General features: G+C 41.2%; 25 non-coding genes across 25 annotated transcripts; all 25 read right to left on the reverse strand.

The window, feature by feature from the left end:
• Positions 1-4,513: 4,513 nt before the first annotated feature.
• On the reverse strand, positions 4,514-4,586 carry trnaf-gaa. The gene has a single exon. It is a non-coding gene; the product is annotated as a tRNA-Phe (tRNA).
• Positions 4,587-5,004: 418 nt separating this feature from the next.
• On the reverse strand, positions 5,005-5,077 carry trnaf-gaa. The gene has a single exon. It is a non-coding gene; the product is annotated as a tRNA-Phe (tRNA).
• A 14,861-nt stretch (positions 5,078-19,938) lies between these two features.
• Positions 19,939-20,011, reverse strand: trnaf-gaa. The gene has a single exon. It is a non-coding gene; the product is annotated as a tRNA-Phe (tRNA).
• Positions 20,012-20,651: 640 nt separating this feature from the next.
• Positions 20,652-20,724, reverse strand: trnaf-gaa. The gene has a single exon. It is a non-coding gene; the product is annotated as a tRNA-Phe (tRNA).
• A 637-nt stretch (positions 20,725-21,361) lies between these two features.
• Positions 21,362-21,434, reverse strand: trnaf-gaa. The gene has a single exon. It is a non-coding gene; the product is annotated as a tRNA-Phe (tRNA).
• Positions 21,435-21,606: 172 nt separating this feature from the next.
• trnaf-gaa lies at positions 21,607-21,676 on the reverse strand. The gene has a single exon. It is a non-coding gene; the product is annotated as a tRNA-Phe (tRNA).
• Positions 21,677-21,851: 175 nt separating this feature from the next.
• On the reverse strand, positions 21,852-21,924 carry trnaf-gaa. Its single transcript has one exon. It is a non-coding gene; the product is annotated as a tRNA-Phe (tRNA).
• Positions 21,925-22,097: 173 nt separating this feature from the next.
• trnaf-gaa lies at positions 22,098-22,171 on the reverse strand. The gene has a single exon. It is a non-coding gene; the product is annotated as a tRNA-Phe (tRNA).
• A 397-nt stretch (positions 22,172-22,568) lies between these two features.
• trnaf-gaa lies at positions 22,569-22,641 on the reverse strand. The gene has a single exon. It is a non-coding gene; the product is annotated as a tRNA-Phe (tRNA).
• Positions 22,642-22,813: 172 nt separating this feature from the next.
• On the reverse strand, positions 22,814-22,883 carry trnaf-gaa. The gene has a single exon. It is a non-coding gene; the product is annotated as a tRNA-Phe (tRNA).
• Positions 22,884-23,058: 175 nt separating this feature from the next.
• On the reverse strand, positions 23,059-23,131 carry trnaf-gaa. Its single transcript has one exon. It is a non-coding gene; the product is annotated as a tRNA-Phe (tRNA).
• Positions 23,132-23,305: 174 nt separating this feature from the next.
• Positions 23,306-23,378, reverse strand: trnaf-gaa. Its single transcript has one exon. It is a non-coding gene; the product is annotated as a tRNA-Phe (tRNA).
• Positions 23,379-23,774: 396 nt separating this feature from the next.
• Positions 23,775-23,847, reverse strand: trnaf-gaa. The gene has a single exon. It is a non-coding gene; the product is annotated as a tRNA-Phe (tRNA).
• A 417-nt stretch (positions 23,848-24,264) lies between these two features.
• Positions 24,265-24,337, reverse strand: trnaf-gaa. The gene has a single exon. It is a non-coding gene; the product is annotated as a tRNA-Phe (tRNA).
• Positions 24,338-24,510: 173 nt separating this feature from the next.
• Positions 24,511-24,584, reverse strand: trnaf-gaa. Its single transcript has one exon. It is a non-coding gene; the product is annotated as a tRNA-Phe (tRNA).
• A 397-nt stretch (positions 24,585-24,981) lies between these two features.
• trnaf-gaa lies at positions 24,982-25,054 on the reverse strand. Its single transcript has one exon. It is a non-coding gene; the product is annotated as a tRNA-Phe (tRNA).
• A 175-nt stretch (positions 25,055-25,229) lies between these two features.
• Positions 25,230-25,299, reverse strand: trnaf-gaa. Its single transcript has one exon. It is a non-coding gene; the product is annotated as a tRNA-Phe (tRNA).
• A 152-nt stretch (positions 25,300-25,451) lies between these two features.
• Positions 25,452-25,524, reverse strand: trnaf-gaa. Its single transcript has one exon. It is a non-coding gene; the product is annotated as a tRNA-Phe (tRNA).
• A 393-nt stretch (positions 25,525-25,917) lies between these two features.
• On the reverse strand, positions 25,918-25,990 carry trnaf-gaa. Its single transcript has one exon. It is a non-coding gene; the product is annotated as a tRNA-Phe (tRNA).
• Positions 25,991-26,163: 173 nt separating this feature from the next.
• trnaf-gaa lies at positions 26,164-26,237 on the reverse strand. Its single transcript has one exon. It is a non-coding gene; the product is annotated as a tRNA-Phe (tRNA).
• A 638-nt stretch (positions 26,238-26,875) lies between these two features.
• On the reverse strand, positions 26,876-26,948 carry trnaf-gaa. Its single transcript has one exon. It is a non-coding gene; the product is annotated as a tRNA-Phe (tRNA).
• A 4,945-nt stretch (positions 26,949-31,893) lies between these two features.
• On the reverse strand, positions 31,894-31,966 carry trnaf-gaa. The gene has a single exon. It is a non-coding gene; the product is annotated as a tRNA-Phe (tRNA).
• Positions 31,967-32,380: 414 nt separating this feature from the next.
• On the reverse strand, positions 32,381-32,453 carry trnaf-gaa. Its single transcript has one exon. It is a non-coding gene; the product is annotated as a tRNA-Phe (tRNA).
• An 884-nt stretch (positions 32,454-33,337) lies between these two features.
• Positions 33,338-33,410, reverse strand: trnaf-gaa. Its single transcript has one exon. It is a non-coding gene; the product is annotated as a tRNA-Phe (tRNA).
• A 698-nt stretch (positions 33,411-34,108) lies between these two features.
• On the reverse strand, positions 34,109-34,188 carry trnaf-gaa. The gene has a single exon. It is a non-coding gene; the product is annotated as a tRNA-Phe (tRNA).
• Positions 34,189-71,292: the final 37,104 nt, after the last annotated feature.

The raw sequence follows: 71,292 nt of genomic DNA on the forward strand, positions 1-71,292 counted from the left end.
TTGATTGGAGTCCACCTGTGGTAAATTAAATTGATTGGACATGATTTCGGAAGGCACCCACCTCTCCACAAAAGGCCTCACAGCTGACAATGATATCAGAGCAAAAACCAAGCCATGAGGTCAAAGGAACTGCCTGCAGAGCTCAGAGACAGGATTGTTGTCAGGCACAGATCTGGGGAAGGCCACACAAACATTTCTGCTGCACTGAAGGTTCCCAAGAGAATTCTCAAGTGGGAGAAATTTGGTACTACCAGGACTCTTCCAAGACCTGGTCACCTGACCAAACTCAGCAACCGGGGCAAGACGAGCCTTAGTTGGAGTGGTGACCAAGAGCCTGATGGTCACTCTGACTGAGATCCTGTGTGGAGATGGGACAAAGTTTAAGAATCACTGCAGCCCTCCTCCAATCTGGGCTTTATGGCAGAGTGGAAAGACGGAAGCCTCTCCTCAGTGAAAAACACATAAAAGCTCACTTGGCTTTCAAACGGGAGGTGGCACTTCAGCAATAATCTGAGCCTAGTAAAAAAAAAAAAAAAAAAAGACTATTTCTGTCAAAAGATGGGCAACAGCACTGTTGACGAGATCCACTTGTAGTTGTATTCACATCTTGCAAGGGATCCCCTCACCGGGTCTTTCCAGAACCTGGCTAATACAACTCCTTCTCCTATGTAGGCTGATTAGTCTATCCATTCCCAAACAGGGCAGAATTGTTTCAGATTGGAGCTTTGCAAGATGGATCTGACTGATGACAAACATGGAATCTGCACTATCTATTGACTTTAAATGTTATAATGTTTAAGTAACACACATAAAAGCTGCAGATGTTATTCAGGTGAGTGTAGGACATGCTGCCTCATGGTTCTCTAGGTGTATGTACATGCGTATTAACCTTTTCATGTCCCTCAGCACACACCAGAGTGCTTTCATATTGTATTTTCATGTATTCTGTGTGTTTGTTGGCAGCCCGGTGCATTACCCCATCAGAGTGTGACGGCTGGCTCATATCTTACCTCTAACAGGAAAACCACTCTGCTTTTGATTCAAGGCGAGAAAAGTGGTTTAGCACACCTCTCTCACATGTCTCACCTCCTGTCCCGGTCCTCTTCCTTCCCCTTTTTACTTTCATTTGTGAATTTTCTGTCATGCTGGCCAGGCTGTCAGCAGGCCTGGATTAGGAGTGCAGAGGCCCCTGGGCACAAAATCTTCGAGGGCCCCACCACCACCATGGCCACTACATGCATGCAGGCCACTATTAGTTAGAAACACCTGTAGCTTATAGGAGATCTACAATGACAGGGTATAGACTCTATGATCACAGAAAGGGTTAGATCAACACCTGTGGATCCTCTGTCATACAGGACAAATGCTGAATAACAACTATAGCAGGGGCAGAGCCAGAGGTGTCAAATGTACCAGGCTTAGTCCAAACTCAGGAGGAATGTGATGTTCTCAAGTCAATCTGAATACAAAATTTGGATTAAAATGCAACCAAATCTATCCCCCCTTACAACATGTTTAAGATCAAAACATTTTAAATGTTCCTTAAAAAAATCAGAAATGTCTGTTTATTTCTAAAACTACACAACATGGGGAGGAATTTTGTGTAAAACTTTGCCAGAGGAAGCAAAAATAACAGATGTTTATTTATTCATGAAAATGCAGAAAATATCAACATCCACCCTTCTTCTTCTGCTTAACCATGGCCAGGTCACAGTGGCAGCAGGCGAAGCAGGTCAACCCAGATGTTCTCTCCCGTCTAACATTTTCCAGTTCCTCCTGAGGGATTATAATCCCTCCAGCGAGTTCTGGGTCTACCTCGGGGTCTCCTACCAGTTAGACGCACCAGAAGACCTCCATAGGATGTCGCCCAGGAGGCATCCTTATCAGATGCCTGAACCACCTCAGCTGGCCCCTTTTGATGTGAAGGAGCAGCTCTACTTTGAGATCCCTACGGTTGTCCCGGCTCTTCACCTTATCCCTAAGACTGAGCCCAGCCACCCCCCTAAGGAATCTCTTTTGACTGCTTGTACCCAAGATGTCATTCTTTCCATCATTACCCAGAGTTCATGACCATAGGACATAGATTGACCGGTAAATCGAGAGCTTTGCCTTTTGGCTCAGCTCCCTCTTCACCACAATGCCTGCAAAACTGCTCATGCTGCACCAATCTGCCTGTCAGTCTCGCGGTCTATTCCATTCTCCCTCGTGAACAAGACCCGAGAAACTTTAACCCCTTCACGTGGGGCAAAGACTCACTCCCCACCCGGAGGGAGCAGTCCACCGTTTTCTGGCAAAGGGCCATGGCCTGGAGGTCCCCAGCCGAAATATCAATTTTAAGGCATTTATTTGTACTGCAAAAAAAATTATTATTATTTTTTTTTTTTTTCCCCCAGTTTGTCTCCAAGAATGAAATCTCCATGTTGTGAAAAGACATGGTCATTAAAAAAAAAAAAATTATCATCTGTTTCTTTTTGCATTTATCAATTATAACTCAGCAATAAAACAATTTACCACGATAATACATTTAGGACATACAGGGTTTAAAACCATGCCATGGCTCTAGTTGTGACCTACACTTATCCTCCATCATACAGGATTTACACATATGCCAAAGTAGTTTTAAAAAGCAGGGTTTTAAACACATTATGACTGCAGATATATTTCCTCTGTTTCTACCAAAACCCAGGATTTAGATCTTCAGTCCAACACTCTCCCAACTGAGGTTTAGCACAAAAAGAGAGGAATGGATTGGGAAAAAGCAAATGCATGAATTGTAAGAGACAGGAACTTGGGCGGACACTCTGATGAGGTGCTGCAAAACTCATGTTTTCCTGTCTTGCAGTTGGAGCTAAAGCTTGAACGTTCCCACACCAGGGGGTAGAACAACAGTTCATTTATTTCTGCCGAAACCCGGGATTGACCAGGGACCTTTACGTCATCAGTCTAACGCTCCCCCAACTGAGGTTCAGCACAAAAAGACAGAAATGAATTGGGAGAAGCAAATTCATGGATAGGAAGAGACACAGGAAAGTGGACGGACACTCTGATGTAGCCCCACAGAACTCCCGTTGGAGCTAAAGCTTGAACGTTCCCACACAAAGGGTTGGAATAACAGTTCCTGTTTCTGCTGAAACCCGGGATTGAACCAGGGACCTTTAGATCTTCAGTCTAAAGCCGTGTTTCCATCAGGGGGTCCGGTTTGATTCAGTTCAGTTTGGTATGGTTTGGTACGCTAAGCCCCAAACAGTTTGCGTTTCCACAGACACTCATGCCCTCGCTTGGGTGGGCGGGTTGTAAAAGCATGAATGTGAAGTCACAGACAGCGCAAGACTGCTGTTCCAGCCGCAGAGTTATAGAAAGGATGAGTGACAGAAATCAGTTGGGAATAAGCAGTAAACAGCTTTATTTCAGCTGAAAGTGCTTTTTAAAAAAATAACTACATCTTACTGATGTTAACCGCTGTCAGTAAAGATCCTCAGCTGATGGACAGAGACAGTTCGAGTCGTAACGCTACATTAATATGTGAATATATCTAGTCTAGAACAATTTATACCACAAAATATTAAAGTTCAGAGCTGTACTGTGAGAATTCACCACATTAAAAATAAAGTAAAAGTTCAGCTGGTGTAAAATCTAGCTAGATTAAGTCAGAAATCTGGGGTGCACTGATTTCGTTTAAAAATAGTCTGCAGCCTGAAGTTTTACAAACACGTCCAACAACTACAGAGCGATGTTTTCACAGATTACCTAACAAAAGAAGTAGATTAATAACTAGTTACAGATGAGAATGAACTGTTCTAAGGCTTCGTATTCCTTAAACTTAAGCATTAATTTAGTTTCTCATCCATCGCGGATGGATCAGGCTGATGTGAGCCTTTGGGCTCTACTTTGTGTACTTAAAATCAGGTCCGGATAAATGTCAGGAAACTTGATTTGTGGCCAGATACCAATATCCATAGACTAGGAAACAGTCTGGATCTCTGTGGAGTCCAAATATTTCCCATTTAAGCAGATATTGGTCCATTTTTCTCCTGTTTTCGCATGCCTCTCACAGCGCAGACTTCCGTGTTTGAAGCCCAGAGGCAAGCAGCTGAGTCGCGCACTGACGTGACGTCAGTACAGCCCCTATTGTTGTGTGTGTAGCTCCACCTTTTTGGTACGGATAGGTAAGACTGGCACCCCTACGGATGGGTGCTGAAAAGTGGGATGGTACGGGTTGTTTTTTTGGGACCCTTTCCAACTTTTGCTCTATGGAAATGCAAAAAAAGGCGTGCCGCACCGACCTGAGCCGGACCGCTTGGTGGAAACGACCTGTAACACTCCCCCAACTGAGGTTCAGCACAAAAGGACAGGAATGAAATGGAAAAAATCCTATTCATGGATAGGAAGAGACACAGGAAAGTGGAACGGACACACTGATGTAGCACCACAGAATTCATGTTTTCCTATCGTGGCATTGGAGCTAAAGCTTTAAAGTTCCCATGCAAGGGATTAGAATGACAGTTCCTGTTTCTGCCGAAACCCGGGATTGAACCAGGGACCTTTAGATCTTCAGTCTAACGCTCTCCCAACTGAGCTATTTCGGCACAAAAGGACAAGGATAAGGAATTGGGAAAAAGCATATTCATGGACAGGACGAGACACAGGAAAGTGGAACGGACACAGTGATGTAAAGCGCAGAACTCAGGTTTTCCTTACATTCCGTTAGAGCTAAAGCTTGAATGTTACCACACAAGAGGTTTGAGTGACAGTTCCTGTTTCTGCTGAAACCAGGGATTGAACCAGGGACCTTTAGATCTTCAGTCTAACACTCCCCCAACTGAGGTTCAGCACAAAAGGTCAGGAATGGATTGGGAAAAAGCATATTCATGGATAGGACGAGACACAGGAAAGTGGAACAGACACACTGATGTAGCGCCACATAACTCACGTTTTCCTATCATGCCATCGGAGCTTAAACTTGAATGTTCCCACACAACGGGTAGGAATGACAGCTCTGGTTTCTGCCGAAACCCGGGATTGAACCAGGGACCTTTAGATCTTCAGTCTAACGCTCTCCCAACTGAGCTATTTCGGCACAAAATGGCAGGAATGGATTGGGATAAAGCATGTTCATGGATAGGAAGAGCCACAGGAAAGTGGACAGACACTCTGATGTGGCAGATTGAAGAAACAATCAAAACTGTAGAGACTGTGCATAAAACATGACAGCTGCAGCTAAACTTTTGCCATTTGCGCATGCGCCAGTTCACTGCTACCAAGGTCATTACTCACGTGCGTGCAATACTGCGTTCGCATGGAAAATTGACTTCTGTTCCACTCTCTTGCAGTCACAAGGATGCGTTTAGGTACCGAAACATTGTACCATTTGATTTTACGTGTATTGGTACTTGGTAGTACCGACGAAATTCGGTCAGTGCCTAAAAGTACCGAATTCAGTACCCATCCCTAGTCTGAACATCAGTGAAATCTGTGCCAAAATACTAGTTTAAGACTTTTTGCAGCAGATATGTTGTGTAGCGCTTTCTTTGTATCAACTGTCCTAAGATAAAGCGCCGTGGTTTCTTTAACTTAAAACTTCTCAAGGAAGTTATAGCATGAAATGCGTTTTAATAGTCTACCAGTGTCACACACCTACCTTTAAATCCTCCTCTTTAGCACACAGATAAGTGCCTAGATGTACGGTTGTTATTTCTATAAACCCCTTAAACACTTCAGTTTAAACATTTCTTAAACACTTAAATCATGGGGAGAAAATCTAAATTTTAAGTATTTATTAACAAAAATCAAAACAAAATGGTGACATCTCTTTTGTCTAATTGGCAACTTTAAGCCTCCATATAAACACTGCAGGTTAGAGTCTTTTCTCAGCAGCTAATTAACTTCTACTTTCAGTCTGAGAACATTCTTGACTTAACTCTTGTCAGTTCAGTCCTTATTCACACAACCGTTATGTTTTATACACTGAAATGTGAGCCCACAAACTAAACACAAAAAGCCGACATAAAATAAATAAACCCTCGTTGCAGGCCTGATAGAACTCCTTACTGAAAAGATGGCAACAACTCGACTCCTTCCCGGCCACAGCGCAGCCAGCTCCATCCCTTGTCTTGTCCTGCGTGCAGGTAAGTCCAGTCCACCCTCTCGTCTCAGCAGCGGGAGGAAACCAACACCGGACGTCCTCACCCCGGGCTTGGCAGCAGGAGAGATACCCAGACCCGACGTCCTCACCTCAGACTCGGCAGCGGTAGAAAACCCAGACCCAACGTCCTCACCTTTGGCTCGGCAGCAGGAGAGAAACCCAGACCAGACGTCCTCACCTCAGACTCGGCAGCGGTAGAAAACCCAGACCCAACGTCCTCACCTTTGGCTCGGCAGCAGGAGAGAAACCCAGACCAGACGTCCTCACATCGGGGTTGGCAGCAGGAGAGCAAGCGAGCCGAGCGCACTGCTACGTGCATCCAACTGTTCTCCCCTCTCTGACGTTTGTCCCGCCCCTCAGCCAATCACAAATAAAGAACTTGATGTCTCTCTACATTGACAAATTAAAGGCAGGGATCCAACTTACACATCAAGTTAGTTTGTCACACCTCGTGTTGAAGGAATTACATTTCAAACAAACTACAAAACATTCCCAGTCTTAAAGTGACAGGCTACTGTTTTAGTAACTGTAAAGTTTCAGCTTTTAAGCGTATTTTAATGCAGTAAACTTTAACTATGAGTATTAACTTGGACTTTTAACAGTTTTTTTAATTCACATTTTAACTCAGTGTTTGTAATTTGGGGTTTTTAAAGTTTAGACTCTAACTCTGGGTTACAGTTGTGTAATAGATATCATGCAATCATTCAAGGGCCATTTTTTTAGAACATTTAACAAACAAAATCTACTTACCTCATTTTTGTACGTTCTGGAAAAATGCTTGGTCTTTTACCATGAAAAAAAAAAATACAGAATCTGTAAAAGTTTATTGTGTTTTTTTTTTTTTTTTTCATACAGGAAACAGCACAGAAAGACAGACTTCTGCCACATTGTCCTCACCGTCTTCCTCCTCATGCTCTTCCTCATTCCCGCCAAGCCAACTAATTTGTGCTCCAGACTGGGTTGACACCTTTCAAATTCCTTGGGGAATTGTCCTGAAGAATTGTCAGAGTCTTGAAAGAGAGAAAAGACCCAAAGCCAAGACTGGGTCGACAGATGAACTGCATCGTAGTAACAGATGATGAAGGTCTGTTGAGCACCCAGCAAAAGAGCCACCACTGAAATTGAAATAAATAAATAAATGGTGGCAACTTATCCAAAATCACTTCAGGATGTTGTTGAAGGTGATGTTGTGGGACTAGGGTACCCCTCCTTGGTTAAGCAGCTGCAGGACAGAGTTGAAAATGAGAAGCGATCCTCTGGGTCGATAATAAAGAAGCGCAAACAGGGATCAGACGAATACGATACTGAACAAAGGGCAGCAGTACAAGATACATATGGCTGCGTTGGGGAGGAATGAAGTTCATATAAGTTACATCGGTATAGAAAATGTCCCACTCACACGGAGAGGAGGAGATATCAACAACATTCCCCTTCAACGTGAGATGTTCTGGATATATTCCCTCAATATGTTATCACCCAAAGGTCTTAATGAAGAGATGGATATCTGCCCTTTTCTGTAAAGTATATGCTGTGATGTACCTCTGCCATCATTATTCAGTCATCCTAGAGATTTATGAGTTTATACATTAAATTGTTTGCTGTAAAAATCATGGAACATTGTTTAGAGACTGGATTATCTTGTTATTTATTACCATGCTCTATATTTTTCCTTTTAGTTGATTTTTTATGGAAACTCAGAGTAAGAACTTTATAAAATGACATGATCAGATGCACAATAACCCCCTTTTTTTTTACGCCTCTTGCTAGGATGACAGTTAATCTCTGATTCACTAACAGCACCCACAGTACTTACAGGCGCCTCTCCAGTTCAATAATGTATGTTATGACGGCTTCCACCCTGATGCTCGCTACATTATACTATGGAGGTCCTTGGCTGAACTATTTAGTTGTCTCTCTGTATTATAACGGAGTTGAAAAAATTGTTTGTGCAATTTTGGATTTACACAGTCACATGTTCTTGCTCTATATCTATCTGTGCAGACATTGTTACTCTTTATATGTATCTTTATGAGTTTTACAAGTAAGCACTACATCTTGAACATTTGAAATTGTAAATATCGCACTTAACACTGTGTTGTATGTAGATGTGTGTTTTCTGTCATTGAAACATGTTCACATGATAACTCTCAAATCGGATCATGTGATTGTGAGATTACCTTCACCTGTATATAATGAGGCGCTTTTGCAGTTATCACTTGAGTCTGAAGAAGAGCAGTTCTGCTTGAAACGTCACTACTGTGGTGCAATAAATAACTATACTGTTGGAGCCGTGCAGTGTGTAAGATGCTTTTTTGTTTTTTTTTAACAGAGCCCTTTTCAACTCAGCACCTGCCCACCTAGGTTTGGATGTGCGTGTACACCTTTTTTTTTTTTTTTTTTTCCTTGTTGCTCTTATTGGCCCGTAGAGATGTGACAGAAAGAACGTTCATCCAATCCCACTCCAAGTTTTTTTTCAAATTCTCTGCCTTTTCTCAAACGTTTCCTATTGAAGCTTTCCCAATAGGAAACCCTATTATAGGAAATAGAAAACTGGCGACCCCTTAATAAATGAAAATCAAGATTATAATAAAACAAAATAAAATCACTTCATTACATGACCATGGTTTACAGTAGGGCTGGCACGATATTAGATTTTCACTTCACGGTTATCATGGGCAAAACATGTCATGACAACGATATTCACACGATATCAATAAAAATTTAAATAATGGGACAAATAATCAAATTTATCTTTATTTATGTTGTGTTCTCTCTTTTGGTCGATGCATTACACTCAAAACAGCTGTCTAAGGAAGTACTGCAGCTGCTGTGTCATTGCAGAGGGTCATATTTCTTTAAAAAATGCAGAAATATTAATAGTAAGGTTTTTATTTATTCTGTAGCATGTGCTTTAAAGCTTTCAGAGTAAAAAAAAAAACATCTTATTTGGGGTTTTTTTCATTTTGGCAACAAGAATGAAATTTCCATGTTGTGATCAGCAGGGTCAATCTGTTATCAAAATCCAAGATATTTCTTTTTCATTCATCAGTAATCAGAGATAACGTACTTTCACCAGAGGTAAAGATTCAGGGCTTTTAAGAAAACATTAGGGACATAGACCCCACAAGCCCCCCCATGGCTCCCCCTCTGACTGATAAACTTATCCACCACACAGGATTTACACATCATAATGCCAAAACAGTGTCAGAAACGTAGGGTTATAAACACATTAGGAAGTCATTAATTACAGACCTATTTTAAGAGCACCTGCAGCAGTTTTTAAACAAGAATGATCCTGTTAGCTCTACTAAAAGAAAAAAGTTAGATAGCTGTGGTGGGATCAGGTCTGAATTTAATTTTTGCACTAAAACTGTTTAAGTTTGTAAACAAGGCATAGTGTAATTTCTTTAAATGCGCACAGAAGCTTTAACGCTCCTCATAGTGCTGCAGACAGTATGAGCGTCTCCACTGCTCTGATGCACCTCATGATGCACAGGAAGGGACTGGCACAGAGATACTGAGCCAACATGCTGTTATTTGAGGGGAAATTCCTTCTATCCATAAAAACTGGCCTCTTTGCATAAAGCATTTAATTTACAGACAAGGACAGGGACAGAAAGGAGCAAACAGAGTAAAAACAAACTCTCAGAGAGAGCTGATGGAGTGCTGAGCTCTTTGGCACTTGCGAACAATGATCAGGAAAATAATTCCACCTACGGCTTAAAAAACAAAGGATGTAGTCTGTAAATATCACCCTGATGTTACTCTTATCAATATTGCCCAGTTAAATTAGTCCCGGCTGCCAGCTGCTGATGTTTTTAGAGCGTTGTAGCTGACGAGGATGTGAGACTTTTCTTTCGTGATTCATTCAGTGAGAAAACTTGGTTTAGAACAGTGAAAAAACCTTACTTGTAAAGGGCAGTGCTTAAGTGAACGCAGTATTAGAATTTCTTAACCTGAACGCAGCTTCTGTCATTCAGTGCATTACATGGATGGTCAGACTTCCAGGGGAATTGGACGCACATGTTGTGGGTGCAGGTGGGAGAGAGGGATAACACAAACGCACCAGCAGGTGTTAATGGTCAGGAAATCAGGGGGAATGGGCAGGTAGAGTGTTAGCTGTCCGACGCAGGGCTCTACCTCTACATCCTGTCCGTTAAGAGCTGTGTGAACGAGGAAAAGGAAAACTTGTTTCCTCTAAACGTCTTGCTGGGCTCCCAGTGTGCGTATGCCGGGGGCTCACATGGAGACAGAGACAGAGAGTGGCGAAGTGAGGCTGGACGGTTTCACGAACGAGGGGTGCAGAGGTTAGATGAGTTGATGATCTGTTACATTGATACACTTATTAAAAAAAAATAAGCGCTCATGACAGCGCTGGAGTGGCACTGGATCATTTACACGATATTATCATATGCACATTTTTAACATGTTATTGATATTTTAGTTTTTAATACCACTATTATCATCAGTACTGGTATACTGTGACAGCCCTGGTTTACATAAATTAATTCCAATTTGGTTTATGTTCAAATTAGCTCATTTTGTAATTCACATCAGTCTATAAACAAAGCTTAAGAAACTGTCATACAATATCACACATGCTTGTATAAAGCTGTATGAGCTCTGCTTAGAGTAAACATTTTGACATTCATATTACTGCATAAAAATGTGCCTGATGAACTCTGAAATAGATATGAAAAAACAAAAGAGGACACTTGACTATGTCACATTTGTGTTATGTTGAATGTAGGAGATTTAAAAAATGTCAGCTGTCTAAAATACTTGAGAACATCTCCACGTGTTACCTGCTGGTGTCAGTTATAAAATGTCAAATATTTAAGTGTTTTGAGCAAGTCTGAAGTTGTTAAAGGGATTTATTATTATTATTATAATTTTTTTTTTTTTTTTTACTTGTACATTTTTGCCTTGAAAGTGTCCAGAGGGTGCCCTAATGTTAAAGCTGGCACTACATAAAAAATACAAGTGCAATCAAATCAATTTTGTTGCTAATCTTTGACCCATCCAAGAATCTCATCAGCACCAAAGCTCCTTCTTTCCACTATTAATTTTATGAAAAATAATTCACTTTTTGTGTTTTTTGTAGTGAAAAATGTAATTTTTTCAAATAATCAAACTGGCATTTAAAGGGTTAAAATCTTGAAAATGATTGAATGTTTGGTAGTTTTGAGTAGGTCTAAAGTTGTTTAAGAGATTTATGAAAAAAAAATACTGATGTGTGGTGATTTAATAGCAGTTTTCGTACGTGTACATTTTTGCCTCGAAGGTGTCCAGAGGGAACAAAATTCACTGAGAGAGTATAAATGACATTTAAGAGTAAAACATGTTGGAGTTCAAAAATTTAACTAGAAAGAAAAGTTCCTGTAAAAATTCATGCCACAAGCTGTAAAATAGACAAAATTATCACAAATTAAAAAAAAATAATAATAAAAAATGAGAAAAATGGCCAAAAATGCCCGAGGAGGGCACAAGGGTTAAAATCTCATTTCAATGCACATGTCAATGTCAGTCTATGTGACTGAGAGATGACAGGTACAGCAATGTCACCTGAACTCTAAAAATCTTTATTCTTCCACCCTAACCTGCAGACTTTTGACTGTGAGCTTCACATCCCTGTACAAACAGCAACTAAAACCCTGCATCCTCAGACTTATGATACATTACATTGATAATTTAGAGGAAATAGAGGTATGTATTTTATTTACAAGCTCCTACTCATTTTACCTTTTATTATTTAGAATATGTCTCATTTAGGTTTATTTAGTGACCTATTCTAATGTGTTGGTAAGAAATAAAAAAAGAATTAAATCCTTATGTTTTGGTTGCCCAGGAGGGCTTTCTTTGTTGCAGTGGCATTTTAAAAGGTATTGATAGCTTTGAATTTTAGCTAGTAAATTTTGAAAATTCTGGTATGGTGACAGCTATAACATTGTGGTTGATAAAAGTGAGTGAGATTTAAGATGCACGTGCGAACACGCATCCAATCAGTAACCTCATTTGTGGGATTATGCTGTAAAGCTAAAATTTTGGGGCTTCTTTATGGAATTAAAATCCTATCTTTATTCGAGATCATGCTCTAATGTTTGAGAGCAAAGTTTCAACTTTTGAGAGCAAAGCCTTTTAGTTTTGAGAGCATTTCTCATATTTGACAGCAGATTTACATGTTTTGAAGCAAAACTTTGTCATTTTGTGCTCAGATTTTTCCTTCAAAACCTTGTTTGTGCGCTCGTGTCTCTTTTCTCCTCTTGGATTTCTTTTGCTCACACACGAAACAAAACTGCTCTCAGCCAATAGGAAGTGAGCATCATGACCAATCATGGTAATGCTGCATAGTTGCTAGGGGGGTTCGCTAGATTGAGCCGAGCGTCCCGTAGGGGCGGCTCCTCTCCCGTGTATCTCCCATCTGTTCCTGCTCTAGCACCACTTAAAGATGCCATTGGTAACTTTATGCTAACCAGTGCTAATATTTTTTCTGTTCTATTTAAGCTCGATCAAATGTTCATACATTCATATAGAGCTCTTAATGATAGGAGTAAAATGAAACTATTGTGAGATCCCTGTGTTTCCATATGCCTGAGTAATCAGAAGTCAAAAGTTCTCCACTGCTTCAGGTATCACCGACCAATCAGATTCGCCTCTGACTTGTCTACCCCGATTGGTTGAAGGGCAGGGCTTACTCCCTCACCCTGACTTGTCGAGGAGTTCTCACTGCGTGAATGTGTTTGAAGAAGTAGACCGCATTGATAATGCCAGAAAATGGCTGACAGTTGTCACTCAAGGAAGAAAGACAATATTCTAGTTTTTTCTTTTGCTAACACAGCTATCAGCATACCGGTAAAAACACGACTAACTCTGCAAACGCTCGGAGAGAAGAGGACTGAGCAGGAAATTAAACAAGAGTAAATATCGGCGCAGCGTGCCATCTGAGGAAGCCTGGGAGCTGAAAAGTTTCATTTCAGATGCAGGGCTGACTGCTTCTCTCCTGGACAGGTAACTGGCCTTTTTCTTTACTATGCTATGTTGTCTTGCAACAAGAAATTTAACTGTTAAATAGTATAAATGTCCCCTGTATGATTTAGCTTTGTTGAGGCACTGCTGTTGAGGGCTCATTACCCTGAGTTAGGAGGTTTGGGGAAATTCAGGATTATATGGACATACATTACACCCCGCTATGAAGCGTTGTTCCAGAGCCCAGCTGGTCGCATGATTTACTCTGTTTTAGTTTTTAATTTTACCAGCTAATCAGAGAAGGTAACAGTCTCCTGCTCATACCCTGCACTCACCTCTGTAGCTTGCTCAGCACGAATGTGGTTTTAAAGTAATTATGTGTAAACATATTAAACTTACCTGAAAGAGGAGCCAGTTTTAGTTATTTCCCTTTCCCCTCAGTTTTAAGTATCATTATTCTGTGCTATAGAATAAATGACAGCGAATGTTTGGCATCATGATAGATACTGGTTTAGAGACAATAGATTTGTAATTGCATAAACGATTAAATTGTCTTCATAGCATGCATTCACTGGAAGTTTTAGCCCATTTGTTCTATTTACAGATCCATTAAGTTAATTCCAACTTTATTACTCCTAGGTAGTGATCAGAAAACACCTGTGACCCTAAACAGATAATAAAGAGGGCAGCTTCATCTATGTTATATTTATGTCAGAGTGCTCAATACAACAGCAAGACCCTTGAAATACAGCACAGATAATCTATAGCCACACTGTTGAATTTACAGGCATTGGACTGTGATCAGTGCATTCTGATTTCTTTTGTGTCTTTCATTTTTGTTTAAACAGGACAGGTGGTGATCTTCAGAAGGAGCAATGGTGGGATGAACTTCCAGCGGTGAAACTCTATTAAACCATGGATGAAGACTAAACTCCTAGAGCTGTACTCCTACCTCCAGACCATGTCCCAGTCTGCTGCACTGAAGATCTCATAGGACAAGCATTCATTTTTTATTCCAGCTGTCTAAGACAGCTAGCTGAGAACCAGATCTTATGCACAAAAATGCTGTTTGTTTTATCTAATAAAATACTTTTGGACCATATTTTCTCATCTTTTATGCAGCATTGTACTTGGTGATGTATTAAACAAAGTGACAGTGATTTCTTACATAAGAGAGAATGACAAGTATGTTTTATTGATTTATGTGAAGAATGGCTTGAAACATATAAATTGCACATTTATGATTTAATTTTACTCTTAAGTAAAAACGTTTTAACTGCAAGTTTATCTACAAGTAGTTAACAATGCTAAGAGAAAAAAGTAAAAGTATAGCAAGTGTTCAAATCGCTCAAGGTAAAACTAAGGTATAAGGCAAGATCAAGTATTAAAGTGAAAAAATAAATTTACACAGTGAAAAAATAGGAATTAAACATGATAACCTGGAACCTAAAAAGTGAAATGTATGTAAATGTCCAGAGTAATAAGTGTATTAAAAACAAACATGTATGATGATGGCTGTGAACCCTGGATGGTGATGAAGATCTTTGAGTCATCTCTGCTCCAGGGTGAGACTTCTAATTCTAACCTGGTAAAGTAAAATAAACAGCCTCATTACAAATTTATATGAAAGGGGTCAACTACATCCAGGACTTGACATTGACACCCGCCGACCAGCCAAATGCGGGTGGATTTCTGCCGTTGCGGGTAGCAGCGTGACTCTAACTAGCCACGATGGCGGGTTGAATTTATCAGCGTCACAACTCATGCGTCACCCTGAAAGTGCTAGTCAGTTAGCCCTTATGATTCAGACTTGTTACAGAGAGGCTGTTTGGCGCATAAAAGCTCAAATTTCCCTCCAAAATAACTGAAAAGTAGCTGGTCTCTTCATCCATTCGTGCGTATTTTACGCAGCGCCAAGGGCTGTGATGCTGTATGACACACACAAACGCGACACTCACATACAGACACACACTCGCACTGACGTGTTGGTTTGACTGAAGGCTTCTATCTGTTTAGGGAAAATGTTTCAGAATTTGCAGGATAAACTCAGACCTGAACTTTCTCTTTCTGCTTTAAAGTGCCTCTCTGTCCATGTGCGTCAGCGCCGTTTATGTGTGTGTGCTCTCCAGCTGTGTGTCTCTGTCTCTCATGCGAGCCAGGGCGGGCGGTTTAATTAATACTCCATATATATTCTTTGTTTGTTGAGGGCGATCTAAACGACAAAAACCTCCGTAAAGGTGCGCATACTTTAAATGTTATTGAAACTTTTAAACGTTTGTATATTCAGGGTAAATTATAAATTTGCCATAAATCGATAATTAACGTTTATAAAAGACGAGAGAAACTCTGAAACTTTAAATCAGTTCACTGAGGCAGTGAGAAACAGAGGCAGAAGGATAAAAGTCTGTAACTGATCACTTAGGAGTCCAAGAAAATTTAACTAAACAGTGATTTTTTTTTTCTTATATTATACATCTGTTGTTTAATGTTCTCAAATGTGAGCTTCACCACCAAATGTAAGTCATCTATTATTTGTGGAGATATTTTAATTATTAGACACACATATGAAAACATTTCCTCCATACAGTATAGAGCAGAGGACAGGAGAAGTTGGACACTTAATATTCTCTGATGGAGATTTGTCAGAGTGAAAATTAGAGATGTTCTTGTAATCTGCTGTAGTTTTTTCTAATAAACAGCCGTTTAACAGTATTTTAATTTTAGCATAAACTTGATACCCGTTACGAAAATAAAAATCTAAGAGTTTTGACTCTTAGATGACTGTCTCTAACAGTCTGACCCATATCTCAGTAGTGTGCTGTTTCATATGTACAGGGAGAAGCGCTTTATTAAGAGGAGAGCTGATGTTGACCATACTGGTGAGAGACAGTAGAGCACGTTTGTCACATCATATCCTTTGTACCAAATTTGGCATATAGCTCAGAGTTACCAAACACCAAAGTTGTGGCTAGTGGAAATACTGAGTGGCTAGTAAGTTTGCAGAACCACTAGCCACCGTGGCTGGTGAGAAAAAAGTGAACGTCAAGCCCTGACTACATCAGTTTCACAATGTGAAAAATATACATTAAAAAGACATACCCACTCTTCTGCCATTTTTTAAGCTCGTAAAGGCTTCACCTCCACGAGATCTTTGTTTATCAGACAGTAGGTATGGAATGAGATTTGTGTCAAAAAGATTCAAACCAAACTTCTTCAGTGTCAAACAAAAAAATGGCATTTGAGAGCAAAAAAATGTGATTCAAGCAAAAAAAAAAAAAAAAGTTGTTGTTCAGCTCATGTCTGGGAAATTTAATGAAACCAGCAGACTATCGTTTTTGCATCAGTTTGACTGCTTTATTAAATCTAATTATTGGTTAAACAGGTTTTTTTGTCAGTGCAGTAGTAGATGTTGTATACTTTTGTACACATACGTGTTTTATCAATTTTTCCAGCCACTTAAGGTGTCGTCTTCGCTTTTTACGTAAACTATGCCTATGTCATCAACTTGTCCATTAGCTCAGCGGTAATGTAGATGTCTGTCACTCAGAACACCGGGGTTCCCCGGTATCTCATAATTATTGATACTCACTTCCTTCCTATTGGCTGAGAGCAGTTTTGTTTTGTGTGCGGGCAGAAGAAATCCGAGAGGAGAAAAGAGATGTGAGTGCACAAACAAGGTTTGAGAGGAAAAATCTGAGTACAAAATGACAAAGTTTTGCTCTCAAAACATGTAAATCTGCTCTCAAATATGAAAAATGCTCTCAAAACTAAAAGGCTTTGCTCTCAAACATTAGAGCATGCTCTCGAATAAAGATAGGATTTTAATTCCATAATTCTGGCACTTTAAATGCTGCTTTATAAATACAATTTACTTTATTATTTCAATTTGTCAACGTAAACCTCCTTTTCCTTATCAGCTTTTATTGGGGATTGACTGATCCAGCTCTTTCAGCTCTGATACTTGGGCTTTGAGTGGTTATAGTGCTATTGACCCAGTCAACACCAGTGGTACATTAACACACTTCAAATTTTACTCCTGGCACCTGGGGTTCAGAGCGCCAAGGCCACTGCCTTCGCCTGCCACCTGGTCTGCAATTCACCTGACACCAATGGTTTTTCCTGCAGATGATGGACCCAACTGGGCCCCATGGAGAGATCGTGGGTACCAAATTGGCTTGAGTGAGTAAATTGGCTCAGTGTCCTGTGACTGCGAATGACATAACACAGTTTGACTGACAGGACGTTTGCATGTGTGGAACAACCCCCCCCCCACACACACACACACAACCCCACACCCACTTACACACACAGGTCTGGCTCCAGGAGGGTGATCTGGTTTCCCTTTCAGCCAATGTTGCTTCTAATACAGATCAGGTCTTTGAATGGCACTTCATCTGTACCTTCCCCTGAGACTAATGTGCCTTAGGAAACTACCAAAAACTAATTGTCGCTATCAAAACAGTTTCATAATTTATTGGGCTACTCAAACCCCACCACCATGATAAGGTGGCAGTTCACCTAAACTAATAATAACAATAATAATAATAATAATAACGTTATTTATATAGCACCTTTAAAAACATATGTTTACAAAGTGCTTTAACAGAGCAGGAACTCAGGGATTCACAAAAAACAAAGAACAAATGAGCAATAAACCAGACAGAAAAAGTCTTGATAATCAAACAGAAGATCAAAACAAACTGAAACACAGAAGTCTATGAAAATAGCACAGTTGGAAGGAATGCGAGGTACATAGACACATAGATGATCCTGAAGGCAGTCAAAACACTAAAATGTGAAAATATCCAGGAAAAGACAGTATGATATGAATCGAAAATAAAACTGTATACACATAAATAAGACGACACCACATCATAAGCAATAAGACAAAAATAAGAGTGATAATTAAAAAAAAGGTTAAAGGAAGTGTCACATAAAAGCAATTCTGTAAAAGTGAGTTTTAAGGAGTGATTTAAAAGATGTTACTGAATCTGCTAGCCTTATATTCCAGGGCAGGTCGTTCCAAAGTCCAGGGGCCCTGACAGTACTGCTCAGCCTTTGCTGTTGTTTCAGCAGCAGTCTGCTAGAGAGCTGAGGGCGGGGCAGGATAGCATGCACGTGCCCGCTGTAAACAGCAGCACAGAGCTGACTAGCACATTCCCCAGCCATTCGGTTCTGGATTAGACTGGTGCATTCTTAGTGTTTATCATTTTTACCTGAAACCTTATTGCAAGAACTGAAAACCAACTGAACACTAATCTCATCTGACTATCAGTAGTAATTACCATACAATGTGCAATAGCCTACTTACTGTCTTCATTTTTGGATCTTTAAGTGGAGGCAAGTGCCGCTAAAGGGTAGAGGAAGAGTGAGTTGCAATTCATTGGTCATAACTGTTTCATTATAATTAATTACAGAAAAGAGTAATTGACTGTTATGAGGTGATTGCTTATGTAATAGCTGGCACTTATGGCCACCTTTGCTTTTCTTCACCATATTCTGTCAGTTCTAGAAATTATCTGCAAAGCATGCTGTGCATTGTTTTCTGATGTGCTAATTCTACAGCTGCAAGAAAAAGTATGTGAACCCTTTGGGATTTCTTGGATTACGGCATAAATTGGTTATAAAAATGTGTTCTGATCTTCATCTAAGGCCAGCCACGCACTAGATGATTTTTTAATCTGAAACGATTTTAAAACTGTGAGAGACCACAGACTTCAGGACAATTTCCAAATATTTTTCATCTTTAATACTTTGAATGCACACACTAGACGACTCAGCCAGACTGTCAGATCACTGGAGACCACACACCTGCCCACCTGCTTACGACCTTGCATGATCAACTACGTACTCTTTACAGTAAATTTCTGGCAACCACAACTGCCAGTAATTTACCGTAAAATTTAAGTAGTTAGCATAAAACATCGTTAAACATCATACAGATGTACTGTTTTTATTACTGAGATAGACTGTATTTTAGGTTTAAGTAATTTACTGTAAACAGGTTTATTTCGTTATCGTGATTTTTACTGTTAAGCAATGTAGAAAGTGTTATAAAAAAGCTGCACTGTTTACAGCAAATTACTGTAAAAATGGTTCCAGTACAACTGTTATTTTCACAGCAAATTTAAATATGTATGTTTATAATACTGATTTTTCTTCACAGAAATTAACAATAAAAAAATAATAGGGTTTGTAGTGTAATAATTACGGTTGGAGAATGATTACACCATTTTGTGTTATACATTTTCACCATTTTTTTACGGTAAATTTCTGGCGACCACAGCAGATCAAAAATTTAACAGTTTTCTTTTCAGTAACACAAGAGGTTGAAACAACAACTTCTCTGTTTCTGCCGAAACCCGAGTGGAACCAGGGACCTTTAGATCTTAAGTCTAATGCTCTCCCAACTGAACTATTTCCACAGAAAAGGACAGGATTGGATAGGGAAAAAAGAATTTTCATGGACAGGAAGCGACATAGAGAAGTGGAAGGACACACTAATGTAGTGCTGAAGAACTCACGTTTTCCTATTGTGCCATCGGAGCTAAAACTGGAACTTTCCCACACAAGGGATTGGAATAACAGTTCACTGTTGTTGCCATAACCCGGGATTGAACCAGGGACCTTTAGGTGTCTTCAGTCTAACGCTCTCCCAACTGAGCTGTTTAGGCACAGAAGGATAAGAATGGATTGGGAAAAAGAATTTTCATGGACAGGAAGCGACACACTGATGTGGCGCCGCAGAGCTCACGTTTTACTATCGTGCTGTTGGAGCTAAATGTTGAATTTTCCAATACAAGGGCTTGGAAGGACCATTCCTCTGTTTCTACCGAAACCCGGGATTGAACCAGGGACCTTTAGATCTTCAGTCTAACGCTGTCCCAACTGAGCTATTTCGGCACAAAAGGACAGGAATGGATTGGGAAAAGCATGTTCATGGACAGGAAGCGCCACAGAAAAGTGGAAGGACAAACTGATGTGGCGCCGCAGAACTCACGTTCTACTATCATGCCGTTGGAGCCAAAGGTTGAATTTTCCCACACAAGGGCTTGGAACGACCATTCGTCTGTTTCTGCCGAAACCCCGGGATTGAACCAGGGCCCTTTAGATCTTCAGTCTAATGCTCTCCCAACTGAGATTTGGCACAAAAGGACAGGAATGGATTGGGAAAAAAAATATTCAAAGAAAGGAACCGACACACTGATGTGGCACCGCAGAACTCATGTTTTCCTTTGTTGCAGATAGAGAAAAAATATAATACCTTTCAAACCAGGGTAAGAAGGACAGTTCCTCTGTTTCTGCCGAAACCCGGGATTGAACCAGAGACCTTTAGACCTTCAGTCTACTGTCTCCCAACTGAGATTTGGCCCAAAAAAACAAGAACGGATTGGGAAAAAGAATATTCATGGACAGGAAGCGACACAGAAAAGTGGAAGGACACACTGATGTGGTGTGGCAGAACTCATGCTTCCCTTGTTGCAGATGGAGCGTTAGTTTTAACATTGCCACACTGGGGTATGAAGGACAGTTTGTCTGTTTCTGCTGAAACCCGGGATTGAACCAGGGACCTTTAGATCTTCAGTCTAACGCTCTCCCAACTGAGCTATTTCGGCACAATGAAAGGATTGGATAGGGAAACAGAAAATTCATGGACAGGAAGCACCACAGACAAGTGGAAGGACACACTAATGTGGTGCTGCAGAACTCAAGTTTTCCTTTGTTGCAGATAGAGCAATAGCACAATAACTCTCACACCAGGGTAAGAAGGACACTTCCTCTGTTTCTGCCGAAACCCAGGATTGAACCAGGGACCTTTAGATCATCAGTCTCATGCTCTCCCAACTGAGATTTGGCCCAAAAAAACAGGAATGGATTGGGAAAAGCATGTTCATGGACAGGAAGCAACACAGACAAGTGGAAGGACACACTGACGTGGCACTGCAGAACTCAAGTTTTTTTTGTTGCAGATAGAGCAAAAGTATAAAAAGTCTCACACCAGGGTATGAAGGACAGTTCCTCTGTTTCTGCTGAACACAGGATTGAACCAGGGACCTTTAGATCTTCAGTCTAACACTCTCCCAACTGATATTTGGCACCAAAGGAAAAGAATGGATTGGGAAAAAGAATTTTCATGGACAGGAAGCGACACACTGATGTGGTGCCGCAGAAGTCAAGTTTTACTATCGTGCCGTTGGAGCTAAAGGTTGAATTTTCCCACACAAGGGCTTGTGACGACCATTCCTCTGTTTCTGCCGAAACCCGGGATTGAACCAGGGACCTTTAGATCTTCAGTCTAACGCTCTCCCAACTGAGCTATTTCGGCACAAAAAGACAATATCGGATAGGGAAACAGAAAATTCATGGACAGGAAGTGCCACAAAAATGTGGAAGGACATACTGATGTGGAACCACACAACTCACATTTTCCTTGTTGCAGATATAGCAAAAGTATAAAAACTCTCACACCATGGTAAGAAGGACAGTTTGTCTGTTTCTGCCGAAACCTGGGATTGAACCAGGGACCTTTAGATCTTCAGTCTAACGCTCTCCCAACTGAGATTTGGCACAAAAAAAAAACAGGAATGGATTGGGAAAAAGAATATTCATGGACAGGAAGCAACACAGACAAGTGGAAGGACACACTGATGTGGTGCTGTAGAACTCATGCTTCCCTTGTTGCAAATGGAGCATTAATTTTAAGATTGCCACACTGGGGTATGAAGGACAGTTTGTCTGTTTCTGCCGAAACCTGGGATTGAACCACGGACCTTTAGATCTTCAGTCTAATGCTCTCCCAACTGAGCTATTTCGGCACAAAAAGACAAATTGGATAGGGAAACAGAAAATTCATGGACAGGAAGTGCCACAGAAAAGTGGAAGGACACACTGATGTGGCGCCGCAGAACTCACGTTCTACTATCATGCCGTTGGAGCCAAAGGTTGAATTTTCCCACACAAGGGCTTGGAACGACCATTTGCCTGTTTCTGCCTAAACCCTGGGATTGAAACAGGGACCTTTAGATCTTCAGTCTAACGCTCTCCCAACTGAGCTATTTTGGCACAAAAGGACAGGAATGGATTGGGAAAAGCATGTTCATGGACAGGAAGTGCCACAGAAAAGTGGAAGGACACACTGATGTGGCACCGCAGAACTCAAGTTTTCCTTTGTTGCAGATAGAGCAAAAGTATAAAAAGTCTCACACCAGGGTATGAAGGACAGTTCCTCTGTTTCTGCTGAACCCAGGATTGAACCAGGGCCCTTTAGATCTTCAGTCTAACGCTGTTCCAACTGATATTTGGCACCAAAGGAAAAGAATGGATTGGGAAAAAGAATTTTCATGGACAGGAAGCGACACACTGATGTGGTGCCGCAGAAGTCAAGTTTTACTATTGTGCTGTTGGAGCTAAAGGTTGAATTTTCCCACACAAGGGCTTGGAACAACCATTCCTCTGTTTCTGCCGAAACCCGGGATTGAACCAGGGACCTTTAGATCTTCAGTCTAACGCTCTCCCAACTGAGCTATTTCGGCACAAAATGACAATATTGGATAGGGAAAAAGAATTTTCATGGACAGGAAGTGCCGCAAAAATGTGGAAGGACATACTGATGTGGAACCACACAACTCACATTTTCCTTGTTGCAGATATAGCAAAAGTATAAAAACTCTCACACCATGGTAAGAAGGACAGTTTGTCTTTTTCTGCTGAAACCTGGGATTGAACCAGGGACCTTTAGATCTTCAGTCTAACGCTCTCCCAACTGAGATTTGGCACAAAAAAAAAACAGGAATGGATTGGGAAAAAGAATATTCATGGACAGGAAGCAACACAGACAAGTGGAAGGACACACTGATGTGGTCCTGTAGAACTCATGCTTCCCTTGTTGCAGATGGAGTGTTAGTTTTAACATTGCCACACTGGGGTATGAAGGACAGTTTGTCTGTTTCTGCCGAAACCCGGGATTGAACCAGGGACTTTCCGATCTTCAGTCTAACGCTCTCCCAACTGAGCTATTTTGGCACAAAATGACAATATTGGATAGGGAAACAGAAAATTCATGGACAGGAAGTGCCACAGAAAAGTGGAAGGACACACTGATGTGGTGCCACAGAACCCACGTTCTACTATCATGCCGTTGGGGCCAAAGGTTGAATTTTCCCACACAAGGGCTTGGAACGACCATTCCTCTGTTTCTGCCGAAACCTGGGATTGGACCAGGAACCTTTAGATCTTCAGTCTAACGCTCTCCCAACTGAGCTATTTTGGCACAAAAGGACAGGAATGGATTGGGAAAAGCATGTTCATGGACAGGAAGTGCCACAGAAAAGTGGAAGGACACACTGATGTGGCACCGCAGAACTCAAGTTTTCCTTTGTTGCAGATAGAGCAAAAGTATAAAAAGTCTCACACCAGGGTATGAAGGACAGTTCCTCTGTTTCTGCTGAACCCAGGATTGAACCAGGGCCCTTTAGATCTTCAGTCTAACGCTGTTCCGACTGATATTTGGCACTAAAGGAAAAGAATGGATTGGGAAAAAGAATTTTCATGGACAGGAAGCAACACACTGATGTGGTGCCGCAGAAGTCAAGTTTTACTATCGTGCTGTTGGAGCTAAAGGTTGAATTTTCCCACACAAGGGTTGGAACAACCATTCCTCTGTTTCTGCCGAAACCCGGGATTGAACCAGGGACCTTTAGATCTTCAGTCTAACGCTCTCCCAACTGAGCTATTTCGGCACAAAATGACAATATTGGATAGGGAAACAGAAAATTCATGGACAGGAAGTGCCACAAAAATGTGGAAGGACATACTGATGTGGAACCACACAACTCACATTTTCCTTGTTGCAGATATAGCAAAAGTATAAAAACTCTCACACCATGGTAAGAAGGACAGTTTGTCTTTTTCTGCTGAAACCTGGGATTGAACCAGGGACCTTTAGATCTTCGGTCTAACGCTCTCCCAACTGAGATTTGGCACAAAAAAAAAACAGGAATGGATTGGGAAAAAGAATATTCATGGACAGGAAGCAACACAGACAAGTGGAAGGACACACTGATGTGGTCCTGTAGAACTCATGCTTCCCTTGTTGCAGATGGAGTGTTAGTTTTAACATTGCCACACTGGGGTATGAAGGACAGTTTGTCTGTTTCTGCTGAAACCCGGGATTGAACCAGGGACCTTTAGACCTTCAGTCTAACGCTCTCCCAACTGAGCTATTTCGGCACAAAAAGACAAATTGGATAGGGAAACAGAAAATTCATGGACAGGAAGCAACACAGACAAGTGGAAGGACACACTGATGTGGCGCCGCAGAACTCACGTTCTACTATCATGCCGTTGGAGCCAAAGGTTGAATTTTCCCACACAAGGGCTTGGAACAACCATTTGTCTGTTTCTGCCTAAACCCCGAGATTGAAACAGGGACCTTTAGATCTTCAGTCTAACGCTCTCCCAACTGAGCTATTTTGGCACAAAAGGACAGGAATGGATTGGGAAAAGCATGTTCATGGACAGGAAGTGCCACAGAAAAGTGGAAGGACACACTGATGTGGCACCGCAGAACTCAAGTTTTCCTTTGTTGCAGATAGAGCAAAAGTATAAAAAGTCTCACACCAGGGTATGAAGGGCAGTTCCTCTGTTTCTGCTGAACCCAGGATTGAACCAGGGCCCTTTAGATCTTCAGTCTAACACTCTCCCAACTGATATTTGGCACCAAAGGAAAAGAATGGATTGGGAAAAAGAATTTTCATGGACAGGAAGCGACACACTGATGTGGTGCCGCAGAAGTCAAGTTTTACTATCGTGCTGTTGGAGCTAAAGGTCGAATTTTCCCACACAAGGGCTTGGAACAACCATTCCTCTGTTTCTGCCGAAACCCGGGATTGGACCAGGAACCTTTAGATCTTCAGTCTAACGCTCTCCCAACTGAGCTATTTTGACACAAAAGGACAGGAATGGATTGGGAAAAGCATGTTCATGGACAGGAAGTGCCACAGAAAAGTGGAAGGACAAACTGATGTGGCACGGCACAACTCATGTTTTTTTCGTTTGTTACAGATAGAGCAAAAGTATAAAAAGTCTCACACCATGGTAAGAAGGACAGTTCCTCTGTTTCTGCCGAAACCCGGGATTGAACCAGGGCCCTTTAGATCTTCAGTCTAACGCTCTCCCAACTGAGATTTGGCACAAAAAAACAGGAATGGGTTGGGAAAAAGAATATTAAAAGCAAGCGACACACTGATGAGGCGCCGCAGAAATCACATTTTATTATCGTGCTGTTGGAGCTAAAGGTTGAATTTTCCCACACAAGGGCTTGAAATGACCATTTCTCTGTTTCTGCCGAAACCCGGGATTGAACCAGGGACCTTTAGATCTTCAGTCTAACGCTCTCCCAACTGAGCTATTTCGGCACAAAAAGACAATATCGGATAGGGAAACAGAGAATTCATGGACAGGAAGTGCCACAAAAATGTGGAAGGACATACTGGACATAGACACACATTGGAGCTTAAAGTTGAATTTTCCCACACAAGGGCTTGTAATGACCATTCCTCTGTTTCTGCCGAAACCCGGGATTGAACCAGGAACCTTTAGATCTTCAGTCTAACGCTCTCCCAACTGAAATTTGGCACAAAAAAACAGGAATGGATTGGGAAAAAGAAAATTCATGGACAGGAAGCAACACAGACAAGTGGAAGGACACACTGATGTGGTCCTGTAGAACTCATGCTTCCCTTGTTGCAAAATGGAGCATTCGTTTTAACATTGCCACACTGGGGTATGAAGGACAGTTTGTCTGTTTCTGCTGAAACCCGGGATTGAACCAGGGACCTTTAGACCTTCAGTCTAACGCTCTCCCAACTGAGCTATTTCGGCACAAAAAGACAAATTGGATAGGGAAACAGAAAATTCATGGACAGGAAGCAAGACAGACAAGTGGAAGGACACACTGATGTGGCGCCGCAGAACTCACGTTCTACTATCATGCCGTTGGAGCCAAAGGTTGAATTTTCCCACACAAGGGCTTGGAACAACCATTTGTCTGTTTCTGCCTAAACCCCGGGATTGAAACAGGGACCTTTAGATCTTCAGTCTAACGCTCTCCCAACTGAGCTATTTTGGCACAAAAGGACAGGAATGGATTGGGAAAAGCATGTTCATGGACAGGAAGTGCCACAGACAAGTGGAAGGACACACTGATGTGGCACCGCAGAACTCAAGTTTTCCTTTGTTGCAGATAGAGCAAAAGTATAAAAAGTCTCACACCAGGGTATGAAGGACCGTTCCTCTGTTTCTGCTGAACCCGGGATTGAACCAGGGACCTTTAGATCTTCAGTCTAACGTTCTTCCAACTGATATTTGGCACAAAAGGACAGGAATGGATTGGGAAAAGCATGTTCATGGACAGGAAGCGCCACAGATAAGTGGAAGGACACACTGATGTGGCACCGCAGAACTCAAGTTTTCCTTTGTTGCAGATAGAGCAAAAGTATAAAAAGTCTCACACCAGGGTAAGAAGGACAGTTCCTCTGTTTCTGCTGAAGCCGGGATTGAACCAGGGCCCTTTAGATCTTCAGTCTAACGCTGTTCCAACTGATATTTGGCACCAAAGGAAAAGAATGGATTGGGAAAAGGAATTTTTATGGACAGGAAGCGACGCACTGATGTGGCGCCGCAGAAGTCACGTTTTACTATCGTGCCGTTGGAGCTAAAGGTTGAATTTTCCCACACAAGGGCTTGTGACGACCATTCCTCTGTTTCTCCCGAAATCCGGGATTGAACCAGGGAGCTTTAGATCTTCAGTCTAACACTCTCCCAACTGAGCTATTTTGGCACAAAATGACAATATTGGACAGGGAAACAGAAAATTCATGGACGGGAAGCGCCACAGAAAAGTGGAAGGACACACTGATGTACCAGGGACCTTTAGATCTTCAGTCTTATGCTCTCCCAACTCTGCCGAAGCTGGGGAACAATTGTCTGTATGAGAGGGGGAAGAAGAAGGAAAAATGGGGGGGGGGGGGGGGAGAAAGGGGAGAGAGAGAGAGAGAGGAGAGAGAGAGAAACCAGGGAAAGCATGGGTTCGAATCCCGCTCGAAGCAACTGGAGTTCATGTCACCTCTTCCAGCAAATGCTGTTTGTTTTGAAGTCAAAATTGTATGCAATAAACTACGACTTCTTTGCAGCAAAATGTTTGTAATTTGTGTATCTTAACATTCATATACACAGCTTCGATCGCTGCTTAAAGGTTTTTAATTAGCCTACTATTACTTATGTTATATAGACAATCATTTAAGGAAAACCCCAATTCCCTAATATCCTATCAGAAATTAAAGCAGTTAATTTAGGCGGTCTTCTTACCTGTACGGTACCTGAAATCAAGGTAAATGCTATGAACTGCATTGTCAGATATTTCATTGTTTTCTATCACTTGTGCACTCAAGAGCATTTAAATCTCACCTCTTAGACTTTTTAATCTGGATACTGCTGAATGAATAAAAATTAATAAAAAGTATAGCAAGAAAGCGGTCATTTTGCCCTCTATTTATTATGTAGCAGTCAAAATGCATACAATTGTTATCTAAAATGACTACTTGAGTGCAAATTATAACTATTAAACTCTACCATGCTTTTAAAATTAAACAATAAAATACAATAAAACTATTACTTAAGCATTATCACATGAGAAAGATGATGTTATTCTGAATGTCACTCTAGTTGAATAAACAAAGCTGCAGGTTGAGGTCTAAAGAAGGGACAGTAGGAGGGTACATTTAAATGTCTTTATGAAGAAGATTTACACATATTAACATAAAGATTAATATAACTATAAATACACACAAACATATATATATATACACACATATATAAGTGTATATATATACACTTAAATATACATTAATATTTACATAAACATGCACTTATTCATACATTTGTACATGTATTTACCTAATACTGTGCCAAATTACACACTCTGTCCTACTCATCTCCCACCGCACCTTATCAGTTTGCATGCTGAGCAAACTATGCTGACAGCAACACTTTAAACAGCTTTCTTTCCTCATTATGATGAAAATACACATAAAAGAAAACATTGGCACAATGTTTAGTAGCCTTAATTCACTGCTTGGAGTATTTTTCTCAAATTAATTGCTAAATTGGACTGAATTCTATGGAACTGCAAAACAAAATCAATAGCTTTTTCTGTCCACTTGATGATGCTTTGGTGCCCTTTGTCCAGTGAGGTCAGCAGAGGTGACATTCAGAGAGCAGGACAAAGTTTGTAAAACAAATATGCCTGCATCACGAAAAGGATACTGTGAATGCAATTAGGGCATGAGCAAGATGGACATGACACATGGGGTTTGCAAGCAGTGCCACATTAAAATAAAATCCTGCATAAATACAACAAATATAAGTGCAAGCCTAATGCATCTTGACAAAAGAAAAATGGTATAGATAGCAATATATCACAATATAAAGTATTGTAATATTCAGTGTATTGCAAAATGTTTAAATCCTGAACAATATCAAAATTGTGACTGAAGTGTAATATTATGTGATAACTGCACTGTAGTATCACTGTGAATACTTTCTAGGCTGTCCGGAATCATAGCTGAGCTGCGCTAAAACATCCAAGAAAAGGAAAAGGAGGGTGCAACATTTAACGTGTCTTTTAACCGAGTAGAACTGAAAACATGGAAGAAGGAAGTGACAGCCCTCAGAACAATACTAATCTTCAGTTTTACATTACTATAAACTATATTACAAAACAATGTTTAAACAATACATTTATACATACATTTAGGTCATTATTTTGACATTTTTTTTCAGCCATTCTTCTTTGCTGATTTTTTCTGTGTTGGGGCAATATATTTTGCCGCGATACTGGCTGTGGCCTGTCTCTTTGGTGCGAAACAGCCCGCAACTTCTACAAGAATTTGATGTCACAGTCCGACTGTAGCTGCGTTTTTTTTTTTTTTCTCCTTCCTCCCTTGCAGAGCTCCCAGCTGCACTGCTAGCACATGGTCCAGGAAGAGGACTGGACTCAACAAACAGTGCTCTCACCAGTGTTGGCTTTGGATGTATAGGTGCCAGCCTGGGTTGTGCCCCATAAACAGCTGAATAACCTGTAAGTGATACAGGGGGCTGTGAGAGATGAGGGTGTGGGGGCTGTGGTGATGGAGCTGTGACAGTAACAGCAGGCTGGATCCGCCGAAACTTTGTTTTTGCCAGCCCAGCTGTGTTGGCTGGCATGTGATACACATGCAGCTTATGCTGCTGGTGTTGTGGAGGTAGTGTTGGCCGTATCTGCGCTGGCAGCAGGGGTACTCTTGCCAATGGCCGTGCCTCAGGCAGTTGGATCCCTTGGAGCAGCACTGATACCTCCTGACCCTTGAGCCGTCGATTGTGCCACTGTATGAGAGTGTTCTGGTTGACTTCAACAAGCTGAAGGGTTGTTTGCTGCATCACAATATTATTGGACAGTATGAGCTGCCTAATTTTTCTGTAGTCCTCCAGGATCAAGGACCATTTGGAAAGGCTGTGCTTTCCTATTTTTTGGGGGCTCTTGTGAATGTTACACAGCCTGACAAATACCTGCTCCACAACGCGACAGCAATCAGGCCACTGGGCAGGTGAACCACTTGAGCCAAGGACACACCGTTTTGTGCTGTCTACCCCAGGGGTGAAATCCGCCTTTTTCTTTGGGGACCTAAAACGCCCCGTTAGAAGACGGTCCCTGTGGCGAGCAGCGTACACAATCCTGTCCTTGTCAAACTGCGCCAGGTTCTGCCAGAGACCCACAATGGTACTTGCCTGCTGGTTTGTTAGTGTCAAGCCTGTCATTGTGCGCACCTCCACCAGGTACTCTGCCAGCTCATCCACACAATCCATCCCAGGAATGTTGCGCTCATCCACAGCCTAAAAAGATAAAAGTCTTTCTTTAAGCACTTTGCAATATTTCATGTTTAAATTCTATTGAAGATTTAGTTCAGAGTAAAGTATACTTATTTCAAGTGTATTTAGTGTCAATCTTGATAGGAAGAATCACTTACACCCTGGTGTGAAGAGCAAGGTGGTGGATGGTCAGGAATAGAAGCAGCTTGCTGAGGCAGAGATGATGCAGGCAGGGTGGATGAAGGCAGTGGTAGAGGTAGGCTGGATGTAGACAGAGGAGGAGGCTGGCTGGATGTGTGCAGAGGAGGAGGCTGGCTGGATGTGTGCAGAAGAGGAGGCTGGCTGGATGCTGGCAGAGGATGGGGCATGCTGGATGTGGGTAGAAGAGGAGGCTGGCTGGATGCTGGCAGAGGATGGGGCATGCTGGAAGTGGGCAGAGGAGGAGGCTGGCTGGATGCAGGCAAAGGAGGGTGCAGGCTTGATGTAAATAGAGGTAGGCTGGAAGTAGACAGAGGAGGAGGCTGGCTGGATGTGGGCAGAGGAGGAGGCTGGTTGGATGCAGGCAAAGGAGGGTGCAGGCTTGATGTAAATAGAGGTAGGCTGGAAGTAGACAGAGGAGGAGGCTGGTTCGATGCAGGCAAAGGAGGGTGCAGACTTGATGTAAATAGAGGTAGGCTGGATGTAGACAGAGGAGGAGGATGGCCGGATGTGGGCAGAGGAGGAGGCTGGCTGGATGCTGGCAAAGGAGGGTGCAGGTTTGATTTGCACAGAGGAGGAGGCTGGCTGGATGTGGGCAGAGGATGGGACATGCTGGATGTGGGTAGAGGAGCAGGCTGGCTGGATGCAGGCAAAGGAGGGTGCAGGCTTGATGTGCATGGAGTTGGAGGAAGGAATGGAGACACAGCCATTGGAGGCTGTGGGGAAGATGCATCTGGTGGAGGCAGGGGTGATGGAGCACTTGATGAATGGGCTGCTGTTTGGGAGCAGAGCACATCTGTGGTGTTGTCCAAAACCAGAAGATCTGCAACTGTAGCCTCTTCTAAGATGTCCCCAAATCCCTCATCTTCTTCTAATGTCTCATCTACATCCAGCTGGTCCAGTAACTGAGATGTCTCCTCACTGTCTGGCTGCATTGACTGTAAGGGTGCGTTGTTTTGCCTCAGCAAGCACTGGACTCCAATGAGCTCACCTGTAAAAATAAATTATAACCCAAGGAAATTTTAGAAGGAAAAAAATCCCAAAGTTTAACAAACATTAAGCATACATTCAACTTTACCTGTGTACTTTGCAGATGGTCTGAACTCTGGGATTAACTTCCTTCCAAACACCATTTCAAAGTTGCTGTTGACATTATGAACCAACTCCCCTGAGTAAGTACGCAGGGTTGGAGGTTCACTTGTGAAAGCAACAGCAGCCCGGTCCTGGTTCCAACGGTTTAAGCCCTCCAGAAGGTAAATCTGGAAATTGAGGTCGTTGGCACTATTCCCTAAAAAAACAAAAAGGATATGATGTTGACTATAAGTAGTTTTTCTCAAGGAAGGAAAAAACGTAAAAACAAACAAAAAGACCATACTTTAATTACAAGGCCAGTCTCTGTGGGCTCTTCTCACCCTTGTTTTTTTTTTTAAACAATGGACAAATAAAATGCTACTCTTAGATCTGATTAAAAAAACAGCATTAAAATATGTTACAAACCTGGGATGAATCGATTCAGGTGGCAGTGAAACGACTCCAGGGAAGTTGATCCCCTGGCACACCGGTAGGTTTTCAGCAGAACTCCTCCCTTGGTGAGGCTTCCGGTCTCCGTGTACAAAACCACACCAGGGGGATCCGGGATACACTTCACATGCCGCTTTTCATGACGACCATTCCTCCGTTTCTGCCGAAACCCGGGATTGAACCAGGGACCTTTAGATCTTCAGTCTAACGCTCTCCCAACTGAGCTATTTCGGCACAAAATGATAGGATTGGATAGGGAAACAGAAAGTTCATGGACAGGAAGTGCCACAGACAAGTGGAAGGACACACTGATGTGGCACCGCAGAACTCACATTTTCCTTTGTTGCAGATAGAGCAAAAGTATAATAACTCTAACACCAGGGTAAGAAGGACACTTCTCTGTTTCTGCCGAAACCCAGGATTCAACCAGGGACCTTTAGATCATCAGTCTAACGCTCTCTCAACTGAGATTTGGCCCAAAAAAACAGGAATAGATTGGGAAAAAGAAAATTCATGGACAGGAAGTGCCACAGACAAGTGGAAGGAGACACTGATGTGGTGCTGCAGAACCCATGCTTCCCTTGTTGCAGATGGAGCAGAAGTTTGAACATTGCCACACTGGGGTATGAAGGACAGATTGTCAGTTTCTGCTGAAACCCAGGATTGAACCAGGGACCTTTAGATCTTCAGTCTAACGCTCTCCCAACTGAGCTGTTTCGGCACAAAATGACAATATTGGATAGGGAAACAGAAAATTCATGGACAGGAAGCGCCACAGAAAAGTGGAAGGACACACTGATGTGGCGCCGCGGAACTCACATTTCACTATCATGCCGTTGGAGCTAAAGGTTGAATTTTCCCACACAAGGGCTTGTAATGATCATTCCTCTGTTTCTGCCGAAACCCGGGATTGAACCAGGGACCTTGAGATCTTCAGTCAAACGCTCTCCCAACTGAAATTTGGCCCAAAAAAACAGGAATGGATTGGGAAAAAGAAAATTAATGGGCAGGAACTGACACGGACAAGTGGAAGGACACACTGGTGTGGTGCTGCAGAACTCATGCTTCCCTTGTTGCAGATGGAGCAGGAGTTTTAACATTGCCACACAGGGGTATGAAGGACAGTTCTTCTGTTCCTGCCGAAACCCGGGATTGAACCATGGACCTTTAGATCTTCAGTCTAACGCTCTCCCAACTGAGATTTGGCACAAAAAAACAGGAATGGATTGGGAAAAAGAATATTCAAAGAAAGGAACTGACACGGACAAGTGGAAGGACACACTGGTGTGGTGCTGCAGAACTCATGCTTCCCTTGTTGCAGATGGAGCAGGAGTTTTAACATTGCCACACTGGGGTATGAAAGACAGTTTATCTGTTTCTGCCAAAACCCGGGGTTGAACCAGGGCCCTTTAGATCTTCAGTCTAACGCTCTCCCAACTGAGATTTGGCACAAAAAAACAGGAATGGATTGGGAAAAAGAATATTCAAAGAAAGGAACCGACACACTGATTTGGTGCCGCAGAAGTCACATTTTACTATCGTGCCATTGGAGTTAAAGGTTGAATTTTCCCGCACAAGGGCATGAAATGACCATTTCTCTGTTTCTGCCGAAACCCGGGATTGAACCAGGGACCTTTAGATCTTCAGTCTAACGCTCTCCCAACTGAGCTATTTCGGCACAAAATGACAATATTGGATAGGGAAACAGAACATTCATGGACAGGAAGCACCACAGACAAGTGGAAGGACACACTGATGTGGTGCTGCAGAACTCAAGTTTTCCTTTGTTGCAGATAGAGCAATAGTACAATAACTCTCACACCAGGGTAAGAAGGACACTTCCTCTGTTTCTGCCGAGACCCAGGATTGAACCAGGGCCCTTTAAATTATCAGTCTCATGCTCTCCCAACTGAGATTTGGCCCAAAAAAACAGGAATGGATTGGGAAAAGCATGTTCATGGACAGGAAGCGCCACAGATAAGTGGAAGGACACACTGATGTGGCACCGCAGAACTCAAGTTTTCCTTTGTTGCAGATAGAGCAAAAGTATAAAAAGTCTCACACCAGGGTATGAAGGACAGATTGTCTGTTTCTGCTGAACCCGGGATTGAACCAGGGCCCTTTAGATCTTCAGTCTAACACTCTCCCAACTGATATTTGGCACCAAAGGAAAAGAATGGATTGGGAAAAAGAATTTTCATGGACAGGAAGCGACACACTGATGGATTGGGATAAAGCATATTCATAGATAAGAAGAAACAGAAAAGTGGAAGGACACTGATGTTGCATCGCAGAACTCATGTTTTCCTTCGTTGCAGATGGATCAGAAGTTTAAACTTTCCTACACTGGGATATGAAGGACAGTTCCTCTGTTTGTGCCAAAACCCGGGAATGAACCAGGGACCAGGGACCTTTAGATCTTCAGTCTAACACTCTCCCAACTGAGCTATTTCGGCAAAAAATGACAGGAATGGATTGGGAAAAAGAATATTGATGGACAGGAAGTGACACAGAAAAGTGGAAGGGCACAATGATGTGGCACCAAGGAAGTCACGTTTTCCTATCGTGCCGTTGGAGCTAAAGCTTCAACTTCTCCACACAAGGGCTTGGAACGGAAGTTCCTCTGTTTCTGCTGAAACCGGGATTGAACCAGGGACCTCTAGGTCTTTAGTGTTAAGGTAAAGGGTTAAGGTTTGAACATATTTGAGCGTACTTTGAGCGGACTTTGTGCGGACTGTCCACAGTCATCAGAGCTTCCATAGTTGAGCATCCTGCCGCGTAGTAGTTTCCTATGAAATTTCTGTGAAATCCTACATTTCCCACAATCTTTGCACGTCGTTTACATTTTTTTTGTCATTGCGTCCAACACTGATGAAGCCTGCTGGCTTTGCAAAGCATAAAATTAAGAGTTGGTGGTATGTATGGCCATTAAATGTCACAAAAGACAAGGAAAGGGAATATGCCATGTTGGTGAAGGACATGCAAAGTATTGATGTGGAAAAACATTCTCAATACTTCTTAATGACCAGTAAAATCTTTGATGATCTAGGTGCTTAGCCCCACTCTGTCTCCACTCTGGGAGTCCAATGCTCACCCATCAATGCTGCACAGAGGAAGAAATTGCAGGTTGGTGTTACATTTATTGCGGGTCAATGTGAAAACACATGCCAAACAGTGTTTTGTGTGACACCAGAACATGGAGCGGAGTCCGCACGGTTGTAAAAATTGAGCTTTACATCCGCATGGGCCTTGCGGCCGTCCGCTTTGAGTCCACGGAGTGCGGTCCGTGTATGTTCTGCCCCAGTATGTTTGGGCCTTAATGCTCTCCCAAATGAGATTTGGCACAAAAGGACAGGAACGGATTGGGGAAAAGCATATTCACATATCCATATTCTTGTACCGCTGGAGCTAAAGCTTGAACTTTCCCGCACAAGGGTTTGGAAGGACAGTTCCTCCGTTTCTGCTGACACCCGGAATTGAACCTGGGACCTTTAGATCTTCAGTCTAACGCTCTCCCAACTGAGATTTGGCACAAAAAGACAGGAATGGATTGGGTATACACCCTTGTGTTTTTGATGTTTGAAATGTGTTTCTTTCGATGGAGACAATAGAAATATATATATATATATATTAGGGGTGTAAGGGTACAGAAAAATGTCGGTTTGGTATGTACCTCGGTTTTGAAGTCACGGTTTGGTACATTTTTGGTATGGTGATTGAAGTCGATGAATAAAATTTAATTTTAATTCTTTAATTAAGTTGTATTAAAATAAATAGGCTGAATAAATTCGATTTAAATTATAAATGATGCTGCAACCTCCCTCCAAAAGTTCTTCAATGACTAAAAATATTAATAAATAAATAAATTTTTTAGTAACTAGGTTATATTCATTGATATTGACACATTTATACCCATTCTTTAAACACTAAAATTTCCCAGCTAACTTGAATGCATCATCACACAACCACAAGTTAGCCTGTTAGCCTTTTTTTAATTTTTTTTAATTTTTTTACTTTTTTTGCTGATTTCAACACGTACTTCAACACTGGACTACTTTTTGAACCAACGGGACCTACTACAAAGTTTGAAAGAACTTTTCACAGCCCATCTTGGAGGATAAAGAGGTTAAAACCATGTGAAATCTAAAGATAACTCTACCTTTGACAGCTGCAGAGTCCCTCTCTCACTCCTCCGAGGTTTATAATCGAAGCTAAAGTTAATATGATTCACAGAGCCAGAGCACCATTGCTATACGTGAGATTTACATGAGGCCGGCGGCTGTTCTAACTCCACACGTGCCATCACTCCTCTTCGTTTGTTTTTGTAACTGCTCCTTCTTCTGTACTGGCGGTTGCTGGCAGCTTTTAGGCTCATTGCTGTCACCTGGATTGAAGTGAGAGCTCGACTTTTTTTGAAAACTCTCTCAGACGTATTCATACTATTACTGCGTGCACCGAACCGTGACGGCTGTCCCATGACGTTACGGGAAAAATACAAAAACCATTGCACCCCTAATATATATATATATATGAAGAGTTCATTTGCAAAAACAGTTAAACGCCATTCTTGTAAAAAAATGAGCTGAGAGTTAAAATTAACACTTTCAACTGAGCTGTCTTCTGATCTAAAATCCGTTTTGGTGCAAAATTTGATAAAGCCTGTGGGAAACTGGGTCAAAGTTTATGTTTTGTGGCAGAAGCCGCTAAGCACCGCTGTTCTTTTTTGGCAGCAGCCGGTAAGTCCACAGAGCAAATCAGGGCAGCGGATTTAGACCATGTGACAAGAAGCACCAGCGTCTGAAGTACCTGGAAGCTGAATGGAGAGTTTTTTGAGGTAACTACTGCTGGATTTCAATGATAAAAACATGGATAACTTTGATGAAACAGAGGAGGCTGTTGTTTTATCGACACCTGGTCGCAAAAAGAAGAGAAATCAAGATGAATATGCTCGAAACATGGCGAAAAAAGCACGACATAGTGGAGGAGTGCCTTCTATAGCCTGTACACACAATATAGCTAATGGATGTCAGGCTACTACATTGTCTGAAGATGAACTATCTTTCATAAACTGAGTCCTATATACTTCGACAGATAAAGTAAAACAAGACGCCACGCTGCTGTCTTACATGGACGTCACACCAGTGAAACGTAGGAGATCTAAAGTGGATAATCCAGCACGGCAAAAGGCGAGGGAACTGAGTGTCAAGTACTGCATCTTGACGGAGACACACAGGAGAATCCTGATCTGCAAAGCGTCATTTATGAGCGTGTTTTGTGAGTATTCATTTCACATAATGATTATGACTATGTTTATGATAGTTTTCTGATAGTCTGCAGCAATGTCTGCATTTTCCTGGATGTCAGCTTTCTTGGTTTATGAAAGCTTTATGCATACATACAGCTAATAAGATGTCACCTAACGTAATAACAATATAGTAATATTTCACTTGAATCCTATTTTTGTTTTGGCATTTGTAGTAGGGGTGTAGCGTCTTTGTTTTACGTTAACCAAGCTGCCTTTCCTGTATCTTATGGAAGTCCTTTCTTGCCAGTTAGAGAAAAAAAAAAATGAAGAAAAAAACTAACTCCTGATTAAAAAAAAAAAAAAAATCCCTTGTAAAGTCATAATTAGGAAATAAAGTATACCAGCCATAAGATGAAAAGCCATAATTATAATTTTTGAAGTATATGAAAGCTTGTAATATTATGAGATATAAATTCATAATTATGAGAGTATAAGTCATGATTATGGTGTAAAAAGTGGGATTTATGAGATAAAATTAAATGTTTTTATCACGACTTACTATCCAAAGAGTATGACTTTTTATATCATAATATAATGTAAAGCTTGTATGAGACAATAAAAAAGCTGATTAACTTGCTGATTACTTGTTTTGAAAATAAGTTTTTTATTGATTACACCGCGTTCCACATTATTATGCAAATGATATTTTTCTCTGATTTTCCTAAATATTAATGCAAATGACAGTCAGAATATTTTTCAAGTCATCAGCCATTAGAGCATAATTCAAATGTTTTTGAATAAACATCATAATGACAAAAATTATTTTTTAAAAAATAAAAATCTCAAAATGCACTGTTCCACATTATTAAGCACAACAGCTTTTTAAAACATTTTATAGATTGTAAAGAACTGAAAATGGTCATTTGTAGAAATTGCAGCATTGGGGGTCATATTTACTGAAATCAAAGCTATTTCAATCAAAAACATCTTAACAGGACAAGTTCCATGTTAACATAGGAGCCCTTCTTTGATATCACCTTCACTGTTCTTGCATCCATTGAACTTGTGAGTTTTTGGAGAGTTTCTGCTAGAATTTCTTTGTCTTTTTTTTGGATGTCAGAATATCAACCCAGAGCTGCTGTTCTGATGTGAACTGCCTCCCACCCTCATAGATCTTTAGCTTGAGGATGCTCCAAAGGTTCTCAGTAGGGTTGAGGTCAGGGGAGGATGGGGGCCACACCATGAGTTTCTCTCCTTTTATGCCCATAGCAGCCAATGACACAGAGGGATTCTTTGCAGCATGAGATGGTGCATTGTCATGCATGAAGAAAATTTTGCTACAGAAGGCACGGTTCTTTTTTTGTACCATGGAAGAAAGTGGTCAGTCAGAAACTCTATATACTTTGCTGAGGTCATTTTCACACCTTCAGGGACCCTAAAGGGGCCTATCAGCTCTCTCCTCATGATTCCAGCCCAAACATGACTCCGCCCCCTCCTTGTTGACGTCCCGGCCTCATTGGGACATGGTGGCCATCCACCAACCATCCACTACTCCTCCATCTGGACCATCCAGGATTGCACGGCACTCACCAGTCAACAAGACTGTTTGAAAATGAGTCTTCATGTATTTCTGGGCCCACTGCAGCCATTTCTGCTTGTGAGCATTGGTTAGGGGTGGCTGAATAGTAGGTTTATACATGACTGCAAGCCTCTGGAGGATCGTACACCTTGAGGTTGGTGGGACTCCAGAGACACCAGCAGCTTCAAATACTTGTTTGCTGCTTTGTAATGGCATTTTAGCATCTGCTCTCTTAATCTGATGTATTTGTCTGTCAGAAACCTTCCTCATTATGCCTTAATCTGCACAAACCTGTCTGTGCTCTGAATCAGCCACAAATTTCTTCACAGTACGATGACCATGCTTACTTTTTCCTGAAATGTTGAATGTTTTCATTCCTTGTCCAAGGTATTACACTATTTGACACTTTTCAGCAGCAGAGAGATCCTTTTTCTTTCCCATATTGCTGAAACCTGTGGCCTGCTGAATAATGTGGAACATGTGGAAAAGTGCAAAAATAATAGTTATCATTATGAAGTTTGTTCAAAAACATTTGAATTATACTCTAACTGTTGATGACTTGAAAAATATTATGACTGTCATTTGCATTGATATTTAGAAAATCAGAGAAAAACGTCGTTTGCATAATAATGTGGAACGCGGTGTACTCTGTGAGAGAAGGCAAGGCAGTGTGTTGATAGATTTTATTCTGTAATTTTAGGTGTCAAGAAAGATCACCTCAGCAGTATTGCTAAGTACTAGATGCAGAAAGGGGTGCCAATGCCAGAACGTCATGGTGGTGCTCGGAATACAGAGGAAAGAGCAGCTAAGAGAGAAATCGTGAGAGATCACATAAGGACATTCACCTGTAGAGCCAGCCATTATGCTCGCCGTGGTGCATCTGGCAGAAAGTATCTCCCTGTTGATCTGAATGTAAAAAAGATGCATGAACTCTTCTGCCGTCAGAATGAAGAGCAGATCTCGTATGCATTATATTATAGTGTATTCATGTATGACTTTAACCTGGGTTTTGGACACCCATCAAAAGATGTATGCAGCACCTGCATTAAGTACCACTTAAAATTGAAAGACCCAGAACTTTCAGATAGAGAAAAACACAAAGAATCTGCACTATTCATATTACATAGGCGAAGAGGACGTAGATTCTATGATCTTCTAAATGCTGTGGGTGAATCTTTCACAATCTCATTTGATATGATGCAGAATATGGTGCTACCAAAGTCACCCATTGGTCAGACGTATTATTCAAGACAGCTGTACCAATATGTATTTGGTGTTGTTCGCCATCGCGGCCGTGGTCAGAATCAGAGAAAAGAGGACATTCATCTCTATATGTGGTTAGAGAATGAGAACAAGAAAGACAGCAACATGGTAGCATCTGCTTTGCAGCATTATTTAGGTACCGTTGCTCACAATGAACTTTGCAAGCATAAAGACCTGAGGCTTTTCTCAGATTCTTGTTATGGGCAAAACAAGAACGTGAGTGTATTAGCTATGCTTTTTGCCCTGAGAAAGAGTAAATTCAAAGAACTAAGAATGGAGTACACCTTTCCAGTCCGTGGCCATAGTTTCATGCCCCCGATCGTGTCTTCGGTAGTTTGGAGCAAGAAATCAAAAAAAAGGACACAATACTGCTACCATCCGAGTACCTGGATATTATGCACAGACATGGGAGCGTCCATGTGTATGGAGAAAACTGGCATTACTTTGACTTTAAAGCTGCAGCAGCTAAACACTGTTCCTCCTCTCGATCATTTAAAATCAGTGATGCAAAGGTATTGGAAATAAACAAGGATAGGGTGGGCTTTAAGCAGCTGTACGGTGGTGACTCCTGTCACCATGCTCTTATGAAGCGTGGGAAGAAGTGGGAAACTTTCAAACCAACCCTCATTCCAAAGATGAACTGTGTAAAGGAGGCAAAGAAATATGATGTCCTATGCCTGCTAGGTGAACTTGGGGTTGGTGAAACTGTCCGCACGTTCTATGAGGAAGCTTTGGCTGAGGTCGGGCGTGATGTTGGCAGACAGGACTTGGAGGAAAGCAGTGATGAGGGGGAATAAGCTAACAAGCTGAAGATGAACTTTTAAAACTCTGTTGAGAGTTGAGTGCCTTTTTTTCCGCTGTTGGTGGAATACTGAACAGAGAAATGCAGGGTAAGGCTGAAGGCTTAAGAATACTAAATTTGAACACTGTGCAGTACTTAATAGTGTACAGTACTGAGTCAAACTGAACACATAGAGAAGCATTGACTACTGAGTTAAAGTGAGCACAAAGCACTGATGAATGTGTAATACTAAACACAAAATAGCACTGATGAATGTGTAATACTGAACACAAAATAGCACTGATGAATGTGTAATACTGAACACAAAATAGCACTGATGAATGTGTAATACTGAACACAAAATAACACTGATGAATGTGTAATACTAAACACAAAATAGCACTGATGAATGTGTAATACTAAACAAAAAATAGCACTGATGAATGTGTAATACTAAACACAAAATAGCACTGATGAATGTGTAATACTAAACACAAAATAATACTGATGAATGTGTAATACTGAACACAAAATAACACTGATGAATGTGTAATACTGAACACAAAATAACACTGATGAATGTGTAATACTAAACACAAAATAACACTGATGAATGTGTAATACTAAACACAAAATAACACTGATGAATGTGTAATACTAAACACAAAATAACACTGATGAATGTGTAATACTAAACACAAAATAACACTGATGAATGTGTAATACTAAACACAAAATAACACTGATGAATGTGTAATACTGAACACAAAATAACACTGATGAATGTGTAATACTGAACACAAAATAACACTGATGAATGTGTAATACTGAACACAAAATAACACTGATGAATGTGTAATACTAAACACAAAATAACACTGATGAATGTGTAATACTGAACACAAAATAGCACTACAATGTGTAATACTAAGCACTGACTGCTGAATGTGGAATACACTACAAAATAACTTTGCAATTTAAACCTTTTGGCTTGTTTTATGATGAGTAACACTGAATGCTGTGAATACTAAGTAACACTGACTATTGAATGTGGGACACTGCCAAAAAGGAATGTTTTTATAGCAGTTCCTGTTACCTGACTTTTGGGTTATTTTTCTGTTGTCTGTTTGCAGTTCATTGTCTTGCACTTTTAAAGTTTACAGTAAGTTGCCACTTTAGAACTCATCTGTTTGTTTGTTTTCATGATGAGTACCAATACTGTGCAACACCAATACTGTTAATACTGAGTACTACTGAAAATGGAGTACTACTGAATAGCTTTGTTTTTACAGCTTCGTGCAGTTTGCTGTTGTTTTTCTTGTGATTCTCATACCAGTTTATCTGCAGTCAGTATGAACTTTACCTACTGTTTCAAACACTTCACCTGCTTGTTTTATGATAAAATGAAATAACTATTGCTTTTAGAGGACACACAGAGCCATTATATGGCCTTATTGAATAGTAAAACATGAACTGTGGAGTTATGGGTTTTTGCAAAAAAACAAGCGTTGGAATTATCTGCTTTTGTCAACAAAACAAACTTTGGATGAAAAAAATCTATTTTTAATAAAGTTAATCATTTTTAAGATACCTCTGTTTTGTTATATTATTTCTGCTAAGTCAAAGCCACCCAACTTTAGTCTGATTGATATAACCTGGAGTAAATAATGGAAAAATGCATTTTATGAAAATTTATAAAAACTGAGGTATCTGTTTTTCCAAATGAACTCTTCATATATATATATATATATATATATATATATATATATATATATATATATATATACACACACATATATGTGTATACATAAAATTTCACAGCTATTAATGTTTTACTTTAGAAACTTGAAAGTTGTGAGTTTCTAATATAAAAATGTAAGACTTCTAAACTCTAAAATTTCATGTTTTTTATTGTAAATTTCCAACTGTTCCATCTCTGAAATTTTGACTTTGTTTTCATATAAATATATGCCTTTATAATCCCAAAAATTCTGACCCCCAGTCAAAAAAAAAAAAAATGACCATTGTGCTAAATAATTAATGAATTCTCTTTGTTTTTAAAATCTTTTACAGTGGCCCTAATACACCATCTGCCACCGTTTCAAATCACAATTTTAGAAAAATGTCTCTAATTTTGACAGTGTCATAGCAGACAGGGTCTCGCACTCCCCCTGAGATCTTTGACGCCCCCCAGTGGGGGTCCGGACCTTAGGATGGGGACCGCTGCATTAGACCATTAGGCCCAATGCTCTCCCAACTGAGCTCACACATGTGGAGCCAAATCTTGGACAGCACCACACAATGTTTGGTATTAGAATATCCCCCTTTTGCTGCATCAGTAGACCTTTTTAACGTTTTGGAGTCCACGGACACACCGCCGCGTCACAAATCACGTGACTGATTTAAACCGGCTAGCAGAGAGAACCAGCGTCGCTGAGGCTCCGTTTCAACTGGTGTCGAAAGTGCGGGCTTCAAGCTATATAGCAGTTTTTAAATTGTGATGATAGGCCAAATAAAACCAGAGTTATGGTAAATCATTTTCTCGTGTTTTTTGCGGAGTATTGTTGGTGTGTTTTATACATGTTTGTTGCAGGTTGACGAGGTTGACACGGTAAAAACGGTTGAAGTGCCAGTTGCCAAAGTGCTTGCAGGCAAACAAAACATGAAAGTCACTCTCCTATTGATGGAAAATCAACCAATCACTGTCGATCTTGTCTCTGTTTCTAAGGGAAATGTAAATGAGCGTCATAGTAGTGACAGCCGGCAAAAGAGAGAGAAGTTGAGGGATCTTTGAAAATAGCGTGTTTTGAGTGTGTATATAGTGTAGTGTTGAGTGAAGTGTAGTTTGAAGTGTAGTGTAGTGTGTTTAGTTTATTCTTTTGTCGTTTTATTTGTTTTGTTTCAAAACAATGAGACGGCTTTTGAATGTGGAGCAGGCGGTACAGCTCTTCTTTGAGCAGGAGGAAGCTGAGCTAGCAGCGGAGGCAGAGGCGGAGTTTGAGCCAGAGTCCGAGCCAGAGTCAGAGAGAGACAGTGAGGACTTTGATGATGAAGTTGAGGATCCCTGTTTTCTTTTGGAAGAGGTGAGAGAGGTAGAGGAGCCTCCGATGTGTACACAGAGTGCGACTCGAAGGTCTGCACAGAGGAAGGGACGGCACGTCACGCCCACCAGGTCCAGATCTCCGCTGGCTGAGGCGGCAGAGCCTGCAGCACAGAGGGGGATGCTGACACTGCTCCTCCAGTTAGCAGGTTCCAGCCTCGCAGAACACCAGGGGTCCAGCTAGACACATTTTCCCCTCACAGTCCAAAAGACCTTTTTCTTTTGTTTTTTGCCACTGACACAGTCAAAACAATGTGCAGAAACACCAACAAAAATGCTGCAAAAAACAAAGAATTGGGCAAAAAATATAAGTGGAATGACATAGAGGTTGATGATCTTTACAAGTTTTTTGGTATCTCGATCTACACGTCAGTGGTGTCACTCTCAAGTCTCCAAGACTACTGGCGACAGAGCCACATTTTGTCTGTGCCCCTTCCAGCCAAAGTGATGACAAGAGACAGGTTCAGAACCATACTTTGGAACATCCACCCCAGTGACCCCGAAGAGGATGTTCAAAATTACAGTAAGAAGGAAACACCAGACCATGACAAGCTGTTTTGAGTCAGGCCCCTTTATGATGACCTCCTCAGTGCCTGCCAGACATATTACCACCCAGGCAAGGAGCTGGCAGTCGATGAAAGAATGGTGGCAACTAAGGCTAAGACTGGCATGACCCAATACGTGAAAGACAAGCCAACTAAATGTGGGATAAAATTATTTGTATTGGCTGAGTCATGCGATGGCTACACCTTTGACTTCCAAATATACACTGGCAAGACTGCAACTCAAAGTAAGCATGGGCTGTGTCATGATTTGGTCATGAACCTAATTCAGCCATCCTATCTCGGCACTGGGTACCACATCTACATGGACAATTTTTACATCAGTCCCAAACTGTTCATTGACTTGGCCAAAAGAAAGTTTGGAGCATGTGGCACCTACAGAGAGAGCAGGAAAGGATGCCCCAGAGGGAGGGCAAATGCTCTCACTAAAAAAAGTAAAAGAGGATCTGTGAGATGGATCAGAGAGGGCCACTTGTGTTTGTAAAATGGATGGACACACTGGAGGTGTCTGTGTGCTCCACCATCCATCCTGCATTTTCAGGCGAGACGGTGCAGAGGAGGATAAAAGATGAAGATGGGCATTGGACTGTGAGAGACATTCCCTGTCCCACACCTGTCATTGCCTACAACAGGAATATGGGTGGAGTAGACCTGTCAGACCAGCTCATCTAATTTTACTCCACTCACCGAAAAACTGCCCGCTGGTACAAGACCCTGTTGCTGCACTTCCTGGACATTGCCATGACAAATGCTTTCATACTGCACCGTGACATGAGCTGTGCCGAGAATGTGCAGCCCATGACACACAAAAATTTCATGGTGGAGCTGGTGTGTGGGTTGTGTGACTTAGACAGAACAGGTGCTCCCCAGAGCAAGTGAGCTGACCACCTTCCTGTGCCCATCAGCACAGCCACAGATGCTGGACAAAAAGCCACCAAAGGCAGGCGCAAGAGTGCCCGCTGCCTCCTGGTGGATAAAAGGAGTGACACACCCTGGAAGTGTCAGGCCTGCGATGTGCTCCTCTGTCTTGTGGTGGACAGGAACTGTTTTTGTTTTTTTGAGTGGCACAGATAAGTTCTTTGGCATCTGTGTTTGGTTTGGTAAATAGTTGTACAAAAACGCCTGAGGCATAGCCTGCTTTTTCATGTAAATAGTTGTGTATAACTTTGTTTTTTGCTAAATTTGCACATAGTTTTTTGAAATTTACACTTTATATTTGCATTCTAAGTTATAAAATCAGTTCAGTTTTAAACATGTCTGTGGTTTTCTGAATAAAAATATCAACTTTTTTCTTACTCAAATTTTAGTTTGTAGTGTGGTTTTAGGTCCAATGTGTCAATACAGTGTGTCAAAATGAAAAAGTCACTGCAAAATGACAAAATTTAGGTTGTGTTGAAAAATAAAAGACACCAAGCATGGCATGGTAAACAGTTTTTAAGATTAAATATAAAGGTAAAATCAAAAGAAGTCAAAAACGGCCAATTATACCCAAGATTCCTGAGGGTTCATTCTGATGTGTTTCCACTCTATCATTATCTTATTTGATGTTTTTCGGTACAATGCAACACCACCTCAGCTGTCATTGTACAGAGTTTCATGTTTTAGACTGCAGCAGATGGCCTGTTTTCAAATATATAATCTGTTATTTTGTTTTCTTTTCAAGGTTATGGTTCATAATTCTCTTCCTCCATTGGCCCGTCTCTGCTTTCTCATTGAAATTGTTGTATTTATGGTTCTGAATGTCGATGACAGGTCTGTTGCAGAGGGCTAAGTGTAAGGAGGGGTGAAGGGATGGATGAGAGGAGGAGGAGGTTGAGGGAAGGGCAGTGGGTGGTGAGAGAAGCAGAGATTTGCAAACAAATTTAATAACTAGCCTGCAGAATGGAATCACTTTGCTAGCTTTAGAAATGCTCACCTCCCTGAAAGAGAGTGAGAAGGAGTATGAGAGCGGGATATTGGAAAGAGAGAGGGCGGGGATGGGGAGGGAAGATGCAGTATTAAAGGACTGGAGAAAATTTGAAACATGTCACATCAATTTCAGCCGCTGCAGATAGCACAGTGTTTGGTTTATACCTGAACGCAGTGTTGGAAGGCAGAGCAAAGCCTGGGAGGAGGCAAAACACAAACAAACCGGGTGGAAAGGTAGGAAGGGTGAAGGCTGCAAACGATGGCACTAAATAAAACCGTGAGGTTGAGACAAACGAGAGAGGAGCATTAGGGAAACTTCTGATTAGTGTGTTTAATTACCTCTTATTTAAATATTAACATCCAGCTTAGAAGGTGTCTGATCAGAATAGGATGCTATCAAGAGCATTTTTTAAAACAAAATACAAAGTCCTGTTTCAAAAAGCTCTAAATGCAATTTGTTCTTAGTCCAATATTTAGTTTAATAAAGCCATGCTGTGAATATTGGAAATGGGATACATCTATCATCATCTGCTCTGGACCGAGGCTCATTTAAAATCGACTGATGTGAAATGGAAAACTGTTCTGTGGTCACATGAATCAAAATTTTGAATTCATTTTGGAAACAATGGACACCATGTTCAGCAGACTAAAGAGGAGACAGATCATCCAGCTTGTTATCCCGGCTCAGTTCTAAAGCCTGCATCTCTGATGGTATGGGGTTGCTTTAGTGCCTATGGACAGGAGTGGAAAGTATCTAATTATAATAACTCAAGCTGCTGTAATTGAATGACTTTTTTGTGTACTTGTACTTTTCTAAGTACTTTTAAAAATCACTACTTTTACTTTTACTTAAGCATATTTCAAGGGCAGTATGTACTAAGTTACATTTTAAAAGCATGAAGTACTGAGCAAAAATAAAAACTAAAGCCAAAACAAGGAGGTCTAAGCTTTCTGTCAACAGAAAGAAAACGGTTATAAGTTTGATTTCTACAACACATGATGGTCTGTAGCAAATATTAAAGAAAAACACCAGATTTCATCCTTTGATATTTAACTCAAGGTTAATTAAGACCTTATAATAAAAAACCTTGTTGGAGATCCATATTCTCTTATCTATACTGCACATTAAAGAAAGATTATTTTCACCTTTAAAACCCCTTGAGTATCAAAAGTAGTCAGTCAGTATTCAATACTCTATGTAAACTTTATATGAACTTCTTTTTACTTTTGTTTGAGTACAGCTATATAGCAGTACTTTTACTTCTACTTAAAGGTGCAGTGTGTAATATTTAGCCTAGTATCATTTAGTAAAACAAACAAACTTGGTTAAATGAAACATGATGTCTATAGGTAGGTCTATCCTAATTAGTGTTTATCCACCTGAAAAAAAGTGTTTTTTAAAATATTAACTCAGAATAAGCAATCTACTCATACATGGGGAGGGTCCCCTCCACGGGTGCTGCCATCTTGAATTTTTGCATTTTGCATGTTTCTCTGGTGAAAACTGTGGCAACCAGTGGAATTTAAAAAAACAAAAACAAAAACAAGTGTATCTGTTATTTGGTTGCTTCTGTGGCACCATAGAAATATACAAAATGCAAAAATTCAAGATGGCGGCGCCTGTGGAGGGGACCCTCCCCATGTATGAATAGATTGCTTATTCTGAGTTAATATTTTAAAAAAGCACATGTTTTCAGGTGGATAAACACTAATTAGGATAGACCTACCTATAGACATCATGTTTCATTTAACCAAGTTTGTTTGTTTTAATAAATGCTACTGGGCTAAATATTGCATGCTGCACCTTTAAAGGGGACATATTATGCAAAAATCACTTTTTCAGGCTTTTCGAACAAAAATATGTGCCCCTGACCTATCCACAATCCCCGTAAGAACCAAAAGAAATTCATTCCATCCCCCCTCTCTTTCTCCACCTTTCAGAAAATGTGTGCTGAATCAAAATGTTCTCAGGTTTTCCCGTCATGTCATGTGGGGATCTAGCCCCGCCCTTAGGTTCGGGTGGCCCGCCCCGCTTGGAGGTAAAAGTCCCGCCTTCCATTTCCTGATCCTAGGAAGAGCAGGAGAGCCACATCCATTTAGCCATATCCATTTCTGGAGAGGGCCGTGGTCAGGGGCGGAGTCAGACAGCTCATTAACATTTAAAGCAACAGACACAGAAACAGCTCATTCTGAGCAGGGATGAAACAGATAGTGTTTTAGACATGCAAAAAAATCCAATACTTGAGTGTTTTTTTTAGCAACTGAACTTGTCTTAAAAGGTAAAATATATCCCCCTTAAGTACATTTTAACCAAAGTAACTGTACTTTTACCATGGGCAACTTACACATCTGGAAAGAAACTATCAATGTTGAAAAGTAGGAAGGGGTTTTGGAGCAACGTATGGAGCACACAGGCTCCTACAGGAAAGGCTATTTCAGCAAGACAACGTTAAACTCAGAACTGGAAAAGTACCAGACTAATCTACTCAAGTTAAGTCATTTTGACAAAAATTTACTCAAGTACCTGTTAAAGTACTGGTCTATAAATGTACCTGGTTAGAGTAAAATGTAAGTTTAAAGCTAGCTCAAAGTATCTACTTTTGATACCAAATGAGCTTGAACACTGAAACATGATCTTTCCTTTCTGTGCAGCAACAACAAAAGCATAGGGCTCTCCATCCAGGTAATTTATTATGAGGAGTGACAAAACCTAAAAGTAAAATGTAACTGTGATTCAGCATGAAACCTGGAGTCATTCTATCGCTGTAGAAAATCAAACTACTGACCATTTTCTTGTTGTGAACAGAAAGCTTACACCAGTGTTAATTTTGGCAGCTATTTCTAATTTTAGTCTTAGTTTTAGTCTTTAAATTAAATGCATTTTAGTTTTATTCACACTTTGGTCATTTCTATCCTCTAAGTTCTAGTCTAGACTTTGTCCATTAAAAGTCCTCACATTTTAGTCTTTACTTTTAGTCAAGCATTTATTTTCTTGCCTAAATCTGGTACCAAGTCATAGTAGTATCTTTCTATGTACTCTGCCAAACCTGGGGTCCCTGCTTTCTACAGCTGAGAGACAGAATAGATGCACATGCAGTGTTTTTTTGACAGATTTACCCACAGTGGAGAAATATCACAGATTTTGAATGTTCCACAAAACCTACATTAAATTTTGGTCTAGTTTTAGTCATCATGTCGAAAACTAAACTTAGTTTTTTTCAGTAACAGATGTATTTTTGTTAGTCTTAGTCTAGTTTTTGTCATGGGAAGAAAGGCTGTCAACGAACATCTTTATTCATAGTTTTAGTTGAGGAAATTAACACTGGCTGTATGCCCTCTAATTTTCCCTTTTAGTGTTTTTTTTTTTTTTTACTCAGTACTTTATGCGTTTTAAAATGTAGTGAGGTATAAAACTTTCCCCAAAATATACTTAAGTAAAAGTAAAAGTTGTGATTTTAAAAATTACTCAAAAAAGTACAAGTACACAAAAATCGACTAAATGCAGTAATTTGAGTGAATGTAACTGGTGTCTTTCCACCCCTGGTTAAACCGCATATTGCCTCCATCACAACAGTGTGGCATGAGTCCAAGTGCTGGCCTGCCTGCAATCCAGTCATCTGACCACAGAACAGTTTTCCATTTTGCCTCAGTTGTTTTTAATGGCCATGAGAAGACAGCAGTGTTTCAGGATCCTGTTCAAATATGGCTTCTTCTTTGCAGCTTTTGTATTTGTGGATGGCGTGTGAACAGTGTTGACCTACAATGATTTATGGCAGTTTTTCTGAGGTCATGCAGTGATTTCCTGTACAGAATCACGACTGTTTTTGAAGTAAGCTCGCCCACAGCAGCGTCTGTCTGTGTGAGTGTGCTTCTCTGGTCTTCCTCAATATTCCAGTCAAAGTGACAGCCTTTAAGATTTTTACATCATCCTTTTAAAAAAATCTGTTCATTTCAGTTGGTGCAGGTGCCCTTTCTATTATATTTGCCCCTCAAACATCGAGAATCTGAACCGACATGAACCGTTAATTGAGTGGCTGGTGAATGAGCGTCTCAGAAGACAATTTGTTTTGCACCCATCAAACACATTAGGAAGAAATCAAATCACCAGTAATGATGTATTTGTCTGAAATGCAATTAACTCAAGACTAATAGTACTCTTCTGAAACAAAACATTTACTCATATCATCTCGAAATAACTCCACTGAAGCACTCCACATATTTTTAAACTGCATTATGTTTTTCCAGCACGAAAATATAAGATTTTACTTTGTAATCTGCAGAAGAGAGATAGCCTGACCACAGATATCCAAAACTTATGTTAGGATATGTAATGGCTGTTGTGTTATTTAGCAACCTTTCTATTGTCATTAGAGCTGGTTTATGGTTAAAATGTATGAGTAACACTTGAACGGTACATGTGAACATAACTTAATTTTATGCAATAGACGTATTACTTATGTAGGCCTTAATGAATGTGGATGCCTGGACCATATCCCAGCCATAATTACCCAGAATCCTTAGTAATTATTTCCCAGCCTGCTTAATAACTCCCGCCTGTGTAACCACGAATAAAGAGCATTTTATTGGCCTGGAATTGTGGCCGTTTGATCGGTTGGGAATGGTGATAGTGTCGCCAGTGTGGTTAATTGCTGCTCTGAAATCGTTTTAATAAGAACAAATGCCCTTGGTGGCTCCTCTCTCTCTCTCTCTGCTCTCCTTTCGCTCTCTCTTTCACACACACTGGCCGAGAGAGGGGGAATAGATTGAAGTGCTATCGTTAATGAGATATTAAAATGTCCCACTTTCTAATTAATCTCACTGATTACATGCAACTGTCATTGGAAGGCAAGGCGACCAAAAAATCTGTCTACGTGCCAGCAGAGAGAGAGCAGTGATGGAGACTGGAGGACTTTCTCCTCAGGGGTTTATTCAAACGTTCTGTCACTTTAATGAAAAGATAATCTATGCATGATGTATATATTCAAGACAAGTCTGACACCTTCAGATAAACATTAGTTCACTAATGGAGATCCCAGTGGACTGAATAAACTCTATGGAAACCTTCCACTCATACTCGTCATGTTCAGAATCATCTATTCAATATAAACTTACTGACCACTTCATTAGGTATACCTGCGCAACTAATCTCATGGCAGCAACCAGTGCATCCAGGCATAGAGACATGGTCAAAATGATGGTCTTAAAGCCTCGCTCATGTGATTGAAATCTGTGCATATTCTCCAAAAAAGTTGGGGCGCTGTGTAAAAGTAAATACAAATAGAATGCAATGGATGACAAAGCTCATAAACCCAAACTTTATTCACAATAGAACATAAACAACATAGCAGATCTTGAAACTGAGACATTTCACCATTTCATGAAAATGTTAGCACATTCTGAGTTTGATGGCAGCAAGTCTCAAAAAAATAAGGACAGTGCCATGTTGTGTAGCAATCCCTCCTCTTTTAACAACAGTCTTTAATCATCGGGAAAGTTTGGAGAGCAGTTGTTGGAGTTTTAGGAGAGGAATGCCATCCCATTCTTGTCTGATGTTGGATTCAAGCTGCAAAACAGTCTTGTGTCAGCACCCAGACTCTTCTATTGTGAAGCCATGTGGTTGTGAGGGATGTGATATGTGGTTTTGGCTTGTCTTGCTGAAATTGAAAGAGAAGTTGTCTGGATGGGATCATGTGTTGCCCTTAAACCTCTATCTACCTTTTAGCATTGACAGATCCTTTCAAGATGTGTAAGCTGCACACGCCATAGGTACTAATGCAACCCCATACCATCAGATATGCAGGCTTTAGAAATGAGCCAAGACAACATACTGGATGGTCCCTCTCCTCTTTAGTCCTCTGGACACAGTCTCCATGGTTTCTAAAAATAATCCAAAATGCTGAGTCATTCATTTGACCCCAGAAGAGTTTTAGATTGGCCCAGAGAAGATGGCGTTAACAGTGAGGATGTTCCAAAGCACCTGTTTTCCCATTCATCTACCCATTTAAAAGGGCATTGAACCAACTAGTCTAAAGAGGAGAAAATACTACACAGATACACAGAGTCATTGTGTCAGTGGGTTATAATATGAGCCTGAAATACTGTGTAGAGCTTGGCTAAAATAAGAAGCTAACTTTTCCAGCCTTTGTTATTCTTTGAAGATTAATATCATGCTCTATGCTCTATCTTGATATGTGGCCTCTTCTCACTTCAGCTGAGTGGTTTTACATGAGTATAACCATCAACATCCTGAATATAACTCTATTTCCATTTCTAGTTTTTAAAAAAAGCACAGCGACACACACAGCGCTGTTCCTTTGAGATGATCACCGCTAGGCTTCTCATGGTGACATGCTGGGGGAAGTTCTGACAGCAAGGCTGCAGCCATTTCTGAAGCTACAGTGCTTACTAGTGGTGGGAGGCTTCATTACAGAGGCTTCTGTCAGGCCTGTATATATACACAGCTTTCCAAATTATTATGAAAATGACAGTTTTCTCTGATTTTCCGAAATAGTCAGTGCAAATGAGTCAGTATAATTTTCAAGCCATCAACCATCAGAGCATAACTCAAATGTTATTTAACAAACCTCCCAAAGATAACTTTTTATTTTTTTCAAAAATAAATAACTCAGAATGCACTGTTCCAAATTATTAAGCACAAAAGAGATATAAAGCATTTTATAGGATGTAAAGAACTGAAATGGTCATTTGTTGAATTTACAGCATTAGGAGCTCATATTTACTGAAATCAAAGCTTTTTCAATCAAAAACATCTTAACAGGACAAGTTCCATGTTAACATAGGAGCCATTCTTTGATATCACCTTCACTGTTCTTGCATCCATTGAACTTGTGAGTTCTTGGAGAGTTTCTGCTTGAATTTCTTTGCAGGATGCCAGAATATCCTCCCAGAGCTGCTGTTTGGGTGTGAACTGCCTCCCACCCTCATAGATCTTTAGCTTGAGGATGCTCCAAAGGTTCTCAACAGGGTTGAGGTCAGGGGAGGATGGGGGCCACACCATGAGTTTCTCTCCTTTTATGCACATAGCAGCCAATGACACAGAGGGATTCTTTGCAGCATGAGATGGTGCATTGTCATGCATGAAGATCATTTTGCTGCAGAAGGCACAATTCTTCTTTTTGTACCATGGAAGAAAGTGGTCAGTCAGAAACTCTATATACTTTGCCGAGGTCATTTTCACACCTTCAGGGACCCTAAAGGGGCCCACCAGCTCTCTCTCCATGATGCCAGTGAATTTGTTTGGAGGAAACCTTCCCCATTATGCCTTTTCTGCACAAGCCCGTCTGTGCTCTGAATCAGCCACACATTTCTTCACAGTATGATGATCAAGCTTAAAGGGATACTTTAACATTTTGAATAAGCAGGTAACAACTTGTCCACGAGAGCGTTTTGGAGTTGTTGGATTGTGTATTTGATGAGTTTGATGAGGGAAAGCCGGGATACCATAAGATACCATGGCAGAGCAGCTCCTAACTCAGGACCGCGGATCTAAAAATAGCTTGCACTGACAACTAAAGGTAACGGACCTATTAGTAAGACTATAGGGATTATGGCAATGGGCGAATTTGCCAAAATGTTGAAGTATCCCTTTCAGTTATCATGAAATATCTGAAGTTTTCACACCTTGTCCAAGGCATTGTGCTATCTGAGGCTTTTCAGCAGCAGAGATCCTTTTTCTTTCACATATTTTTTGTAACTTGTGGCCTGCTTAATAATGTGGAACGTGCTTCTTAAGTAGTTTTCTTTCAATTGGGCTCACCTTAAACTAAGACTGTTATCAGTGATCCAAAGAGCCCTGAGACACAATACCATCCATGAGTTTAACCGAAAACAACAAAAAGAATGTTTATGCCACTAAAATCCAATTTGCATAATAACATGGAACTCGGTGCAAAAGACAGATAAGTAGTTTAACCTGCTTTTAAATCTGGCGCCAGCCAAATGTGATATAAAAATGTAACCATTTAACCACATGCATCCCTCTGGTCAGGCGATAGTTTCTGGAAGTGTTTCTGAGCCCATGCAGTGATTTCAGGTACAGAAAAACGTCTGTTTTTAATGCAGTGGCCCCTGAGGGCCCAAAGATTAACAGCATCAAGTATCAACATTCATCCTTGCTCACAGAGATTTCTTCAGATTCACTGAATCTTTTGATGATATTATGGACTGGAGATGGTGGGGATATTCAATGTCTACCAAACTTTACTTCTGAGAGACTGCCTCCCTAAAATGCTCCATTCATACCCAGTCATATTACTGAAATGTTGGAAATCAGCCAAATTATTTCCAAAATGCTCCTTAAGCTGTTTTTTCATTAGTACCACTTTTCCAGCTTGCTCTGTTAGCTCAGTCAGGCTGACCATCAGGTTCTTGGTCACCTCTCTTATGAAGGTTTTTATCCCCTGATTACTCAGTTTGGCCGGGAGGCCAGCTCTTTGAATGTCCTGGATGTGCCAAATATCCTTCATTTGAGAATCCTGGAGGCTACTGTGCTCTTGGGAACCTTCAGTGCAGCAGAAACTTTGTGGCCTTCTTGAGATCTGTGCCTGTCAACAATCCTGTCTCTGAGCTCTGCAGGCAGTTCCTTTGACCTCATGGCTTGGTTTTTGCTCTGATATCATGTCAGCTGTTGTTCCTTGTTCTACAGAGAGGTGTGTGCCTTTCCGTGTCATGCCCTATCAATTTAATTCACCACAGGTGGACTCCTATCAAGGTGTAAAAACATCTCAGCAGGGCCCAAGAGTAAAATTTCAGTTTTTATTTTTTATTAATTTGCAAAACTTTCTAAAAATCTGTTTTCACCTTGTCATGATGGGGTACTGGATGTAGATTAATGAGAATAAAAATGTATTTTTTGACTGTAGCATCAGGCTGCAACATAACAAAATTGAAAAACATGAAGGGAGGCTGACTACGGTAAGTGACAACACATAAATGCCTTCATATTTCACATGTTTTTGAAATCCCATTATTGTCTCTTTCTCTGTCACCATCATATCAGTGAGTTACAAAATTCATCTCTTTTGCTTCTCTTCATTTTCCACCACGGTTTATCATAATCAGCACTATGCAGGGCTTATGTCAGGAGGTGAATTCAGCTCTAAGTGATGACATTAATCACATTACCGAGCAGTATAATGACATATAAACACTATATTCACATAATAAGCAAAGTGATGTATGTCTGGTGATCTCATTCAGTAATGCAGACCTTGTTTATTTATCACTAGGAGATAATAAGCACTGTAAGAAATTATACCATTCATCACTGAGATTACTATGACATTGATATTGATATTGTGTGTCTTCATGCACTCCTGCTCTACCAGCGTCTTTATTGGATTTATCTCACAGATGCCTTGAAAGGCCAGCTTCCAGCTTTAAGGGTCTGCCGATGGATGCTCCATTATCCAAATGTTGAAATCTGATTTTTCATGCACCACCCAATCCCTGGCAAAGCTATAAACAATATTTTATTCTGTATTCCAGCTCAAGTGCATCATTTAGCTTTGTGTTTTAAGCATCCATTTGGATCCAAAGCTGTGCATGAGCATTTCAGATGACTCTCTGGGAGAGCCAGCCGCGCTCTCGTCATGCTCCCTGGCTTTCAGGAGATTGATCGGTATCAGTCGCCTGCCTGACAGCTCCAGTATGAAATCTCATTTAGCAGACCTGACAATTTGAGAATGGATGGAAAACAAGCAAGATAGACAGAGAGAAAGGAGAAAGGGAGGGGAAGAGGATGGGATGATAGAGAATGAAGAAGACGACACAAAAAGGCAGAGATGCATGATGAGCCTTGAGACCTTAAAGAAAACAAAATAACTCTGCCAAGGACTTCAAGCTTTGCTCAAAGCGTTTATGAAAACTTTATTGAGGTTGGAGCCTTGTAGCAAAAAAAAGGTAGTTATAAAGTTGGTGGAAATATATATTTATCTTGTAAAAAGGATAATGTGGATAGGGAATGTGCAGTTCTCTTCTAGCCTGACGCACCAGAGAAACTGTTTCATAGATCTACTGCATGGATTTATTTCACATTCATCTTGGAAACCTTACATAGAAAGTGTTTGTGAAGGGCAGGGCTTTTCATAAAATCTCAGACGGGTGATTGGACAAACGTTCTGTCAATCACATTCATGACAGGCCAATCTAAACAACAAGGCAAGATGAGGTTGTACGCATGAGCAGCTATGTATAAACCTGAACACGATGTTGATAAAACTCATGCTGAGATTAGTCGGGAGAAGAGCGAAAAATGTCTTCTCCACCAAGAGAAGCTTTCAGTGTGAGTCTTTGTTCTTGTTTTAGTAAAGGAATGTGAAACAATTATGATAAAACTTCTGCTTTTCTAAAGCTGCTGTATGTCTGAGCCAATCACAAAACAATCACAAAGCCATGCCAAGGCAGGTCAAGAGAAGAGTAAGAACACCTTACTGTCATGAAAACCTTCCAGTGCTCTTTATTTCATACACATACGTATGTGTTGCATTTCTGATTAAACTGCTGAAATGGGCCATTTTACCAAACTGGTTCAAAATCAGAGTTGGAATTTGATTAGAATTTGTATGCTTTGTCATATTTCTTTTAACCATATACACAATATTGCCAAAAGTATTTGCTCACCTACCTTGACTCATATATGAACCTAAGTGACATCCCATTCTTAATCCACGGGGTTTAATATGACGTCGGTCCACCCTTTGCAGCTATAACAGCTTCAACTCTTCTAGTAAGTCTTTCCACAAGGTTTAGGAATGTGTTTATGGGAATTTTTCACCATTCTTCCCGAAGCGCATTTGTGAGGTCACACACTGATGTTGGATGAGAAGGCCTGGCTCTCAGTCTCCACTCTAATTCATCCCAAAGGTGTTCTATCAGGTTGAGGTCAGGACTCTGTGCAGGCCAGTCAAGTTGATCCACACCAAACTCTCTCATCCATGTCTTTATGGACCTTGCTTTGTGCTCTGGTGCACAGTCATGTTGGAACAGGAAGGGGCCATCCCCAAACTGTTCCCACAAAGTTGGGAGCATGGAATTGTCCAGAATCTCTTGGTATGCTGAAGCATTCAGAGTTCCTTTCACTGGAACTAAAGGGCCAAGCCTAGCATAACCCCAACCCCACACCATAACCCCCCCTCCACCAAACTTCACACTTGGCACAATGCAGTCAGACAAGTACCGTTCTCCTGCAACCGCCAAACCCAGACTCATCCATCAGATTTCCAAATGTACAAGCACGATTGGTCACTCCAGAGAACGCGTCTCCACTGCTCTAGAGTCCAGTGGCAGCGTGCTTTACACCACTGCATCCGACGCTTTGCATTGCACTTGGTGATGTATGGCTTAGATGCAGCTGCTCGGCCATGGAAACCCATTCCATGAAGCTCTCTATCACTGTTCTTGAGCTAATCTGAAGGCCACATGAAGTTTGGAGGTCTGCAGCCATTGACTCTGCAGAAAGTTGGTGACCTCTGCGCACTATGCGCCTCAGCATCCACTGACCCCGCTCCATCATTTTACGTGGCCTACCACTTCATGGCTGAGTTGCTGTCATTCCCAATCACTTCCACTTTGTTATAATACCACTGACAGTTGACTGTGGAATATTTAGGAGTGAGGAAATTTCACCACTGGACTTGTTGCACAGGTGGCATCCTATCACAGTACCATGCTGGAATTCACTGAGCTCCTGAGAGCGAGCCATTCTTTCACAAATGTTTGTAGAAACAGTCTGCATGCCTAGGTGCTTGATTTTATACACCTGTGTCCAAGGAAGTGATTGGAACACCTGATTTACATTATTTGGATTGGTGAGTGAATACTTTTGGCAATAAGTGTATCTGTTGCACTGCATCTAAGGGATGCATATTTAGTAAAGGTACACTCAGTGATTCTTTTGTAGTTTCAAACTATCTCTTAATAATAGGGGTGTAATGTATCGGTAATAATGCGGTACTTCGGTATCAGAAGTGTCTAAATCCCATCCTGTTCATGTGATGGTTTTTAACTGGTATATCTTCAGGGTAGAAAGTGGTGCAGTTTTTTAGTGGATCACAGCTAATAGATATGGGAACTACAGCTCTCATCTGTCCTTGCGTACCCAGCATGCTTTGCACTCCACTCGCTTGCTTGATTCTAAAGCACAAAAATGGTGGATGCATGGAGCAGCGAGGGAGAGACGACTGCCAAAGTTTTTGAGACTGTGGAGTTTTTGAGACTTTTACATCTGACGTGTGGAAACACTTTGGTTTTCTTGTGTCAAGACATGAGAAAGGAGAAAAAGTGACAAACCAAGAAAAGACAGTACACAGACACCAGACTGCAGTGACACACATGGGGAATACGAGTTACATGATGAGCCACTTGATAGATCAACATCCCAAAAAGTTTCACAGAGATCAGAGGAGCGAAATCCGGCCAGGCCAAAAGACTTAACCCTCAGACATCACTAGGGACATTTTTGTGCATTTGGGCAAATTTTTCATCTTTATCTGCTCACCATTTTGGCGGTGTTAGTCCATATGGTCTAATATTTTGTAACAAAATTGTTTTCTTGGCAAATTTTCAAAATCAAACTTCAATTGCTCTAATAGGTCGGGAACACTGAAACAAATTCACCACCCTTTAAAGCCATTAAGGACAAAAATGTCCACTTCCAAAAACTACTATAAAAACAGATTCATCTTTTTTTCTGCTTTTTTTTTTTTTTGCATTAATCTCTTAAACAACTTTAGCTGTGCTCAGAACTACCAAACATTCAATCATTTTGAGGATTTGTAACCCTTTAAATGCCAGTTTGATTACTAAAAGTCAATGTTGTCTTTTCTATGAAAAAAAAAGCAAAAAAATATGTGATATCTTCCTTTAACCAAATGTTGGATGGCTGGGGCATTATTTCTAAATCCAGCATGGACATCTCAGTGATTAGTCAAAATATTGGCTTTGATGCATTTTTAGTTTTTGTGTAGCATCTAATTTAAAATTTACGACCCTTTCGAGTCACTTTTGGACAAAAACGTCCCATTCAACCATATTTTTTGATCTCATAGCCATTGCATGATATAATTATGCATTCTGTAATGTTATTAAAATCAATAGTAAAATTAGTCATTTTTAATGTTCATCACTATAATCAGCCATTTCCCCATCACACTCAATGACTGTTATCAGAGGAGTGAGTCATTGTCTCGGCCTTTTATAAGCTCTGTTTTTACCACAGAAATGTAAGGTCATTTTATCTTTGCACCCTAGAAAAACACACGTCACAGCAAGAATGTTCCTGTTACTAAATCTATATTTGGATAAAAATGTGTGATTTCTAGGGTAAATGAAAACATGAGCATCAGACATGGAAGGCCCGTTTAAAGCGACTTTATTTGAGAGGCGGTGAGAAGAATTCTTGACTCTGTACTTATGAGACTCAAATGACTGTCACAGCTTTATTAGAACCAGCAGTCGGAGTTTCAAATATCAAATAGCCACACTTGACATTTGAAATAATTTAAGGGGTCACTCAGCTGAATTGGCACACGAGTATCATCAACACGGCTCGGGAAATTAATACCGTATTTGTGCATAATGTCAACAAGTGGCAGCTAATTAGGAAATTAATCTCGCAGCCCATTTCAGTGTTTGAGAAGTTGTGCTGCTCATGCCAGGCGTTAATGTGTGGCTTAGTTTCCATCCTATCCTTTTTACTCTGATTTCTTCACTTAAGAGTGCAGGTCTCCACCGCACATGAAATGGCATGATAAATGTTTATGTATGATATTTGTGACAAATTTTCTTTTACAAAAAATATGAACATGAACAATATTGAACATTTCATCTGCACTAAAAAGACAAGGTGCAAGGTTAAGTGGCTTAAAACAAATTAGAAACATATTCTAGGAGTAGTGCGATTCTGTCTGCATAATCCATGAACAGAAGGTTGACTGCAGAGTGGGCGACCCCGTCCTTAATACAACCCTGTGGCTCCTTTTTCTGCATATCATGCCCCTCTCTCCCTCCCAACTCAGTCCTCTGTCCAGTCTTAATGTAGACTGATTTAAAGCTGTTAAAAGGCTCAGCTAAGTTCAGCACTAGACTACTCACGATTCTTTTCCTTTAACTGTTTGGCCTTTTCTTTAATAGATCATGTGCACCTTCTAGATGTTTCCATCTCACATCTTTTCTGGTGTTTGTTCTGAAGAAACAACTTAAAATCAGCTGCAACACCGGAAAACCACATCAGACTGGGAAAACGCCAGGGTTATTGGTTTAGAGAGCAACAAGTACCACTGGTGGATCAGGGAAGCCATCGAGATTCAGAAACGGGACCACTGGGCTTTGAACCAGGACGAGGGGGCTGGCATGTTGCTCCACATTTAGCTCCACCAAAAGCTGCCAGACAGCAGGGGGCGTGGCTGTCCTGTCGATTTAGACAGGATGACCAAACTTGGATAAGATCAGCTGATAAGATGTCACAGCAACATGACATGACTCTTCTGAGGAAGACTGCAGGAAGACAGCAGTCATTTCTTGACAAGCAGTAAGAAACACAAGGAAAAGTTATCTTATGTGGGGACAGTATGAACTTATTTGGATTATAACTGTAGTCTATTTTGAGCAGAGGTGTGCAGTCAGGGGCAGTGATGACAAGGATTCTTTTTTTTTAATAATTAAAAAGATATTCTGAAATGTGTGTGGACTCAGTTACTTGTCTAGTATGCAATTCTATCCAGAAAATGAATAGTTATATTTCACGGTGTTGCATATAAATTTCCTGTGTCCTAAATGCATCCCAGCTCTTTTCCTCTGCTGGGGCCAGTGGTAGCTGCATTGCAAGCTTTGAACTAAGGCTGCATGTTACTATTGGGTTGCAACGTTGAGTGACTGTGTCATCAGCCAATCAAATTTTGATGTGTTATTGACAGAAGCAGAGTTTCTTGTGCTGGCCTGGGTGTAGCCATTAGAATGAGGTGGGGTGATTGGCCCATGGGCAGGTGCAACATGATGGCGCATTGTTAGCCAGATATATGTGATTCAGCTACAGACCTGCTTCAGGTGCCTTTTTAAAGGTGCCTGTTTGCCGAAAAAGAGAGATTAGCTAAACTCAATCATAACTTAGCTTAGCTAGAGGAAGACCAAAGCCAACAAATGCTTTGTGTACCATTGAACAACGGCGTGTTATGGTTGCTATGAGGGGTTGATAGTAAGCTGACCTTTTTAGCTGAACCTGTCTACTCTCCAGCTATTAAACATCAGGTCTCCGACCGTCAACTTATGAATGTCAATCATTTAGAATCAATCGTCATAGTTCATCAGGAAGGTTTACAGGATGGATTTTATCTACTAGTGATTACTAGGGGATCAGCTTTGCGTTGCTTGAATATGGTTTTGGTGTTGCTTCTAGGTCAAAATTTAAACTCTCTCGTACACTCTTACACACACATGCATGCACGACCACACACACTCTGTTACAATAATTAGGAGATTCTTTATTTGCTTTCCACACGAAACACTGTGGTCATGTGTTTGGCATTCATGTTTAACAGCAGCATATTTTGGTGTTTGTTTATAAAGTAACCTTAAAACAGTGTTTGAATAAAAACCCCACTGCATACTATTGATTTTGATTCACATTTTGCACAACATCCCAACTTTTTTGAAATGTATTATTTTTTCATCCCTTACTTGGTAGATTTAACTTGCAGGTTGTTGACTTTGTTGTTTTGAATAATAAAATGTGGCACTCTATTGTTGCATTGACCTGCACCCACATAAAGGCCCATGACACTGATGCTGTGGTTCTTCTGGCTGCAGACCTCCAGCATGGAGACGCCAGATGGAGCTGAGCGTCTGTGTGCATGCACGCTGACTTTGCTGTTTGGCTAAGTCATTCACTGCAGCAAAGCAACATCCTTAGACAAAGAGTCCTGTCTGAAAATTCATCTGACAAGCCTTCTTAACTGTGTGTGGTTTCTAGTATGTGTGGGTCTGTCATCGACCTGCATCAGTCCCTCTGAATTCTTCAGCTGCTTCTACTTAAATTCTGTCCTCACCAACACACACACACACACACACACACCGGCACAAATACTCTGACACATAACGTCGTTTTAAAACCAACAAGCAGCTTACTAGCCACCTCTCAGCAAAATGGAGGGCCCCCGCTGGGCCACTAGAGCATGCTGGGAGTTGAAGCTGGCTCTCCAAAAGAGTCGGAGCAGAAATGGCCACCACCCACTCTTTGCATGTTGGCTTTTTTTAAACTTTTACAGACGTGGTTAACTCCATCTTGCTGCTCTAGTCCGTTCCAAGCGTCTCGGTGAAGGCGGCGTTTGGGTACGTGTGCTCTGAGAAAATGTTCTGCTGCAGGGTGTACTTTTGTTTATGCAGCAGAGTATCACGGTGTTTTGAGCAATTAAATTGTGCGTGTCTTACTCCTAAATTATGGTTTTAATTAAATGAAGGAAACAAAGCATCTTAAGTGAGTCTGTGTAGAAGCACGGGGCGAGAATAAGAAGAAGAACAGCAGGTCCAAATGCATAGATTCTGACTCCTGAGGAAAAGCAAAGGAATCATTAAATATGTTCGTATGTACAAAAGGAGTCTGTTTCACAAACATAATTCCAAAAAAGTTGGTACGCTGTGTATAATTTCAAAAAACAGCCATTAGCGACTTGCAAATCTCATAACTACATTTTATTCACAATAAACCATCATAAACAACATATCAGATGTTGAGACTTTTTACCAGTTAATGAAAATATTTCATTTTGAATTTGATGGCAGCAACACATCTCAAAAAAAGTTTGGACAGGGCCCTGTTTACCATTGTTTATCATCCCCTTTTCTTTAACAACAGTCTGTAAATGCCTGGGAAGTGTGGAGACCAGTGAGTTTTGGGAGTGGAATGTTGTCTGATGTAAGATTGTGGCTGCTGGGTCGTCTTTCCTTTTATGATGCTCAAAATGTTCTCTATTGGTGAAAGGTCTGGGCTGGAGGCAGACCGGTTCAGCACCCAGACTCTTTGACTGTGAAGCCATGCTGTTGTGATGGATGTGGTATGTGGTGTAGAATTGTCTTTCTGGAATAGTCAAGACCTTCCCTGAAAGAGCCGTCTGGATGAGAGAAAATATTGCTTTCAGATCTCCATCTATTTTTCAGCATTGTTAGTGCTTCCAGATGTGTAAGTGGCCCACACCATAGGCACTAACGTAACCCCATACCATCAGAGATGCAGGCTTTTGAACTGTGCACTGAAAACAAGCCGGATGGTTCCTCTCTGCTTTAGTTTGCAGACATGGCGCCCATGGTTTCCATAATGAATTTCAAATTTTTCTGGCCACAGAACAGTTTTCTATTTTGCCTCAGTTTAAAATGAGCTTTGACCCAGAGAAGAGGACCGTGTTCACATATGGCTTCATGATACAGCTTTAACTTTCATTTGTGTATGGTACACCCAACTGTGTTGACAAATAATGGTTTCCGGAAGTGCTCCTGAGCCCATGCTGTGTTTTCACGTATAGAATCATGTATGTTTTTAATGCAGTTGCCCTTGAGGATCTGCTGATCAGCAGCAGCCATTAATGACCTTTGACCTTGTCCCTTGCTCACAGAGATTTCTCCAGGTTCTCTGAATCTTTTTATGATATTTTGGACTGTAGATGGTGGGGCTGTTCAGTCTTTCAAAATTGGACAATTCCACATTATTTAGACACAGTTCTCACAGATTGGTGAACCTCTTCTCATCTTTACTTCTGTGATACTCAGCCACTCTAAAATGGTCCTTTCATACCCAGTCATGTAACTGAACTGTCAATAAACCCAGTTAGTTGCTACGTAAATGCTCCTCCAGCTGTCGTTCTCATAAGTACCACTTTCTTTCCCAGCCTTTGGTTGCCCTGTCCCGACTTTTTTGTGATGTGCTGCTGCCATCATGCTTAGAATGAGCCTGTATTTTTCATGAAATGGAAAATGCCTCAGTTTCAACATCTAGTATGTCAGGAAAAAAAAATGGATTCATGAGATTTGATCATTGCAATCTGTTTTTATTTACATTTTAAAAGCAGACCAACTTTTTTTCAAATTTGTGTTGTAATTGAACTGGTTGTTCGTTGGATTTCACCTATTAAATGTGCTCTGCTGTTGTTTAGTGAGTCCAGCTGATTTGAAAAAAAAAAAAAAAGAAATTAATTTAGGAAGTCTGTTGTCATATATTGAGCAATTTTATTGAAAAATGGATGTGTACTTTTCTTGGCAGAGAAGGCTCTGCTTAAAAGATGCTCCCTAGGTTAGCATTCTTTGACTTTTCAGGGAGCTAATGGCAAAGAAGCCCTATATGGACAGATGCATTAATCACAATGCATACTGGAAACAATAAATTTTGTTTAAAAGCAAATAATCCATCGTGGCATGACTCTGAGAGAGGATGCAACAAGCTTTATGCTATGAAGGAGGAGGCTGGGGTGGAGGAGGATGAGCTTTGCTAGCAGCAACAGCAGAGTGGTGCATCAGCATTAATGCAAGCAGGGATTAGTGAGAAGAACGACGTATTTAAATACACTGCTGTGTTGAGAGATAGTGCTGTGATTGGCTGTGGGAGCTTGGAGGCGATAATTGGCATCAGCTGGTCATCACTGATAAAGGCTGGGCAAATGACTATGGTGTTCTGCATGAACTAACGCCAAGCTTCATTTTTGGTCGTCCCAATGATTTAGACTGTTTCCTGTGCATGATTTGATTCACATGAGGTTTTCCCCCTCATATTAATCATTTAAGATTTATATTCGCATTTGTATTTATCTCAGGTCAAAGCCTTAAAGATGCATACAAATATACACTTTATTGCCAAAAGTATTCACTCACCAATCCAAATAATTGAAATCAGGTGTTCCAATCACTTCCATGACCACAGGTGTATAAAATCAAGCACCTAGGCATGCAGACTGTTTCTACAAACATTTGTGAAAGAATGGCTCGCTCTCAGGAGCTCAGTGAATTCCAGCGTGGTACTGTGATAGGATCCCACCTGTGCAACAAGTCCAGTGGTGAAATTTCCTCACTCTTAAATATTCCACAGTCAACTGTCAGTGGTATTATAACAAAGTGGACGTGATTGGGAATGACAGTAACACAGCCATGAAGTGGTAGGACACATAAAATGACAGAGCGGGGTCAGCGGATGTTGAGGCGCATTGTAGGCGGAGGTGGCCAACTTTCTGCAGAGTCAATCGCTACAGACCTCCAAACTTCATGTGGCCTTCAGATTAGCTCAAGAACAGTGGTAGAGAGCTTCATGGAATGGGTTTCTATGGCCGAGCAGCTGCATACAAAGCCATACATCACCAAGTGCAATGCAAAGCGCCAGATGCAGTGGTGTAAAGCACGCCGCCACTGGACTCTAAAGCAGTGGAGACGCGTTCTCTGGAGTGACCAATCGTGCTTCTACATTTGGAAATCTGATGGATGAGTCTGGGTTTGGCGGTTGCAGGAGAACGGTACTTGTCTGACTGCATTGTGCCAAGTGTGAAGTTTGGTGGAGGGGGGGTTATGGTGTGGGGTTGGGGTTATGCTAGGCTTGGCCCTTTAGTTCCAGTGAAAGGAACTCTGAATGCTTCAGCATACCAAGAGATTGTGGACAATTCCATGCTCCCAACTTTGTGGGAACAGTTTGGGGATGGCCCCTTCCTGTTCCAACATGACTGTGCACCAGAGCACAAAGCAAGGTCCATAAAGACATGGATGAGAGAGTTTGGTGTGGATGGACTTGACTGGCCTGCACAGAGTCCTGACCTCAACCCCATTGAACACCTTTGGGATGAATGAGAGTGGAGACTGAAAGCCAGGCCGTCTCGTCCAACATCAGTGTGTGACGTCACAAATGCGCTTCGGGAAGAATGGTAAAAAATTCCCATAAACACACTCCTAAACCTTGTGGAAAGACTTCCCAGAAGAGTTGAAGCTGTTATAGCTGCAAAGGGCGGACCGACGTCATATTAAACCCTATGGATTAAGAATGGGACGTCACTGAAGTTCATATGCAAGTCAAGGCAGGTGAGGGAATACTTTTGGAAATATAGTGTATTTTGTTAACTTCCAACGTGTTGGAGAGCATTTTCAAATGTAATTGACCAAAGCTGAAATTATCACGCTACAATGGAAAAATCTGCTCCATGACTCAGATCAGATAAAGCTACTACAAGTTAGAAAACACCAAAAGTGTATTCTTTTAATTCCTTTGATTAGTGACACACTCATCTGACTGTTTTAAGTGATCACAGCAGATTTACACCCAAATGAGAAGATAACAGAGGAATGAGTATGAGTTATCCTCATCTACTGCAGTCAAATCTTACTCTATACTCCCACAAACATGCCATCTTGCCTCTGGTCTTCTCATGATCATAGGCGGTCCCTCAGAGGCCTTGACTCGTCCTGAATGATTCACTCGTGTGACACTCTGGGGTTCACTGGTCCATTTTCCAGCTCACAAAGTCGGCGTGGCAGAGCAGCGAGCACATCTGCTCACTTTACAGCTACAGTGTGTTATTATATGACACTACACTTTATAGAGCCAATAAAATCAAAATTATAAGCTATAAAGTGGCACATCATCTTATAAAATCCACTTAGAAGGCTGGAAGACATGAGGACTGGTAAACATGAAAACACCACACACTGAAGCACATACCGTCATATGAGGATTTTTTGTATTTCTTATGTAGTGCTGACATGTCAAAGCTCAGTTCTCCTTCCTCTTGCTTCCCCTCCTCTAGCAGCCCCCTAACCTTCTGGATATAGGGACTATGGCTAATGACAGATCGAGGTAATCAATGCACTGCACGACTCCTGCTAAGCCCCCCGATCCTATTCTCATGCATTACTGGCCTGTCTCCTTCATTACCTATTCAACCTCTCCGGTTCGCCGCATGGCTAATCCTTTCTTTAGCTTTCCATCCCTCTTTCCCTCTGTCCACACCTCACTTTATCTCACTATCCGTTCCCCAACTGCACTTCACCCCGCCTCCTTTTTACTGTAATACCCTTCTTTGGTTATTGCTCTTCAGTCTATCTCCCACAGCACACTCACTCTGCAGCCTCAAGCTGTGCCTGCCTTTTTTATAATTACAAACCGGACACATTAAGGGCATTTTTAATCCCAAACCTTTCCCTAATTGCTGGAGAAGGTGAAATATAGAACTCTAAATGTGTCTTTCTTTGTAAGTGTGAAGGAATATTCATACAGTTTGAACGCTACAAAGTAGATGTGGTACTATTATATCCTGTAGTTTTGCATCCATAGTGGCAAAAAGACAGAGAAGCAGACAGACCCATGGTATGAAGGAGAAAAGGTCTTACTGTGCTGTTTGGTGTCAAAATGGGCACGCTCAACAACTGCAGTATGAAAAACCAGCTTTGAAGACATTCCTTAGGAGTTTGCTCTGGCTGGGCCCTCTAACATGACAATGATTCTTGGTCCTTCTACCCAATAGGAGTGCTGCAGGTTTGATTGTACTTTGCTCCATTAAGCTTCCCCTCAGCCCTCACCAGTCTCCCTGTCCATGCTGCAGAAAATCACCCCCGCCGCATGATGCTGCCACCACCAGTGTTAATTTCATTGACTAAAAATATGACTAAAAATGTTCATCAAGGGGCGCAGATGGCCTGCCCCATGTACGCGAATCTGGCCTGAGGTCCTTTACTGCATGTCTCTTCTCTGCTCTCGCCCCTGTTTCCGACTCCATCCACTGTCCTCCTCTATCAAATAAAGGCCAAAAAATAAAATTAAAAAAATATTCATCAACAGCCGTTTTTTTCCATGAAAAGACTACACTAAGAGTAACACAAATAGATCTGTGATGACTAAAACTGACAAAAACTAAATTTATTTTTCTTCAAGATGACTAAAACTAGACTAAAATGTAATGCAGTTGTCGTCGGACTATCAAAATCTGTGATATTTTTCCACTGTGGGTACATCTGTCAAAAAAACAATGCAGCTGTATCTCTTTTGCCTCTCGGCTGTAGAAAGCAGGGACCCAGGTTTACCAGGGTACAGAGAACACACTACCATGATTTGGTACCAGATTTAGGCCAGAGAATAAATGCTTGGACTAAAAGTAAAGACTAAAATGTGAGGACTTTTTATGGACTATAACTAGACTAAAATCTTCTGGAGTTTTCATTGACTAAAACTAGACTAAAACTAAAAATGTTGAAATGACTAAAATATGACTAAAACATTTCATCGTCACTTCAACTAAAGACTAAGACTAAAATTAAAAATAGCTGCCAAAATTAACACTGGCCACCACCATGCTTCATTGTTGGGATGTTACTGGAGAGGTGATGAGCCAGACATTTTGAACTTGACTTCTCAGTCTGAGAATCCTTCTGGTGCTTTTTTGCAAGCTGGCTTTCATGTGTTTTGCACTGAGAGGCTTCCATCCAGCCAGAGCTGCAGTGATGGTTGTCCTCCTAAAACTTTGTCCCATCTCCACACAGGATCTCTGGAGCTCAGTCAGAGTGATCATCAGGTTCTCGGTCACCTCTCCTACTAAAGAGTTTATCCCAAGTTTGCTCAGTCTGGCTGGGAGACCAGCTCTTGAAGAAGTCCTGGTTGTGCCAAATGTCTCCCATTGAGAAATGCGGAGGCCACTGTGCTCTTGCAGCAGAAGGATTTTTCTGTCGTCTTCTCCAGATCTGTGCCTGTCAACAATCCTGTCTCTGAGCTCTGCAGGCAGTTCCTTTGACCTCATGGCTTGGTTTTTGCTCTGATTGCATTGTCATCTGTGAGGCCTTCTATAGAGAGGTGTGTGCCTTTCCGTTTTATGTCCAATCAGTTTAATTTACCACAGGTGAACTCCTATCAAGGTGTAGAAATATCTCAGCAATAATAAAGAGAAACGTGCAGTAGTCTTGTCCAATGTGAAGGAGTTCAGGGGTCTTGTTCAGGGGTGAGGGTATGATGTGCCGGAGTATTGGTGCAGCATCAGCACTGTTGCTGACATCGTACCAGACTGTTGTGGTGCAGAGAGAGCTGAGCTTAAAGGCAGAGCTCTCAAGTCAAGCTTTGAGTAATGACTGAATGAAAGAGGTTGTGAGTTCAAGTGGTCAATGAGATTCCTCCGGAGGTTGTCTGGGCTCAGCCTTAGAGATAGGGTGAGGAGTTCAGACATCCAGCGGGAGACTGAAGTAGATCTGATGCTCCTTCTTCTGAAAGGATCCTGTTGAGGTGGTTTGGGCATCTGATAAGGATGTCTCCTGTTCCCCTCCCTGTGGAGGTCTTTCAGGTGCATCCAACTGGGAGGAAACCCCAAGACAGACCCAGGACTCACTGGAGGGATTATTTATTTCATCTGGTCTTGGAGGGCCTCAAAAATCCCTCGGGACGACACAATGACTGCGTTTACATGAACTTGAGTATCCCGTTTTCTGTTGGGTTTTTTGAGTATCCCAGTTTCTCTTTGTACATGTACACGCCTGCAGAAACCGGGATATTACAGTATCCCAGTTTTGAGAAACCCGGTTTTGCTACCTGGAGAACTCCAAAAGAAAACAGGATACTGTGCCATGTATATGCAGTATCCCGTGGCTGCGTAGGCGCAACTTTGATTGAACTTCATTTAACTTCAGATACTGTAAATACTGCACCTGTGTGGTGGAGGAACAGCTGATCTGCTCTGCCTGGACAGAGAGAGACAGTTGAGCGGCTGTGTCTGCAGCGGATCAGTCTGTGAACTGACGGCAGTCAAAACGCGCTCATATTTAGATAAAACGTGAACTGAACAGTTTAAATTTTCAGACATTAATGAAACGTGAGCATAGTTTACTGTAGAGAAACAGAGTGGCCGCTCACGCCATGAGTTAGAGCTCTGTGAGCTAAAGATGGAAAGAGGCCACTCGGTAAGCGACCTGCACAGGCTGTCAACTCCTCCCAGTCCTGACATTTAGAAACGGTGACTTTTCCGGTGTGTTTTTCCAAATAAACGCGTATCCTTTTTGGAGACTCACTTTGAGCTGCCCCCGTTTCACAGACTTTTATTTTGAAGTCGTTTCCGGGAAAGTTATTTAGTGAAGTCAGTCAACTTCAAGATGCTTCGCTATTTCTTGGCGTCTCTGCCAAACTTTTGTAGTGTTTAATAATAATGATAATATTAATAATAATAATAATCGCCTAATAGTGATAAAAATTTGCACCTTGGAACACGGCACTCTCCTCTGACTGTTTTCCGCGTACTACGAGACACTTTCTCAGATGCAAGTGCAACAAAATCTTTTAATGGGGGGCCAATAATGTTATTAATTATTTTAAGTACAAAAGAAATTTGATTAAATTTGATCAAATTTTCATAACTCAAGATTTTATGTTTGGTAAGTATATTACAGTGATGATGTAAACAGGGCTTTTTATCATGAATTTTAAGTGCACTTTCATACAAACATTCCAATGGTTTTAATGATGTTTTACACGCCTGAGACCAACTTGACATGCAGTATAAAAAATGAGGAACAATCATTGTGTTTAAATAGGTATTTGATGCCTCAGAAGACAAGGAATCTCTAATGTGTTTGTAATTCCTAAGATTCAATTTTAACGTATTAACATTTTTTTTAACGTGGCTTTTAAAACAAAGATTTTGTGGTGTTTTAATCTGTATTCTGTGTATTATTTTGGTTACTTCCGGTTTCCGGAGTATCGTGCTGGCTGCTAACTTTACTCTGCTCTCCCTGAGGCATCCACCCCTCCCCCCCGGTGCTGTGGAGAGTCACACCTGCAGCGAATCACTCATTTGACGGACACTACTTAAGATCGGCTGCAGCTCTCTACAGCGCCTGAGTCTTGCAGAACTAACCTCACAGTAACTCCGGCTCCAGGCTCTCTCTCGAGATCTCCAGAGAAGTTTCTTGTGCTATTCTGATGATTGTTATTAGTGAACTCCAGTGCTGTATTTTTGTGAACCCTCTTCTAACGTGCCTCTCCTCTTTTTCCAGTGCCTCCAGCCCAGATCACCGCAGCCAGCACCAGCGCACTCTCTCACTCACCAGGACTCTTGGAATCCCCCCTCCCTTATTCACTTACCTGCACAATAAAACTGTTCAAACCTGCTCCTCCG

This window comes from Cheilinus undulatus, linkage group 2 (genome assembly GCF_018320785.1).
Source record: "Cheilinus undulatus linkage group 2, ASM1832078v1, whole genome shotgun sequence".
NCBI classification, from domain to species: domain Eukaryota; kingdom Metazoa; phylum Chordata; class Actinopteri; order Labriformes; family Labridae; genus Cheilinus; species Cheilinus undulatus.